Below are 52,376 nucleotides of genomic sequence, written 5' to 3' on the forward strand. Positions count from 1 at the left end.
AATAAATTCTGAAGATTTGGAATTTTATCTTAAAATGTTTAGTGCTAAGGTAGGTTCTGTGGCTTTAAAGTACCTTTTATGGTATTGTTTATGGTTTGGAGTGATACAATATTTTCTTTATTCCCAGAGCTGTTATTCAGTTTTATTATTTTCTTTTCTTATTTAACACTTTGTATGAAATAATTCTGCTTCTACACTGAGTTGACAGTATTATTTTAAGCAGCAACTAGTCAGAAATATGTTTTCATTTCAACAGCCTGCTTTAATTTTTAACATTATAAAAAAAACATGGGCTTGAGGTGTATTCTTATAAATGAGAGTCTAGCAGATGTTTCTCTCTGCTTCTCTTTGCTCCTTCTCTTCTGTCACTAAATGCTACTAGCCTCCAAAATGAGAAAGTAGGATCCGTGTTTTCTTCAGGGATTCTGTGATGCCTTGTAGTAGACTGAAGCACCAAGTGGAAAGTCCTTTCCAGTAGGGAAATTCTCTCCTGATTCTGAGAAAGCAATTATAAATGCCAAGATCTGTTTTGTTTAATATACCATACAAAGCAACATCATTTTGCCTTATATAGTTTTACAACTTCTCAGCACTTTTTTCTTTTTTATTTTGTCATTCCCTGAAACTATTTCCTTTATAAAATACTAATCTCCACCCTTGGTTTGTCCTGCTTCCTCTTCCCATTCTTCTAGTAAACTATTCCCATGATTTCTCATTTTTTCACAATTTAAAATTTTGTGCAGTTTTCATTTTAAAAAAGCTGAATTTTTAACACTGGTATTTTGTTTGTTTTAGGATCTCTCTATGGTGTAATGCAGCTGTTTTCCAGCACATTTGTGGTGAGTTCTAACTCTGCATTCCAAAGCATATTGGTATTTCTATGGATTGTAGAGGGGGAAAGGGTGGGGTTAATAATAGCATTTTTGTGACATTTTGAAAATGCATAAAGTGTTCATACAAGCATTTTGGTTGGAGGAACCAATTTTCAGTTTGCATGAGAAATGGCAGTTTTGTTTATGGGGAATTGCCAGGTTTTTCAGGCCCAAACAGAATATAGTTTTTAGACAAAAGCTAGAATACAGATTTGGGCTCAGGTACGTTACTGAGCAGGTCACAGTTACACAGGGTTAGCTCCTCTAGTGTTGGTGCTAGTAGAGCAGTTTCCTTCAGTGCAGTAGCCTCTCCAGGAAGCAGTCTCATGAGTCAGCTTTTCATAGCCTGTGATTTAGTTTGCTTTCCCTGCTTAATGAGCACTATCTTGTAACTCACTGTATGGTCTAAATTAATTGTTTCATCTTTGCTATTTGTTTGGTTTTGTTTTCTATTAGCTATTGATTTTTTATATTCTAATATTACCCTGGTACCAGTTTTCTAGTTTTGAAGAGAAGATAACAGATTATGAGAATGTCTCATAAAATAACGGTTTCAGGGTTTGTTATGCAGGACACCTGGGATAATTTTCTTCTGTAATTTTGTGGCACGTTCTTGGAAGTGCAAGACCATTGTCTGCTTTCTTAAAAAAACTATTTCCTCTTGGAAATCAAGCTGATTTAGAAGCATGATAAGTGCAAGTTTTCGGTTTTCCCTCTGCAAACTACTTCTTACCTATCTGTGCTCAGATGACAAACTCTTCATAGCCAAGATCATTGCTTTTAAGATTTTCAACAAGTGTCTAATACATAGCAGCCTGAGTGATGCAAACATATATTTGTGGTTGGTTATGGTAAGATTTCCAGAAGGCTTCTACTGGTAATATTTTGTGGTATTTGTTGCAGGACTGTCTTTTTAAAAGGTTTATTTTTTTATTAAAAAAATCTGTGTACACAACATTAAATGAAATAATAATTTTGGCAGGTAGCCTGCCATCAGGGCAGAGCTCTCCTTGTGACTTCCAAATTTTTCACTTAGGAATGTTGTGTAATAAGCTTATTAGGCTCTCATTGACAGTCCTTTGATGTCTTGTCTCAGTTTAATGCAGAAGTACTGATTGATCACTGCACATAGCTTAGTGTTATAAAAACACTACTCTTTCTTTCTGGCTTTGTGAAAGGGCTGCTGGAGTGATGTAGTAGGAAGACGGTATTCCCTGCTTGTTTGTATTCTTCTCAGTGCACTGGGTTACTTCCTTCTTGGAAATTCCACCACAGTGTTCCTGTTTGCTATTTCTAGAGTCCCTGTAGGTGAGTAAACACTTGGAATTTTGCAGTTTAAATTCCCTGTAGTCTCAGGCTGAGAATTACTACGGGAGAAATGGTATATGGATAGCCACATAGCATCATCACCCAGTAGCACCAACTGAACCTGAGTATTGGAAAAGTCTCTACAAATAAAGAATTCTCATTATTTTTTTTCCTGAAAATGATTTGAAATGTTGAGGCCTAACCCACCAGGCATCTAAACCCCACCCACAAAGCTGCTTACTCCAGCACTGAAGAACTTGTGATTAATGGAATTTTAAAAATATAAATCATACAAATTTGGACCATTGTTACTTGAGATAGATCTGTCTCTTTTTTGGACCAAGAGATACATGTTTATTGATTTGTTTATATTTTTTGCAGGTATTTTCAAACACACACTTTCCATCTCTAAGGCCCTGCTGTCTGATCTGGTCTCAGATAGGGATCGCCCTTTAGTGATGGGGCGCTTCAATGCAGCCTCCAGTGTGGGCTTCATTCTGGGACCTGTTGTTGGTGGCTACCTTGCAGAGTTCAAAGGTGGCTTTTACCAAACATCCTTCATCTGTGCCTCTATCTTCCTTCTGAATGGTGGTAAGTTGTATGTCACATTTTGCCTCTTGGTTCCCTTCATTCCTCATTTTGTCCTTTTAAGCCATCTGTAATACCTTGAATTCACAGTGTGTTTATCATCTATGGCATTGGCATTTTGTATGCCAATACTACTGTTTGAATTTGAACTTGTGTGGAAGGGTGGGAATTTTGAAACAGTTATCCTCCAGGTGCTTCTCCTTTGTTCTGCCTATGTCTCCTTTACATTCAGACACAAATGGGAGTTTTTGATGTGCCCAAAGATGAAGATTAGAAATCATAGTTTTGGCTTTAGCCATTAGATTTGTTTGTATTGTGTGAGTGTGGCATTTCAGTGCTTTCCTTTCTTGTTTTCACTGCATTTAAAATTGAACCAGTCCTATGAATAACACTAGACTTAATATTTGCAAATTTTTTAAGGACAAGTATTGTTGAAGTATTTTTTTAATTGTTACAATCAAACTAATATCTTCCATGTAAAGTTGATGCAATTGAATGAAAGCAACTAATTTCTTCATCTACATAGGTCTTGTCTGGATGTTACCCTGGAGTGAAGAAAACACTAGCAATAGGGACCATTACCAAGACAAAGAAAAAAACAGTTTCTCAGCAAAATCAAATCATGACCATCACTTGAAATCAGCAACTACTAGAGCTGTAACAAACAGTAGTTTTTTCCAGTCTCCATGGATCCAAGTTGCAACAGTGCTGAAGAAAATTAAAGGAATTGCGTGCTCTAATTTGTGGGATGTATTTTTAGTGCGGTTCCTGATGTCTGTTGCTATACTGCTGTACTATAGTAATTTTACTCTGGCCTTGGAGGAGAGATTTGGGGTGAAACCCTTGTTTTCTGGATACCTAATGAGCTATAGCAGTGCACTTGGAGTCCTGGCTGGTTGTCTGCTCGGACCAATAACAAGACTCTATGGGCACGACACTTACAGACTTTTGTTGCACTCCAGCACTTTTACCTGCACGCTGATCCTCCTGTATGCATCAGCACCGAGCATATGGATGGTCGTTTTGTCCTCCACGTTCTTGGCCTTCTCCACTACTATAGGCCGTACCTGTATCATTGATCTGGAACTGACTGTTGGTGGGAACGAGGCCAGCGGGACACTCCTAGGTGTTGGACAGTCGGTGACATCAGTGGGACGTATTATTGCCCCACTCCTTTCTGGAATTGCTCAGGAGTTCAGTCCTTGTGGCCCTCCAAGTCTAGCCGTGGGACTAGCATTAGTTGCTATTGTGATAATGAATGCAAACAAACAAAAATACCGTAGTCGTGGAAGTGTGAAGTTAAAAAATCAGTAGACACAATTTTGGATTGCACCAGATGTATCTTCACCTGCCAGGCTTGTACAGTAATTACATGATTTTTAAGGAGAGCACATTATGTTCCCGTGGAAGCAAGTATATATATGTATTTCTGCTGCAGGGATGTTAAGTCTAGACAGATGTTATTCTAACAGGTACCACCAGGACATTTCTAAGAGGGGCAGATGTTGCTATATTGTACAGGCTGTGATTTTTTTAATGGATTTTTAACCTTTTTGGAGGGGAAAAAGGAACGTCAAGAAACGCACAAACCCTGCTTGTAGCTCATTTTTGACACAGTGTTTAGATTGAAAGATTGTTTAAAAAGGGTGAATCAAAGGTGATTTTTTGTTGTTTAATCAGAAGGATATTGCAAATGTTTGGCCTTAATTTCTTATGCTGTGGTCTGTTTCCTTTTGTCTGTTATGACAGTAGCTTATATAACAGGATATTTGCTTATGTGATTTTTGTGTAGCATGTTTTGTCCAGAAAACTTTCTGCAGACAGTGGTTAGGCACTTTGGGGTAATCATGCAACCCCTGCTGACTCCTGGTCTTTCCCAAGTAACAGAATTGGGTGTATGCTAACTTCATGTACTAGAAGACCTAATCTTAGAATAATACAAGGCCATTCAGGCTGAAACTGAGGCCGAATTTAAGTTTTATAGAAATTTGAACTGGTGGCTTCTGTTTAGTAATAACTTCTACTGAGGAACTTTGTCATAATTTCTTTATTTATATTTCCTGTGCAATTTTTCTACCTTCATTTTAAGAATAAATTTCCTTCTTATTTCTCTCAAATGACTGTAAAGTTGTGAGCATGTAGCAGTATTTCACGGATCTAGATTAATGCATCCTGTCTCATCTCAGGCATAAGTGACATTTTGGTGACAAGAGAAATAAGGTTTTGCTGGTATTTTAGTCCTCATTTGTGTGCATGGCTTAACTGAAGAGAGGTTACTCTCAAAGCTGTACAGAGTTGTAGCACTCCTGTGCTATTTACTGTTCAAGCTCATTACTTGCCAGTTACCATTGTTTGTATTTCATATGAAACATGGAAAAAATGTATTTTGTTCTGATAATGTTCTCTATGATCTTCATTATATTACTTGATGAAAATACAAAGTCAACTATGTAAGTATTGGGTTCGGGGGAAGTTTATGCAATTTAGTTATCTCCTTGAACACATCGGTTCTAACACTTCCTGCTTCAGGTCAGTCATGGATGGTGCTTGTATTTTTTATTTTCATTTTCTTCTTTACCTTTTCCACTGCCTATTAGCATTCAAGTATTTTCTGAAACCTCCGTGATTCCAGTGGCAGCACCATAGGAATTTATGTATGGAACTCTGAATTGTTTTAATTTTATTTATTGACATAATCAGTGTCTTATTCCTACTGTGATTTCAGTACATATCCTCAGAGTTCTTTATTACAGTAATATGTGTTTCATTTCTCCCTAGGAACTTGAGGCATCTCTTATCTTCTCTTGCCTTTCTTGGTAGATGCCCAAAATATTATTGCTCTGAATTTCCTGTTTTGTTTCTTTCCACCTTTTCATTTTCTTTTTTTTTTTCTTTACCTAAAACCTCCCTTCTGTAAGTAAGGGCATTCTGTTTGGCATCTCTAGCAAGGGATTAAGGAAAAGAGTTGTAAAAAACCTTCAAAAATTAATATATATGAATGATTTTGTAATTTTTCCAATACTTGTTGATTATATGATGTAACATAGCATTTACCCTTCTGAATTGCTGCACTGAGTTAATCTGACTTCTGTATACATCTATCCTAATACATATCCTACTGAATATAGATTATAGAAGCCTCAGAGTTGAAAAATCTGTGGAAGCCTGTGGTCTTGGGGACATATTGTAACACATTTTACAGAAGTTTTTTACTTGTAGGGCAAAATTATTCCTGAAGTGCCACAGAAACGTTTCTTTCCTGTACAGGTATAGAAGAATTGCACTATATTTTTTTCTTTTTCTTTAAGGACTAGAAATAAAATGAAGTGACATTCCATATTATTATGTCACTCTGTTTTTTTCCCATCTTCCTCTGCTGAAGCTACAGCACAAAACAGAAGTGTTCAAGTCAATGTGAAGTAAAAGGATGCTTTTTTTTTTCCTCAAGCTGTGGTTAAAATCATTTGAACCTGTCTGCATTTGTCATAAAGGGCACAGGAACCAAGGATTCATCCAATAAGTGGGTTGGGAGTTAATAAAAAAGAAGAAACAAAATTATAAAATGGAGCACTCTGTAATTTTGAGATTAAGTCCTTAAAGCTACTGTTCCTTGTGCCTGGAGACCCCATTTGCATCCCTTGTGTTGCCTCTTAGTTGCCATAACTGTGCAAATTCAGAGAGTGAAGATTCAATGACATTCCTGCAGATACAGAGATGTGATTCCCCATTTTGAGTTGAGGAAGGAGCAATTGCAGCTAATTTTGGTTCCAGTCTAGTGGGCAAACTACTGAGTTACTCATCTGTTTCTTGAATCCAGTTGTAGTATCTTCTGTAGAAGACTGTAACAAACCAGATCTGAATATGGACTAAAGGAAAACAGTTTCTGCCAGAAAACCACTGCAAATTAAGATTTTTCTCTTGCTTGCTGTTACTTTATTTTGGGTCGGTTTCTTTGGCTTGTAGGAAGGGTTGGGTTTTGGTTTGGTTTCTTGGGTTTTTTTGGTCTTTGTCCTTCCCTTTGGTAAGTGACTTTTCTGACAATTTTGATCAGTTCATGTTGAAGAGGCTGTGTATAAGTACTGGTTTTGTTGCTTTTAAATGATGAAGCAAAGGTAAGATTTTTTTTCCTGTTGGGGTAGGCTGTGTACTTTTGAAGAGATCCTTTATAAATATCAGTTGTGGGGGGTTGACCCTTGCTCGACACCAGGTACCCACCAAAGCCGCTCCTCTCTGGAAGCAGAGAGGGTAGAGGAGAGAAAATAAAACAAAAGTCTTGTGAGTTAAGGACAGGGAGAGATCACTCACTGATTACTGTAATGAGAAAAATAGACCCAACTTGGGGAGATAATTGAATTTATTACCAATCAAAATCAGAGCAGGATAATGGGAAGTAAAATAAATCTTAAAAACGCCTTCCTGCCACCCCTCCCTCCTTCCCGGGCTCTACCTCCTCCCCTGCTGCAGTGCAGGGAGATGAGGAGTGAGATGGTCAGTTCATTGCACCTTGTTTCTGATGCTGTTCAGAGAGAAGAGTCCTTCCTCTGCTCCAGTGTGGCGTCCCTCCCACAGGAGACAGTCCTTCACAGACTTCTACAATGTGAGTCCTTCCCACAGGCTACAGTTCTTCACTAACCACTCCAGTGTGGGTCCCTTTACCAAGGGTGCAGTCCTTCAGGAAAGGACTGTTCCAGTGCGAGTTCTCCATGGAGTCACAAGTCCTGCCAGCAAACCTGCTCTACTGTGGGGTCCTCTCTCCACGGGTCCACAGGTCCTGCCAGAAGCCTGCTCCTGTGTGGGCTTCCCATGGGGTCACAGCCTCTTTTGGGCATCCACCTGCTGTGACATGGGATCCTCCAGAGGCTGCAGGTGGATATCTACCCCCTGTGGACCTCCAAGGACTGCAGGGGCACAGCTGCCTTACCGTGGTCTTCAGCTGCAGGGGAATCTGCTCCAGAGCCTGGAGCACTTCTTCCCCTCCTGCACTGACCTTGGTGTCTGCAGGGTCATTTCTCTCACTCCTCTCTTGTCTGGCCACAACTGCTTCTACAAAATAACTTTTTTTTTTCTTTAATGTTATTAGACACTGATTGTCTTGGCCTTGGCCAGCAGTGGGTCTGCCTCAGAGCCAGCTGGCATTGGCTTGGTCAGACAAAGGGAAAGCTTCTGTCAGCTTCTCAAGAGAAGCTACTGCTATATCCCTCCTGCTACTAAAACCTTACCAGGCAAAACTAATACACCAGTCCTGCAGACTTCCATTTCTTGTTGTTTTCTTTCTTCTGAACTTACTCATTGCAGCACCATCACAGAGGTCAGTACCATTCTCATCTTCTGAGAACAAGTTAATTATCGAGCAGATAATGCAGCAACAAAATAGGAATAGTGTTGTTTATGATCTGGCTTGCTCATTACTTCAGGTTCTCTGTAGTGCCATTACATTCCTGCTGCTGGGAACCTCTGTGGGTGATGCCAGTGCCAATCTGTTTATGGGTGTTGGAGGATACCCTTGAGTAAACAATCCTTTACAGCCTGGCACTTTGGCATTTGAAAAATCAAGACTTGCCTGCGCTGTTATTGAAGACTAATTCACAAAGAGCTGATCATGACTCTCGTAAGAGTGTACTGGAGCCTGAACTTTGAGAATCAAATGATTGTGAATGGAGGTCAGACTGCTTGTAGAAATGAAAGAGTATACAGCTTATTTTAAAGGGAAGTCTTGAAAAACTTATGTTTTAATTTACAATGAGAAATTAATTCAAAAATTTTAATTATTTTAAATCTCAGCACCAAGGAACTATTTTTTGAGATGTGCTGCACAGTAAGAACCAGTCTTCCATTCTGTCAAATATCTGATAAATAGGAGGTCTCAGAGAGGAAAATTGAAGTAAGCTGAAGTATTTAAAATTTCTTTTCCTTTTTATGGCAAAAAATTACTGTTTGAAACAAAACCTGTGGCAGTTAGGGTGCCATATTTATGCACATTAACAAGGATATTTTTATTGGACCAGAGCTCTTGTGGTACAAAAAGCATTCCAGAACCAATTTCAAAATCCTTCATCTTTTCTTCAGGGCCTGGGGGATGTTGACAGAACTTGGATAATTTTGGAAATGGTGACCAGCTAAAGCATTTCTTGGAGTGTCAGCTGATGTCTGGAATTGGTGGACTTGGCAGCTCTTGAAAAGTTGGTGCAGGGTTCAGTGTGTTTGCTTCCAGAGAGCCCAAGATATCCTTCATAACAGCAGGCATGTTATTTTGGCAAAAATTTTAACTTTGTTTTTCCATGTGATTTCTATGTGGCTTTAGTACAGAAGGGTATTCTCTAATTTTTAAATTGTTATGCAGCAAGGTTTTCTTTTGTTGAACTGGTTTCAGTGGAATTTGCATTATATTTTAGTACAAAGTAGGACAGCCCTTAAAATTTTAGCTCTTTCGGCAAATTATTCTTGGGGTTTTTTCCAAGTATGTGCCTAAAAAATGTAACTGGGCGTCTATCTCCTCTAGGCCTTGTTATACCTACTTTCTTATCCTATTTTAATTTATTGGCCTCTCAGGAGCTGAAGGGGAAATCCTTAAAACCCTAATTCAGAGTGGAGCTGTATTTTCCCACTATCCCTAAAACTGAACTTTCTTCATCAAAAATGCATTAAACTATCTATACTGCCCAGAATGTACTGGTGAGTCCATCTGGAAACAAAATATTTGTCTGTGGCTTTGGCAAGTTTCCCAGTCACTGCTGAAGATCCGGTTTCCTTGAAAAAGCAAGAAACGTTGTCCTCTGTCAATACATGACTTTCCCCATCAGATGGTGCTCGAGGACAGATTTATTGGGCATTTCATTCTCCAGCAGACAAACTGATACAACATGAAGGATGTCGCCTCTGCAGGCTCAAAAAAAAAAAAAAAAAAAAAAAAAAAAAGGCAAAGGTAAACCTCTGACCCAAACCAGAGAGTTGAATGATAAGGGCTAACTGGAACAATGCCTGTGCCACCTGCTGCTGTCATTGCTACTGAGAAGGAGAGTACCCAGAAATCAGACATGGCAAGGGTCTCATTCAGCAGTAGTGGAAAAGAGCCTGAAAAGGGTGGGAAGACCAGAAGTGAGGAAGGCAGAGGGTACTTGCAAGGACACAGAGTCCCAGAAGATTTGCAATTCTGCTTCACAGTGTGACTGTGCTGGAGATGTGCCTTGATGCTTGTATTCTGTGGATTTCAAGTGCTTTGGAAAGGTAAAAACATGCTATCATGTTTTGAAGCACAAAGAGCTTAAAACCATATTTCATAAAAACGACCTTCAAATTTATGTGCTTGTACTATGGAGCACCACTTTAAGCACAAATAATGTGAGCGTGCCCTGCATTAATGGGCAGCCAGCATAGCAGTAAGGTTCCTGAAACCTGCATTCATTATTTAAAATTGTGTCATAAAAAATAACTGCTTAAAAAAAAAAAAGAAAGGCAGCTCTCCCCAGACAGAAGCCAAGTGTTTGGTCATTACCAGCACACAAACAAGAAAACTCCATGGAGAGTAAACTAAATATTGATGTGCAACATTTCACATTTATTGATTTGGTCAGTTTTCAGATCGGCCTGATATAAAACAGCTAATTTAAACAATCTGATTTGTAAGGAGGATGTTGTCTCAAAACTAATCAAAACTCGAGGCTTTTTTCTTATTCAAACGTGATCCAAATAACACAGTGACATAGCATTCCCTGACAATTTTACAGATGAAAGTACTTTCCTGTTGAAAGACAAATTTAAATTTGTTTTTAAAACTTGTTGGCTTTGCTTGAACCCAAGTTTATTTCCAAACAGGAGATGATCACTAGAGGAGAGCTAAGTATTGATTTCCACAATAATCATTTGTTGAGAATAGCCATGAACATCTGACTGAGGATTATAGGGTTCACAGAGCCATTCCTCTGCAGCTTAGACTTTGCATTTGCCACACAGCAGAATTTTCCAGAGCTTGAACAGAGGAAAAGGACTAAAGGACCTAAGGAAAGAGTTTGGGAAGGTTTGATATTTCAAATACATACATGAAATAAGTATTTTGGAAATGCTGTTAGAAGAAGGAAAGTCTTACATCCCCACTTATCAACCCCCACCCAAGAACATTTGAAAGAAATCTACTTTGTGGTTTTAAAAGAAAACTCTGATTTTTAATAGTTTTTTCAAAACAAGCTTAAATAAAAAAAAAAATTAATCTTATTGCCCACAGATTTAGAAATGTGCTAATGAAAGAGAAAAGTTATGATTTCACAGTGTACATTCTTCAATGAAAGTTATCAATTTTGTAACAAGTAGAAAGAAAATTATTTCTGCACTGTACTGAAATGTGTATCTGTGCTAAAGCAAGCTCAGTACTTAGATTATGTGGGACAGAAAGTGCAAATTCCTGAGAGCTACAGTTACGTATCATTTATTTTAATGCTTCCCATATGCCCTCAAATGGCAGCCATTGATGCTAGGATCAAGAAGTCCATTGTATTAAGGTGCACAGTGACTTCAGCTGATTCCAGGACCCCACTGTGCTACTTTTCTATAAAAACAAATTACATGGAACATTTTTGTTCCTTGGAGTGCATAGCTCAGACAAAGAAAAGATTACCTTTCCCCTCTTACAGATGAGGAAACAAAAAGTAAAACAAATTAACCAGGGTCACAAGCATGAGCTTTTTTGAGTCCCAGTGGTCCCTGACTCAAACAGGAGACTGCTCGCTTTGTCTATGTGCAGTGCTCTGCAACTATTCTACTGCCATGTTTGCATTACATTGCAACCAAGTAACTAAGGTGCAAAAAAGCAATTTTGATTCAAAACATTATTTATCCACTTGAAGTTTTTTGGTTTTAGGCCTTCTAGTATCCTGCTAAGCGCTCTGAGTTCTTGCTGACATAAGTGAAAGCCAAGGTAATTCAGTTTTTCTTTGGTGATCCTTAGTACCTTTCAAAGGTAACATATTGCCAAAAATTCAGAAAGTAAAAATTCAAGATATTCAGGTCTTTGTTGCAAGTCCTTTTTATAAGCCTTATTTGCAATTCCCCTACAGCTTGTTTCTTCTCTTCTTCCTCTTTTTCTGCATCAGAGGTCTTCAAGCAAACTAGGCTTCAGGAATATATTTATTCTTCTTTAGAAGTCTATATGATAGGTGCATTGTGCAATTTTCAGTGGTATTCATGTTGAAGCTCTGGTTAAAACAAGTATTATTGATTATAAATAAAATCTGAAATGATACACAAGTTTGGGGCTATTTTTTAAGAATCTATTCAATCACTGGACTTTCAACAATGACTTCAACAGAAAACTGGGTATTGAACCTTCGTGACTTGGTTCCATGAGAGATGATGTGATAAGGCACATTTCCATACTATTTTAACAGTGGAAATAATGTGATTAAATTAAAGCATTGCCATAAGTTATTTGTAAAAGAGATATATTTTGGTTTTGTATCTTTAATTTTGCAATTGCTGCAGTATTCCTTTCACTTAGTTAATGGAGTCGACTTAACTCAAATGGAAGTGGTTAGACCCAGATTGTTGTGTTATTTTAATGGATCCCATAGTCTGATCAGATCATTTAGAATCCTAATTCAGTATGTCCATGGTTTGTTATCAATAGTTCTCCTTTGGCTATGTTCAGTACAGCTGCTTCTCAGGCTTATTTCTCTGCCTGTCCCCTTGCGATGCCTGCCTAACTAACCGAGGTGGTGGCATAGGTCTTGCTGGCCCATGGTCTGCAGTCAAATCTTCCCTGCTCAAAGTGCCAAATCTTGGTCTTGTCAGCAGTGGCTGCCTGAACCCAATGGATGGCTGAGGCAAGGTGCTTGGCTCCTGCTGCTCTCCTCGTCCGTCCTGGCTCCCGTCAACTTCGTTTTTCCACTCCACCCTAAACTCAGGTAGTGGCCTCTGTTGTCTCAGTCTCTGGTCTCTCAAGATTTTCCCTGCTCTGGGCCTTAGATTGAGCACTGTGGTAGCAGCATCCAACTCAGAGTCACTGCTGTCACCCACTGTTAATTGAAAACAAAAGTATAGTTTTAGGTGTAGAATATAACTGTTTCAGGAATATTTGAGTAGCAGCACATTGACCCCTTGCAGCCATAGAATAAAGTTTCCCCATATTTTTCTATATTCAGTGCTTTCTGATCAGACCCAGTAACAGCCTCTTAATTCTGCCAAAATAGGGGAGAGATTTGACTTTAAAAAGTCAAAAGTGATTTTTAGAAAGGCCTCACACAGCTGCTCCTTGATTACCAAGTGTTCCCTTGATTGAAGTGACATTGCCCCATTTCTGGGAAATTTCCAGTTTTTTGGACAGGAAAAGACTGCCTCTCTCTGAACTTAGGGTCCAGTCCCTGCTTACATCCAAACAGGATACCAAAATTAGATCTCCCAGCCTCACATCTCATGAAATCTAAACCAAGAGGCATTTCCAGAGCACAGCATGTACAGCAGCTCTAGAAACTTGACTTTGGAAAAGGAGCATTAACACTCTTACCAGGCAAAGGATCTCTCAAGGTCAATGTACAGATGGGTGGAAATATCCCATCCTTAATAAGGCTGAATGTAAGATATGAAACAGAATCAACAGGGCAAATCTTATAGGTTGCAAGTGCTGCAGACTCTTCCTACCATTCACAGCAGGATAGAATATGCTCTAGGGAAAGCTGGGAAAATTCCCTAATTGTTTAGGGAATGCCTTTAAATGATCATTGCCAGGTAAACTAAGCTGGAGATAGTCTGGATGTGCACATGTGCATATATTTTTCCCCAGCAAACTTCTTTAAAAAGAATTAACACGTTCATCAAAACTTGCACACTTGAGTAATTTGTTAATAATTTTAATAATAGTTTATGAATGCCTCAGATTTGTTCTTCGAATTAAATCAGATATGATGTTTTAAATATATCAAAGTAAATAACTGTGCAACTGTCATAAGAACAAATTAGATTAGTAGCCTTCATGTCATTTCTTTTTAAAAAGGTGAGGAAGGGGTCAACAAAATATATCACCATGTAATCGTCCATTCACCCAGATAATTATATATCAAGGGAGGTCTTCATCAGACTGTGTTTTCAGGCTTTTTCCCTTCTAAGTATGTCAAACAATATATTTTTTGACAATTGAATAATCTGGAGGCATATTTTCTCTTTAATTCTAGGTGACAGTAGGTGACCTCTGCAGACTAACTGCAGAATAAAAGGCATCCTACACTCAGGAGAGCAACAATATCATTATTAATAGACAAAACCACAGTATATTAAATTAATTAGGAATAGTGGAAAACTAGTTGGGGTGGAGATCAGGAAATTTTAGAAACTCTGCACAGGTTTCTTCTTCCCAGCAAGAGATCCTTATGACAGCTTGTCATGAAAGAAAATGCTCCCGAGAATGATACAAGTATGGTAATGAAACCAGTATCAAAAGTAATAGATATAAAATTGGGCAATGTTTTCACATTATTTCACAAATATATGTGCTCCAACAGATTTTTAAAATGTTTTTTTGTTAGAACTCAAGAACCACAATATAAAACATTTGTGAGTTTAGGCAGAGGAAAAAAGTTAGCAATTTGGTTGTAAACCACAACATTTTGAGTTCTTCATGAGAACAATAAACTAGATCTAATGTCCTCATTTCCCTCTCTGGTTTGCTTTTCAGAGCAGTGTCCTCTACCCTGACCCCAGAGAGAAAAGAACCAAATAGGCTCATAATCCAGGAGGGATATCTGGATTATGGAATAAAGATGAGAAGAATGAGCCATGGCAGTGTTCCTGGTGCAGAAGTGCAGCAGGCAGCTGCTTGCTGACATGAATGAGGAGATGTGCTGGGAGGACAACACCAGTATGGGATAGGAAGTGAGAAAGCCCCACAAAACCCTTCTGTCCAGGGCATTTCTCTACACTCACATTTCTGCTTTAGGACACACTGTTTTAAATGCTCTAGTTTGCTTATTTCTCTACATCATCCCTGGAAAAACCTTCCTTCTACGTAAGCAAAATTACTGCAGCACAGTAAGAGAAAAGAAGAAAAAAATCATTACCTCTGGAAGATGTTTTATTTCTCACTCGCAGTTTCTCTGGGAGTTTAGTGTTTTTAGGAAGTGAAAGGAATCTTTTTGTATTTGCTGCAGCCTGCATGCAAAGAAAACCAAAACATTTTAAGTCACTGTGTACCTGCGTAATGCCATGTTAAGATACACAACTGAGGCTTGAACACATTTCTGTAGCTAAAGGGCTTGAGAGTAGTTTTGAATTAGCTAATATGTGATCTTTTACTACACATTCAGTGCTGATTGCTGGCTGAAGGCTGTGCTAACTAAGGTAAAGACTGAATAATCTCAAGCAGTTTAATCAAATGAAAACCTAGTGAAATGCCCTCTGAGATCAGAGTTAATAAATGCATGGTCTCTAACCTCAACCTTGTCTGCACAGGCTTTCCTAAGGAAGGTAAATGCTGCAAGCATGGCACTTCATGCAGCTTAAAACTTGTTCAAAACTTTTTATTAGTCAGCTGCAAAAATCTGGGTGAGACTGTAGCTTGGGCTCAAGAACCAATCTGCATTCTGATCCTGCAAGAGCTTTATACATATAAATGACTTTATACAGTTGACTAGTCACACTGAAGTTGATGAGGAAGTTAGGCACCAGCATGATCATTTACCAGTTCAGGGCATAAAATCCTTGTTTTCCCCAGACCGAGATTTAAAGGCTATGGGAACAGACCACACGTCATACTTCTAGAACATGAGAGGTACTTTCCAGGACAAGTTGCTTTTTTTTTTTTAATTCAAAAGTTTCTCAAGGACATCCTTTCTTACATTTACTATAAAGATTTTTAAAATCTTTACAGTCTACTAGCTCTCCTACGCTAATATCATTACTTGTGGCAGACCCAAAGGGAACCTGAAAGGAAATTTATTTTCCCTTAGAGATTTTTCCTCTTTGGATTTTTATTCTTTTCCTCTTTCTCCTCTGTGGAGGATTTATTCTTAAATAGATACCAAGGATAATTATTCTTAAAATTACAGCCAGTGTGTTTTAAAAGGTTATCAGACATCCTTTTTCTTTCCTTGCCCCAAAAGTCCTGCTGGGTGTCCTCACTATTCCACACAGTAAATAATTTAATTGTATGAAAAAGATAACACATGTGACTGTGGTTGAGAAAAAAAAATCATTCAGAAACAGTCTTGTTGTCATAATTAACACCACAGTACCTCTAGTAATGATCACCTATGAGACATTATCATCCTTTTGGAAACATTATTCCAACCTCAACTGCTGAAGGACAACTGTATGAATGAAGACAACAGTCACAAAATATTTCTGTAACATGAAAATACATATTCACAGGATAGCTAATTTCCTTGATTCCTGATATGACCAAAGGATCCGTTTCCCTGCCTATTTAGTGTTCTCCATTCCAATATGGTTGGAAGTTTACAACTGCAAGATTGCCTCATAGAGCCAAATATTATCATGCCACAGCAATCCTTCTTAGTGGAAGAAATTTTCCTAACCAGTGTCAAAATCTGAAGGCCTGACTACATTTTATGAATACTAGAGAGCATATAATATTTTTCAAGTGAAGAGCTTGCTCTGACTGATGTGGTCAAAAGTCCTCTCCTATATTTTGGAGCTTAAGTAGCTTTTCTATCTCAAAGTAATTTTTAACCTTTAATCATACACACTTTATCAAAATACTGATAGAGAACACTGATCATACCTACACTGTGCACAGAGCCTGTCCAGTTTCTCTGAGGTAAAATTATAGCAGCAGATCCCACTCCCATATCACATTCTACAAGACTGAAGCCTTGCTGAAGGTGTCAACACAAATTAAGGGGCTCATGGGTGCAACTCAAGGTGTAAGTGTGATATTACATGTGCAGTTGTCTTCCAAATTCAGGATTTTTCCCTACATGTCAGAAGATTGCTTTTTCTGCATGACAGCTACAAAGAGCTGCTTTCAATAAAAATTAAAATTAAAAAAACAGACCAAAAAAAACCAAACAAACAAAAAAAAACCCAACAAAAAACACCACAAAATGCTAGTACCGGTCTTTCCCTTGACAGGCTGTTTGTTTTCCTCAGGCTCTCCCGAAGGCTGTGCCGGCGACGGATCAGAATTTCTTTGGCCTGCTTCTCACTTGCATCTGCAGCCAGGCTATGTCGGTTGTAGGACATTGTCTGAAATGGAAAAGAAGTGATCACAGCCTGGAAAGCATGACGTCAAATGTGTTGGACTATATGAACAGGGAAAACCAGGCTTTTTGCTTTAATAAGCATCATAAATCCTTGTGAATAAGATTGTATTGCAGATGATTAAGAACAAGAACAGTAATTATGCTGAGAATGTTTTTATTCATCTGCTTCACAACCACCTGGTTTTTTTGTTGGTTTTCGTTCATTTTTTTTAACCTGCTGATATTTATAATGAAAGACGTTGGCTTAATACCATGTTTACCCCCACACTGTAGTAGCTTGGTCAGTATGTCAGCAGAGGACATTTGAAAGTTATGAGTCCCCTAGAGGGAAGTCATTTTTACCTCCAGCAAGCTGAAGCCTGCTCAATTTTTGAATGTTTTCCAAGGGCTCAGGCATTCAAACTACTTAGCCACATGAGGACAAATGTGAAATGTCCTTTTGCTTTTATTTCACTATTTTTCCAATTCATCATCTCTGCTCTTAATACAAACAACTTTACAACTGGAGGCAAATAGGAAATCTAATCCCATATCATGAAGTCACCAATATACTGATACAAGTAGATAATGTTGGGTTGAATTGGCACCTATGATCCTCCTTTAATACTGTGGTTGCATCAGAGGTAATAAGAAAAAAAACATTGTCTTATCAATAGTATAAGATCAAGTAAGTATTTACACAAAGGAATGTGAATATGCTACTGTACACATGACAGGATATGGATTCAAGACAACAGAGGTAAATAAGAGCATTATTTGTTATTGTATGATAGAGCAGATGTACTAGCTCAAAGATGTGTTAAGAAGATAATCGGCATATTACAAGAGCAGTGGGATATTTATGTAGGCAAAAGTTCATCCTTACTCGGTGTCGTATTTGGTAGAGATTCTTTGTTAATATTTCTCGCATGTTTTCCATTTCAGTGGGAGAAAGGGGCTTTATCTTGCCTTCATGATAGTCACTGTGGCAGAATGAAAAATAGGAAAATAGGGGAGAGGGAGAGAGAGAGAATGTTTTTATTTTTATGGTCAGGAATGACATTTGAATTATTTCCTTTGTTAGAGGTGGAAACAACATTTCAAAACAACCAAGTAATAGACGAAAATGTAACATGTAGAAATGAAATCTTGATTTCATTTGCATCTGTGGTAAAATGTAAAATGTGATCAAAATTACAGTAATTTGTCCACTGTATTAAGGTACTATTCAAAATGCCCCTCAGGCTTCCCTTGTAGCTATTCTCAGCAGGCAGGCAGGCAGGCAGGCATGTGTTCAAGTCCATCTCCGCTCTACATGGCAGATGGATGTTCCAGCGAGCAGCTGTCCCAGAGAAATGACACACGCCGGAAGAACACAGCACTTCACCTGAAGCTACAGGCAAAAGGCTCTTGTTTCACACCTCTTACTGTTCTGGTGACATTAGGACACAAAGTATCCTCAGTCAAAGCGATTATCCTGCCTACAGCCCAGCCTGTTAAATAAATTGTGTGACCCAGCTGAGCTGCTTGGCCGTGCTGGCATCCCTTGCTTACCTGAGAGACACCGATGATGGGACCTTGCTTATCATTCCACTCTCTGCCATCTCAATGGCATGCTTGATCTCTAGCTTCTTGTATAAAGAAACAATGCTGGATTTGGGCTGGTTCTCACGGATTAGAAGTCTTCGCAGGTATTTATTGTCAAACTTTTTAAACCTGTACATGAGGCAAACCAGCCCAACCAGTTAATTCTTACTGTGCATAGTTAAGGAAAGGCAATGTATTGCAATTAATAAAATTTTAAAGGACTTTATTGTCTGGGAATGTGGCTGTTCATGTTAACAACCTAATGCTGAGCAACCTAAGAAAGGGTCAATTTCAACTTTACTTCAGATAGATAGTCTTAATAGGTTAGATAGGTTAATGTGTTAATGGGCAGTCTCCCTAGGAGCAACTTTAAACTTTTAGGTATTCTGTTATTAGAAAATATTATTTTTAATTCTCTGTTTTCATCAAGACAAAGAGAACATTAAATATTTACTGTAATAACAAATAAAAGGCCAAAATTTGCATCAAGTGCTTTTTCTTTGAAATTTTAGCTTGCTTTTGTAAAACTTTAGAAGTTGTTCCTTTCTCTAAAGCAACTGCACCCTCTTGGTTGCTTAGTAAAAAAATATTGATTACAGCTGGTGTTGATTTTGTTTGTCAGAAAATATTTTGCCCTCCAGACATTCTGAAATTATTCTTGAATTTGGGTGTGAAGGTCATGAAGAAGTGGGACTCTCCTTAGCTGTGCAATCTTTTCATTAAAGATCTCACACAGACCGGAGGAGAACCAGGCTAAGTAAAGAAAAATTGTACCCATGTCACTCATCTGTCAGGAAGGTGTCCTCACTGTGTCACCCCCAGTCAATTTTGGACACTGTGTCCACCCTGTGTCAATTTTTATTTGGAGAGGGCTCGCCTCAGCCATTCCTGCTGGTGCTATTCTTTCTTTATATAAAATACTTTTATATATAAGTATATACAAAATACTTAAATTCTTCTTGGAGCAGAGACTAGAGGGTGGAAAGCAGTGCCCATGCTTTGGGTCTAAAGAATTTGGATGTAAAAGGAATTAGATCTAACCTAACGATGATGACGATGATGATGATGATGATGATGATGATGATGATGATGATTCGCAGATAAAGTAAAAATATTAATTATTCAGGTATTGCCAGGGGTAATCTTCTTAACTGACACTAAGTCTTAAGGAATACCATCAAGAGCTGTGGAGCTGCCTGCCATTAGGATGTGTCATGTATCTCATGCCAGCTGCTGCCTTGATCTTTCTAGAGGAAATCCACTAGCTTTTGTATGCTTACCTTCAAATAGGAAACTAACCCATCACTTAACTGTCCTAAGAAACACAGCTTGCAGGAGGACAGCTGGGTGGGAAAAAAGGCTCAGCAGACATACAGGAAATGCTTTGCAACAGTCAGAATCATGCACCCTCAGAAGGTACCATCCTTCACCCTGGGATCAGAGAGCTGCCTTTCCTCCCAGCTGGAGATTCTGTTCTACTTGCTTGCGGTTTAGTAAAAGACATTGTTTTCCTACTTTCCCTTTGAAACCCACATGTTCTAAAAACAACCATATGCTTTCAAGAATAAATGCTGAAAATGAAATCTGATGCCCAACAGTCTTTGTTTGTTGCTGCAGAGCCATTTCAACCTCTCCTGTTTAACAAAGAGTTCCAAATGCCATTCTTACTTATCTCTCCAAAAGTTGTGACCCCAGTGTCCACACACATCTTCAATTCCAGTCTTCACGTGGTCAAAGAACTAAAGGAAAACATTGGTTCATTACATAAACTTATACACATCACTTGCCTTGTCCTTAGACCTTATTAGTTTTCAACTTACTTTAAAACAGAAACATCTAGTCACAACTCAGAACAATGCTTCAGTCCTACCAAAAGCTGTCCAAACCAAGCTCAAAGACAGAATCTGTTTCTTTCCCCCTGAATCTTCCTTAGCTCACAGCCACAAAAGGACAGAAGTTAGTTGCTAATTCCCTCAATGTCAATCTTGCTCAGCTCCTGCCTGAAACTAAAGGCTTTTCCTATATTTTCACTTACTTGAAATTCCCTAACCACTCACTGCTATGCCTGGAACTTCCCCAGGCCTGACAGTGAGGCAAATATGACTTTGTGGAGAAGCGAATCTCAGTGGACAGAAGCTCCCTACATCAGCACCAGCCCCTCAAGATGCACAGACAGCATTAGGTCCTGAGATCCTATTTTAGGAATTTGTATCATCTTAAAGCATCCCGTCCACCTAATATTAGAAACACGCTCTTCCTGAGTCTATTATCAATTAGGAAAAACTGAATCAGTTCAGCTAAGGTCTCACTGGATCCCAGAGGCAGCATGTTTGCTTTTAATTCAGGAACCATCGTAGGGGTCTCTCAGTCTAGGGAAAAACAGTGGTAGACAGGTCCAAAGGATAAGCTCTAAAAGGACAGACTTTTAGATGCCTAGATTGGCTTATTTTCCAAACATGGCCCTTACTATTCCTCCCTTTTGAAATTTCAAACCACTTGCCTCAGGTATGCTGCAAGGAGAAGTTCAAGAAGATGCATGGCTAATAATCTGCAACAATTGGAGACACACATGTACCAAACATATATCCCTAAAAAGGGTGATGGTGTAAGAGTTTAGTAAGTTTAAGAGTGTGTTTAAGAGAAGTTTGCATTTGTTTAATTAGATTAAACCAAATACAGTATAATGTAATTAAATAAAGCCATAGGTTTCCTGGTGTAGTTGAATTATAAAATAACATGTATCTCATGTGTGAAATAAACTACAGAAAATTAATTTACTTCTAGATCTGAACAAAGAAGAAAGTGAGAGATTCCAAAATAAGGATACGTAACAATAATTTCTGTAATTGCCAGAAGTTAAATATAAGCTTTACAATTATTGTGCTTATAACAGCTATCAAAAAGAAATCTAGTACACCCTCTCCATAATACTGATGCTGAATGCTGAATGCCTGTCTGCCTGAATGTGACTAGGAATTTCATCTATACAAGGGTTTCACCTATGATACTGAAGCTGCAACATACCCTGTTATAAATCTCTTCACTGACAGCAGGCTGCTTTTTATTTGACCTTTTGACATCAAGAAACTCCACGAGTGGGCGAATTGTTATTCCCTGTGAAGAAAAAAAGAGTACAATAATTATAAAATTGCATTCATTCTTTTGGTTAGCAGGTTTTGCACTTAGCTATGAAGTCCTTGTCAGCTTCAGCTGACATTAATGCAACAGGAGGAAGAAAGGGGCACCCTAGAACTGAGAGCTCCAAGAGGGTCAACCTAACAGAAACTATCAGGAATACATCGCCTATCCCACCCATAGTAATTTTAAACTTTTTCTTTCAGTTTTGCTCTGTGTTAGAAAAACATGAATTAATAAAATGATTCCCTATAATTTCAAAATGAACACATAAAGTCCTCTTTTTAATACTTACGTCCAAAAGAGGTATTCAAAGATATGTAAACAGTACTATTATGGATATCTAAGATCATAAAACTATGTATTTTTGTAAATATGTATCCTTGCCTGACCATTCTCAGAGAAAGAACAAAAAGTTTTGGCTATTCCCTGAATGATATAAGGGTTTTCAACAAGTATTTGTGGAAGAATTAAGATAATTTGTTTACTTGTACAGACACACTGGCACAAGGGAGAGGAATGAATCTCCTGTGGTGTTGAGATCAGTCCCTCCTATCCCAGACACCCAGGTCACATTTCTTTTCGTAAATGAATCAAGCTTTATTTTAAAAGTAGTTAGGTTTCTTTGCCCCATTGCTCATAATGGAACACTCATCTTGAACCTTATTGTTCTGATAATTAGAAAGCCGCTTCTTAATTGCATCATGGTCACTGTGTACCACTTTGTTCTTGTGCCAACATTTGTCTCTTTAGTTTAAACAGTGTTCACTCCCTCGTATAAACAGTAATTATAGTCCCTCTTCTCCTTCATCTTGCTAAGGCCAAGGCATCCTGGTCTCCTTTCCCATGACATGCTTACCAGTCCCCTGATCACTCCAGAACGTGCCACTATGCTCTAATGGAAATACCTGCCTCAGTGTGTCCTAAGATCACATTTGCCTTTCTTCTGTCCCCACTGTATCACTGACTTAAAATCTACCCCATTACCAGCTAGTACACCTGTATCTTTTTCCCTATTTTTTTTCCAAATCAAAGGTTCCCATTTCACAAGAGAAATTCCTAGTAAGAAAGTCTTTGCAAGGACATGTTTGCACACATTACTGTTCAGTTTCATTCTGTTCCTTTCACATTGGCCCTCAGTTCTTTCTACAGGATACTGTATCTCACTGTCACCGTGAGAACACTTTTCAAAATCTGTCATCAAGAAACATCAGCAACAAAACCTCCTACATCTATGTGCCATGGTCAGTTAACAAGAGCATTACCTTATCCTTGAGGAATTTCTTTAATAATATCAGCCTATTATCTGGCCAGGGTGGTTGAACACTCGAGCAGATGCCCAGAGAGGTTGGGGTATCTCCATCCATCAATATATTCAGAACTCAGCTTTAAATGGCCCTGAGGAATATCATCTAACTTGAGGGTTGCCTTGCTTTGAGCATGGGGTTGGACTAGAGATCCTTTCTGACCCAAAGGACAATTTGCTTCTATTTCCATTTAAAGGAGGAACTGTAAGCTCCTTTTTCATTCACTTTACAGTCATCCTAATGTCAATGTAAACCTCAATTTAATGAGTAGTTAAACTACTAGAGTACTAGAAATCTCCTCAGTAGCCCCCTTCCCAAAGATTTTACTATAGTCCAGTTAAATGAGATTAATCTAGAAAATAAATTGCCTTATGAAAGAATAATACCAGGTTTTTCTTTGATAAATCATGTTTCATCTCATAGCACATTCCATTTATCTTCATATTTTAAATTATTCTGTCCTTCAAAATCAGTTTTCACAGCTAAAGTCAACTAACTGACCTCCACCTTGCCCCTTTGCCCAAGCATGAGCACAGATACTCGCTTCCCACAGAACCTTTTTCCATGTAAAAGGCAGAGAAACAAAATTTTATGGTTTTTTCCACAGACCTGAAATTTCATTAAGAGCCACTCACATCTCTCTCACTGCTCTGGATAATGACCAGTCTGATATGTTTATCTGATGGGCTTGGTCTCCTCTACATTTTGCAGGTTTCAGTCTCTTGCTCACCCTTGACCAGGTCTCCATGGCCAGGTGGCCATCAGAGACAAGTTCTTCATGTCCTAACACACACCTGGTGCTTTTTTAGGGCTGTCCAGGTGGTTTGCAGCATCACTTCCTAACACCCAGACTCCACATCACCTGCCTGGGCCCTCAGTGTCTTTAGCTCACTGTGTACTATGTCCAACAATGAACTTCTGAGTGAACACACAAATTTAAACATTCTAGAAAAAGGAATTAGCACTGAAGCTGCGCCCAGATTACCTTTTATCTCTACTTCAACCTCACTAGTCTTAAATACTTAGTACTACTTACATGTTAGCATAAGTACTTAATATCTGGCATACTTTTGCTACCTGCCTGTGGTATGCATAGCCTTTTTTCTACTATGACTATGGCAAGTACCTTCAAGTATGTTCCTTACAGTCATTAAGTTAGAAAATTTCATTTTCTACCCATTAGAGGTACTTATTTACAACCTGAGAATGAAGAGGTTCAGGAGAAGAAAGGTACTACCTGAATGAAAACGGTAAAGAATATCACCACGATAACAGCAGTGATGAACAATTTCTTCCTGGGAAACACAGCAGGAGGAAGCAGAAATACAAGTGAAAAACAAATTGCTCCTCGGAGACCTCCATAGGCGATAATAAATTGGTCCTTAAAAGTGAGAGGTATTGTCCGGAATACATTAATGATCTGAGTCAGAACGAAAACACCTGAGGGAAAAAAACAGAAATACAGAGAGGAGGGGAAAAAAAGGGAACTTCAGAACTAGCCCATGATGCTAATATTTGTTTAAAAATACTTCTATTTGCTTCTTCAATATATATTATTGATTAAATGAAACATTACTTAGCAGCTTGCAATACTATAATATTAAACTAAAAAGCCTTAGGAACATCATTTTGAACATATTTAGTGAGCTAAACACCTCGAGTCAGCTTGATTTAGGACCTGAAGCAGCTAATAGATCTCCACAAGACAGCTACCTGCTAGACTACACCTCTAAAACAGCAATAATTCTCTGTGTCACTTTTGACCAAGACTCCTAATTGCTTTTTCACTGCACTTGAGGTGATTTTGAAAACTGGTCTGTCTCCACCATCAATCTGTGCTTTGAACCCTGCAAACTTCTGTTCACTCAGTTTTAGTCACACAGACATGAAGGATGCAGGACTGGGATGGGGGGACAACACACCAGTTAATTCTGCTGAATCTTTCGGAAAAAGGTTCCAGGGATGTGGCAGATTGGAGTAAAGGAATAAAGGCAGGTGAAGGAAGCAAGCACAGGGGGCAAGAGCTGGGTGGCAATCAGGCTTTTCAGCATAAAGTATTGATTGTGGGGTGGCAGGTGCAATAGGAAAATAGTCCAGGTTTCTGCTCTGAAAGGAGACTTAAGAGCTGGATTAGAGCATGCAGGGACTGAATCATTAGAGATGAAGCGGGGGAGAGGAGCAGATTTAAGACCTACCAGCCTGCGATGCACTTAGCTCTCTAGGTAAAAGAAAAAGAGCTAGTACTGTAAATTCAGGAGAGATCAGTTTCTTACACTTCAATTACAGCATTTCCTGGTTTGGTACTATTCTTGTCGAGGACTGACAAGGAAAATTCCAAAGCTAGTAAACATAAATTATAAACAAAACAAAACAAAACAAAAGGCAAAAAATCTCACAAACAAACAAGCAAAAACCCGCCACAATCTTTTTAATTCCTGAATGACTGCTAATTATTTTTATCAAAATTTGCTTATTTGTAAATAAATGTTTACTTAAATACATGTATTGTGATTAACAAGCAGACTGCCTCTCACTTTAGGTGAGTAGGATCAGGGCAAAACTGATTTTTAGGATCCATTTTAGGGAAAGGTGGAAGCTGACCCTGTGATATAGGGCATGTTACTAATACAAAAACCACTCCACAAACTGATGGGTCTCTGTCTAATTTTTGGTATTTTCTACTTGAGAAGAGAAAACATTTCACTTGCAAAGAATACTGACCCATAGTCAGAGACTTGCTTACCCAGTGCCCTCCAGATTAAACAGAAGAGGAGGGTGAAGCTAACAAAGGCCCAGTTCCACTCATGGTTCTTCCCAACTGTAGACACACCCATGAAGATGAAGATTAAAGTCTCACTGACACTGCTCAGCATCTTCATGAAATATTTTATTGTTGTGTAGGATTTCTGAGAAACATTTTCCTCCACGTATTTATTCATGGTCATGGCACAAGCTGTAATCCTGAAAGGCAAATATTATCCCATATTTCATTGGCTTCCTTTTTTTTCTAGCCTCTCTTATATCTATATACTATTATTCATTTTCCACAGCTCTCTTTAAAATGCAAAGCATAACTTATTCCATAGCCAATCTCAAATTTACAGACCTGGTGAACCTACAATTTTGGGCACAATTTTTTTTTTTTCTGCAATGGAGAGTTTTCTGAGCAGACATCAGTGTATGGAGAGCTTTTTCACATACTAACTGCACATGATCTGTGCAGGGGTCACTCCAACTCTGTTTTGAAAGGGGCAGAGATCAGGAGAGACAGGGATAGCCTTGAAAAACAGGAGTTGCTGCATCTCTTGCTGCTGAGGGACATCACACAGGGTGGAAACTGCATATCCGGGGGCAGGGCAGGACTTCCCTCCTTCCCTGCCAGCAGCTGTCCCACCTCAATGGCAGTGACAGTAGCCAGCTCCGCTTTCCAAGCAAAGTAAGCAGCAAGGCTACAGACAATTTGTCATCCTTCACCAGTTTAGGCCTGCACGTAGGGCTGAATAGGAGAAAAACACCACTAGAAATCAAACTGATGCTGCTGCACGTTTAAAGTGCCTACAAATGAATGAAATGGGCATCTCAGCTGATACATGAGAGAAAAGAAAGGGCTTACTGTAAATGCATCCACAAGTCTATTTTCTGTGTTAGCAAACAGAGTTTGTTAATCCTTGGGAAAGGCAAGGGGGGAAAACATGACTGGCTGTATATCACTTGCTCAGTATGGCTGTCCACAGTACAGGGATGGCTGAGGACCACTCAGCTACACATTTACAAGTTTAAGGGTAGTTAGCAGAGCTGGCTGGAGGATAACTCCAAGGTGGTGTCTCAGTATGGAAGACAGTCTGAGCTGACTAATAATTATCAGGGAGGACAACTCAGGCAAGATACATTGTGAAACAGCTGTCGTTCCTGGTTGTACTGTCTAGGGCAACAACATCTGCTCTGATTGCCCAGTGAAAAATATTATACACATCCATGTATGGGTCCTCAGTCAAACCCATAAAAGTTTGTGCTAAAACGTTTTAGCACACTAAATCTAAACAAAGAAAGAGAGATGTATTTACATTTACATGTCTTTCTGAATACAGCCAACTTGTCTACAGTTATTTATTCCAGTTACACCAGGTTTTCAGATATAAGTATTTGCTACCATAGGAGATATGTCCTCATGCTGAAATCTCTACACTTCTCTCTCTCATGGAGCAGGAGGGCAGGTTTGCTAGAGTCTCTGAAAATTTCTGTTGAAATCCCCCAAGTCTTGTGGAGATTTCACTGCAGAAACTCTTCTGCTAAGCATGTCCTGCCCCTAAGCCAAGAGCCCCATCTCTGAACCAAACGTCCCTGAATGTGAATGTAAATGGAAAGGCAGACTGGGACAGAGCTCAGAAAAACCTCACTGACAATATGAACACACATGCCTGGGTTCTTTCTTCTAAATAAGGGATATTAAAATTTTTTGCAGAGGAGGAATCTCAGAAGCAGTAGTAACTTCAAAAGGACCTTCATACAGTGAACTTTCTTTGCATTTTGCAAGAGGGAGTCTATAGCAGCAGCTCAGGTTGTAGTCACAACCTGAAGTTCAGACTCTGAACACATTTCTCTTGATTAATTAAAGTTAATTTTGTCCAGAAGTTTCATTCTCCTACATGGAACCACATCTACATCCCCAAAGTGGCTGGGCAACAATACTTCTGAAGGACAAGTCTGGGAGGACATGTGGACACTGGGAGAGGACAGAGTGTACTCTGTTGACCTCTCCCAAGCAGCAGACCCTGAATACACACCAAAGTGAAGAAAACCCAAGGAAGAAGATGTGATATGGGGACAGATGCAATCTGATGGGCAGATAGTGGCTTACAAATACAGGCAGAACAGTGCACCTACCCTGCCCTTCACCCTGCATTTTTGCCCACCCATACCTGGTGATGGAGAAGGATCTAGTCAGCACAAAATAAAATGCCCATTGGCATGCAAAAACTAGCTCCAAACCTGAGCAAACTCCAAGACTAAGAAGGAAGAAAGCCTCACTAAGGCTATCCCAGACCCCCATCTATATTTAGTACTGATATAATTGTCAGCCCTCTCCTCATTTCAGCTGATTTCACCACGGTCCTGAACAGAAAGATCCAATGTGCTCCACAGGTAGCATGCTGCCTGGGAAGCAGAGCTCATCCTGACCACACAGGGTCCACTGTGGAAGAGATAATGTAGATTTCATAAGCATGCAAGTTTTCTCTCTGAAACACTCAGAAGTTAAGGTAACATTTCTAGTTTGAGGACATGGTTAGGATAATAGAGGTGCCAATACTGACAAACTGATGGTGCTTTTCACCGCTTTCCTCCTTGTTCTGATCTTACAGTTACCCAGACTGGGGACTTACAACAGATCCCACATCATGTGCCTGAGCAAGAAAGTGGGAGAGGACCTGGCACACACATGGATTTTGTCCTGACAAGAAGCAGCAGCTTGGTCAGGACATGCACTCAAGCCCAGAAGCTGTCAGACACTCCGAGGTTCCTCAGTTTGTACACAGTTCTGATGATCAACCACGAAAGTACATGCACAAATCTTCTCAAATCCACTTAACACTCTGACCTGCCAAAAGCCTCATACTCAGTGGCAAAGCAGCTCTTCACTGCACTGACACAGCTACAAAGATGTCAGCGATGCCTGGGTTGTGTCGGCTCTCCTGCGTGTACAGTGCTTATCTGCACGAGTGTGAGCAGTGTGCTGCAGCCCCGCTACCCCAGCCGATGGCACACTCAGTGGAGCTGCCAAGTGCAGGGGCAGCAAATGCCAAAGAGCAAGAAGCAGTGGGTGGGCTGGAAAACAGCCATTTCTAGGCCCACAGTCATTTTAGAGGCCCAAAGCAGCAGCTTAGTGCCCTGAAGCATTAGGACTGTCAGGTCTGCATCAAAGGCACAACAAAACACACAGTACTGTTTATTACCTTCTTAAAATAAGTCATTTTCATGATTATAGTAATTTAGGAAAGCCCTGCAGCATGGGGAGCAGGGGATCATGCTCTGGACATGGTTTGTTTTTGGAACCTGAGGTAATGGAGACACTGTAAATGGATGTCTGATAAGAATCTGTCACCAGATTAATCAGAATCCTTGCAAGCTGTAACTTAAAACACCTACCATGCTTACCCACTAGAATTTAAAGGGACAACACTCTTATTTTCAGTCACATTTTGCATTCATTCAATTAATGTCAAGCCATTGAGGAGTTGGTTCAATGCTACAAGAAATAGACCTGCACATGATTTGTTGGTTTTCAGATAAGTAATATTTCACACCTAATCACTGCTCAGTTTGAATCAGTTATCTCTTTAGAGTATTTATTTATGAGAAAAAAATGTTGAAGTCTCCTTCATTTGAAAATTGTGTGGGGATATAGTGTTAAAATTTAATATAAAATCAATGTCTTTATGCAAGATTTTATATACATTATTATAATAAGTTATTTGCAAACTAAATTTTTACTGTCATAATAATCAAAGCCAAAGCTTAGATGTGCTTTATTTTACATTTCTTACCCACATACTTTAATTCTGGCTTCCAATTCTGTGACCTGAGCAGTTGCCTTGGTCAAGAAGGGGAAGGGAAAAGCACTTCATTGCAATTAACCTGCAACATTCTGTACTTCTGAAGAATAAAAGTCTCACTGTATAAACAGTACAGTTTCTGTCAGGACTGCAATAAACTAGGCCACCGGGTTCAATCCTCAAGTTTCCTTGACCTACTAAATTTACACTAGTTTCAATGTTTGCTCCTTTCAGCCTGCTAAGTCATTGTTGCAAAGAAAAAAAAAAGGCAAAAAAAAAGAAAAAGAAACCTATATTAATATTAAAAGTTCTGCTGCTTCGCAGCCTTTATGAGAAATTAGTAAGCAGAAAATGCAGCATGGAAGCAAGTGAATAAAGTTCAGATTCAGATTTGTATATTTTACATCTGTGATCCTTATTCATGCCCAGCTCCAGTTACAGTAGAAACTTTTCCTCTCCTTCTGAAGAGGATTTTCTCTGCAGCTCCCAGGGACATGGTTCAGTCCCTTCACTGTTTCAGCCAGGTAACCTGGTGCAGGGGTTATACACGGACATTTCAAGAATTGTTTATCCTTAGAACGAGTACACAAACTTATCAGAAGAGGGACAAGTGCCTTTCATTCCCTTCTATTCCTCTGCCAGTGAATTCCTACTTGCCCAGGAATGAGGCAATCTAAGTATCTTATTTATTTGGTAACACTGTATGTTCCTGCTCATGTCCTTCCCCTAAAGTATGGTACAGCATGTAACCACAAGGTCTCACTGAGTATCTTTATAAACCTGGTTATGAAAGAAGTGGGAATCAGTAGTTTAACAGGCTCATGTGGATATGAGTGAAAAAGGGGAGACCTGGCAATTATTGCTCATAGGCTGAACTGTAAATGGCCACAGAAGTAAATAATAAATAAACAATCTCGGTTGTAAGGGACATTCCAAGGTCATTTGCTCCAGCTACCTGCTCAAAGGAAGGCTGACTTTTAAATCAGACCCAAGCAATCCTCACGTGAGTCAGTCGCTGCAAAAAATGACAGGGAACTCTGGTTAACCCTGGTGTGTGTTTTTGCTCTGTGACACAGAGCAAATTACTTTCTGTAGCTCAAAGGCCAAAGAAATGTGACAAGAGCAGGGCAGATTTACTCCAAGGGGATCTAGAGATTGCAGGAGCTCCAAGGCTGTCAGCAGCACTGCTGGGAGAGGACAAGCTTTATGGCTTATAGCAGCTGAGATCCTTCTGTCTCAGCTGGGATGTTACTGCTGTACACAGTTCTGTCAGCTATTACAAAGTACACTTAGAGACAAAAACAGACAAAACATTTTAAAGATAACTCATTTTCTACCATGCTCTTTGAGGGTGAAAATACTTTGTGCTTCCTCTTCTGTTCTGCACCCCTTCAGGGGCCACTGCACAAACAAAAATGAACATGTTGTTAGTGCTGTGGGAAGCACTGGTGTGCTGGTGGCAGGCACTGGCATGTGGTGGGTCCCCTGACCCACCAGCAGACCCACCATGCTCTATCCATTGTGTCCTGGATGCAGCAGGTCCAAATCAGTATTTTCATAAACACTGCCTCAATTTTTATCGTGTACAATTTAGCCACATGTTTTCGGTTTAGAAGCCCTTTAAGTATTTGATCATAGGATGTCAAGGACATTTGGCTTTAGAGGTGGAGGAAACTAGAAACCACACAAATGCTATGAATAGAAGCTATGGAAAGAGATGGCACATTTATGAACTCGGTCAAAGTGAATGCATATGCTGCTTTATTTAGGCTCATATCAGAGAAAGAAACCCATGTAATCTTTAGCTCTTTACTTACATTAAAGTTCCAATCCCTGTTGTTTCATGGCATATTCCTATTTTTATACTACTGCAATCACCACCCATAAGTTTCCTTGCAAATTGCTTCCCAGTCCCAGAAAACTTTCTACTGGCATGCCTATGATAGTAAACCTATCTTCACTTGCCTAAAAGATAATAATCAGGTGAGGTATTATCGAGTATTAGTGACACCCAGCAGTAACATCTGAGCTTACACAAAAAGCTCTTCTCCTCATGCCTGAATGACTCATATTTGCCACTAGAACAATAAAAAGTCATTAAAGAAAGTTGACTTTAAAAATATTACTTGGAACCAGAGCAAAATATTTAATTATACCAAATGTCATAAAGGCTCTTTTTAATGTTGAAGTTCTTACAGTATAAACAGAGTGAAGAGAGAGGCTGTGCTATTTTTTTACTGAAGACAAAGAGTGAAAAACCAGAAGTGAAAATATTTCTACCTGTTGGAAGTGGGAAGAAAAATATTATTTTATACATAATGATGTATACAGAGAACTTTGTAACACACAGGCACACTTATCAAAATAAACTATAGGATTATATTACCACTGGACTGCAAACTTTACATTCACCCAATCCTTATTGTGCCTGTAATCCAACAGAAGTTTGCCTAAATGATATATACATTGTCTTCATTGAATGGTGTTTACTGGCTGCTCACATGACTAGCTGTTAAACACAGTTTCACAATATATTGGCATGGAAAGTGAAGGCAGCTCATGAAGTTCCCTGCTACCACTGCCACTCCCTCCCTGCCACCATAGCCCCTACATCACCGTGGCCACTCCACACCCATGCCCTTATGGCTAGTTGAGGGGTCACACTAGGACACGGGTCACCAAAGTGGCCTGGGTTAAAAATAAGCCCACTGAAAATCCAAGTGAATATTTTTAACTTGGAACATTTCAAAGATACAGCTTATGATGTGATGCCATGAGCAGTTTTAGTGACACAGCTGGTGTGGTGGCAAGCTGAGAATATGGGGTGGAAGCGGGAGGGAAGAGGCCGGAAATCCTCAAGCCAGCAACTCTGCCATGCACTGTGGAGCAATGCCACATGGCAAGGTTTGCAAAAGCTGATCCTCTCTCCAATTTCCTTTGGCATTCTTACTTGGATGCTACGATTACTGAAGTTTGTGGTACTTACGCCATGATGCCCGAGAGATGAAACATTTCGGCTGTTATGTATGACAAGTAACTGTACAGGAAGACAAAGAGTGGCTCAATCACTCGGATTTTATGGGTGAAACGGGTGGTAAAGGCTGCTACAAATCCCAAAAGGATTCCAATCAATACTCCACCGATCCCCACTATAAAGAAGTTAGCAATCCCAGCGAATATGTCAATAACCTTAATTGTGCGCATCTGGCAGAAAGACTTGAACAAATTGTACAGGACCTATGAGGAAAAAGAAAGCACATTATCTTTTTGAACTATTCTTAATTTCCCTTCATGCCATTAAGTTCCTCTGCTTAAATGTTGAACTTTGAATTTCTCTATCTACCTTAAATTTGCTTTTAGATATACTATTATTTATGTCTGGCATATTATTTGTCATCCAGATATACCAGGGAGGTAAAAAAGACAGATAAATACAATTACTCCCATTTTTGCAAATGTGACAGATTTCTTAACATGTGCTGCTCTGGGGCTAGGAGCATAAACCTATCTAATTCTTCTTCAAAATAATTTATTTACAGAGCTCCTAATGTACATTTCAGATTTTCCCCAGGTTAAAAGAAATAAAACAGAAGGAGAAAAAAAAAAACCCAGTTTCATAAAAATCAGGTTATTTTCAAATCTGTTTGATCTACATGACACTGAGAGGTAGAGTACTGAACTAGACCACAAATTCTTGGAAACTGCTGGGGTAGGAAGGGATGCAGAAGCAACTGGGGATGGACAGTGACCACCTCAAGGAGTAAAAGAAACATGATATTCATTAAGCCCGTGCTTTTTCTCAAAATTCTTGACTATTAGGAATCCAATTGTATAAAGACTGTTCCAAATATTGAGTATTTCTAGAGATTTGGATTTCGTTGCCATTAAAAAAACCTGTTGCCATGTGTTTGCCCAGTTTAATTTTCAAAGCATTTATAACCATCCTCCAAAGCAAAGTAGGTCAATGGGATGATCACATTTTCTTAGCCAGAGACCCTTTTTGTTTTATACAGGAAACAAAACAACCCAAAGACCACATTTCTCTAATATCCAGTGGTTTAGTTTCTCCAAAACAGAAACCAATGGAATCAGTTACTCTTTTAAAGACACTTTAAAGGGTTGCCCCATCTGCAGATCCACTTGGGAGATTTAACCATACCCTGGTGTAGCATGTATGCTCCCAGCCCTGCAGTACCAGGGTGGCTACACTGTCCCCTTGTACAGAGCTGACTTTGGTCACAGGCACCTGTTCCTATCACAGTGGGCTCACAGACTAAGCCAGTGAAGACCAGTCATCTTAGACAGCATGCAGGAGTTAAATCTCTGCTTTCCTCCTGGACTTCTTAGTACACCAAACAGGTTTCTCTATCAGGAATGCTATTTGAGATCACAATGTTTTATCAGTACTTGCATTGTGCCAACAAAGTAGGTGTTTGAGTAGTGGCTGTGGAAGGATTTTTCATGTTTGCAGTCTTGTTCTCTCTCACAGGACAGAACATAAGCTATTCAGCCCTTCTTAGTCAAAAGTGGGTAAGTCTTACAGAACTAAAAGTTTAATGCAAAGCCGTGGCTTATTATGAGTCCTTTGGGCTAAGTGAAAGGAAAGAAATGAAACAGAAAAGAGAAAATATATTCCAGAGCAAGCATGAAAATAGAAAATTAAATCAAACATAAAATGGTCACCAGTAATTTTCATTACAAAGCAGCAAATACAGTAAGAGCAGGATCATGAACTATTTATTAGATAACAATGATGCTCTCAGGATGAGTCCACTTGGGAGAAGCGTCCTTTTTCATCTGCACAAACCCCTTGCTGCTCTGAGGCAGACACCCAGCCTTTATTCCTCATTCCTTGTTACTATGTAATGTGCGGGAAGGAAAGCAATGTCATAGGCTCCACACCTGTTTTGATTTGTAGACATTATGGATTTGCATGGAGAGAAGTGTACCAGAATTAAACCTATTGACGGTAGGAGTGCCTTTGCTGGTCACTTTACAAGGACCTCTCATTCCACACACTCCCAGGACTCCATTAATCACAGACTGAAGAATACTGTTGACTTGTGTTGTGTGCAAAGAGTTTCCCTGAGTCACTTGTTGAAACTTGGGATGATCCCAGAGTTGTGTTTTTCTCTAAGACACCTACAGAACTGGACCTGTCAAAATACTCTCTTGGTACATCTTAGGAAAGCTGATTATTTTTTTTAATTGGCATTTTAAATAGTATTTTTTTATATTTTAAAAAGTAACTATATAAATATATACAAGGCTAGTCTCTAAAGACTCTTTACAAGGTTCTTGTAAAGAAGCAGAGAATTTTGATCTATCCAAGCCTTTTCATAATGTCACTTCACAGCAAAGTATTCACTCTGCGAATAGAATGGAGCCTGCTGCTCCACATGGAGGCATCCTCATAAATCTCAAGTCTAATGCTATAAATTATTTGAAAGAAGAAAAGCCATTTTCTCCTTTGTACCTCAGCCATGGTTAAAGCAGCAGCTACTACTATGGAAAGTCATGAACAGGATTTTAACCTCATTCCTGTTGGTTTTTATTTACACTGTTGCAAATGAGATCAAAATCAGGTTCACTTCCCTTTTACTCTACAGCAGTTCAGTTTTATTGAGCTTTCTCTAAACTTCCAGGTGCATCAAACACCAAATCTGGTCACATTTTTAATGCATCTGGTGTGATAACAGAGGGATTTTTTGAAGTTCAAGATTTTCATTTACTCAATAGCCTTCAGCTGAACTTACTGAAGGTCACACCAAGCAATATCACTGATATTAGTCACTGATCACTTTTTAATCTTGTCTCAGAGTATCTCTGAAACACTAACTGCTTATTTGAATCAGTTCTCAGTTATTAAGTTTTTAATTCTAAAATTACTTTAGAGCACTCTAAAATAATGTTGTCAGCAGATACAAAGTACTGCTGTACTGTTTTCTAACATGGGAATAATATTATTATAATAACACTGGCTCCTTCTTTCTGATTTTAAGCCCAGAATTGGAGTTTGACCTGCTAATACTCAGCTGTGATCTTATCATTCATTATCACCTTGCTTGTTATGTCTGACAGTTTCTTGGTAAAGCACCAGCTCTGATCAAGAATCCAATTGTCAAACAATGTCCTCTGCCAAATTCAAGTTCCAAAATTCCACCAGTGGGGGAAAAAGAACATTCAAATGCACAGACATATTACAAAAACTATTATGCATGGAAGACAAACTGAAAAATGCAGCAGAACTCATACTCCTGAGAAAACACACCTTTCTTTGTATAAAAAATGAAGGTGTGGGAGCATGTTCTCTGGAAAGGAAAGCATAGATGACACTGCTATTCTAATAAAAGCACATTTAATAAAGCCACTGTGTTTTGCACTGCCTCTCTGCACAGCCCCTGGTTTTTTTTGATATTGCAGTGGCCATAGGAATTAGGCAGCTTCCATGGATGGCCAACCGCATGTGGGGCTCAAGGGGTACAGAAGATGAAAGCTGAAAGGTTCTGAGCTCTGCTGGCTGCTGGTATTGTCAGCTCCCCAAAAACAGGGACAGAGGAAGGCAGAGTACAAAGCACCACCTCCTCCAAGCACAGGGCTGAGCAGCCTGGCAAGGGCTGCCCCAGCAGCACCTGCTGTGGGCAGGGAAGGTAAGGTCCTCTAAGGACAGCCCCAGGAATCTGTGTGACAGCCTGGGTCACATTTTAGGTATAATCACATGATTGCAGGTGTGTGAAAACATAACAAGGAACCATTAGCAGACCAATTCTGTGCATGTGGAAACAACTTGATCTCTGTCCAAGCTCTACCTTTAAGCGATAGGAAGACCAAAGGTACTCTACATTCCTTTCACTCCTTCATAAATATATGCAAGGCCAGTGCATTACTGGACTGTCCCTACAGACTCCTCAGATTATCCTTCCTCTCTTAGGGCATCTGGGGAGGCAGGCCATAAGGAAACCTCCAGAGAAGACAATAATGATGCCTACAGGAAAGCTGTAGGCTTAAATTGCCATACCAGCCCCTATAAAAATGGTGGTTTAGAGAAATTTGCCTTTGGGAAATAGCACATATGAATATGCCAGTGATCAGGATGCAGTGTTTTCCTAGCAAATCATGCTGTATTAACTGCTGCCTCAATGGCTGACTTCCATTGAAAAAAGTGATTTTGTTTGGAAAAATCCACCAAACAACAAATTTTAAATAACCAGATCCTTTCCCCCCTCAAAAAAAAAAAAGTATGAATAGACATCCATTGCACAAGTGGCCATTAGAGTGACTAGAGACAGACCCAGCCATGGCTGAACTGCTAAGCCTTCTGAAACTCAGTACGTACACCCGTTTATTTACGGAACTGGCTTAAAGTACCAGTTTAGCATTGGCAGGCAGTTCTAACTGTAAGCTAATGAGAAAAGCCAGGTTTTAGGGCAAGACTGTAAGAGGAGATGTGATTCAGCTGACTGGATAGCAACAGATTCAGGTAAAGCATGCAGTCCAAGTGAAAAAATAATATAATATTCTCACAGACACACAAGAATTTATCAATACCAAGGCTCAGAATAAATTATGACATATACATGTGTTAAGCAGATGAGGGAAAGTCCATGACAAGGGAAGACCAGGTAAGGCAAAGTTCAAGAAAAGGGGAAGACAGGACAACTTTGGGACTAGAATAAGAAGCCAAGGACAGAAACAGGAAAGTGCAGACCCAATTAATGAATCTTTCTGATCCTTCCCGCATATGAAAAACTGTACTTCCATACTTTCAGAAAACAGAAAGCATGCTAGGACATGGTTGGCATGGGCAGGATTTCAAGGCATGGATAAATGGGAGTAATGCCCCAGGCAGTGTCATCAGGTACAAATGAGGGACACTGAGGTGGGATAATGGAATTTGCAGATTGCTGTCCTCAGGTCAGCACCACAACCCCAATTCAGCTAGTTAATGATTAGAAATTACTGCCTCCAGGTGGCTGTCTTATCTCATCTGTAGCCTGGGATACGTGTATTGGTGATTTCAGGGCAGTTCCAAGTGGATGGGCATATGCAAGAAGTTAACCTCAGTTAAGGTCCTGTGCCATCTCCATGATTTGCCATCCTCCCCATTAACTCACTCTGACACCCCACACTGGGCCCTTTCCCTTTCCTGTCCAACAACATTTCTGCAGGTGAGGAAAACCTACAGTTTCAGATTACAGAAGTAATAGAACTGCAAAGATACAGAAACTAGAGTGATCAGTAGTAAAATCCCTACAGTAAATATCCTACCATTATTCTCATGTAGTAAGACTAGTTATTTTTAAATCTAAAGTTTAAAGAATTAGACACACTAGCACTCCTTGACTTCCATCTAGTAGCAAATTGTAATAACCAGATACAAAGAGATACAACAGAATGGCATGTAAACAATCATTCATCGTTTTTATCAATTAATCATTTATCAAGTAACTTACCACAGTTATAGCATCATTCAGCAAAGACTCTCCAAACACCAGGATATAAAGCTGCTCATTGACATGGATATTTTCAAAGACGGCCAGCACCGCCACAGGATCCACGGCTGAAATGAGGCTGCCAAAGAGCAAATTCTGCAGCAAAGTGATGTCAGTCAAACCAAATGCACTGATCTGGCAAATTCCATACAGGGAAATTCCAATGCCGATGGCATTCCAGAGCGTGCCCACCACAGCATACCAGAATATGGTGCCAAAGTTCTCAAAGAACAGACGAGTTGGCATAAAATATCCAGCGTCCAGTACAATAGGTGGTAACAGATACAAGAAAAACACATCACTGTTCATTACAGGTGGGGACTTCTCCTCTGCTCCAAAAATAATCCCACCAAGAAGCAATCCAACGAGAATAAGGAGACAGCTTTCAGGGACTATTGAGGGCAACTTGTGATAGAGATGAAAGCCTTCAAAGGAAATTCAAACACAAGAAAGGGAAATGGTTACTTGTACAGAATCCATAAGATTATTCTGGATTCTGTCATTGTCATTTCTGTACTAAACAAACAGCAATCACAGGGCAATTTCATTTCAATTACAAAGACTGAACTGGACATCCACAATGGGTCAAGGCAAATATGTTGGCTAGCATAGTTAATTCAATTGATTTGGTGGAGAGATAAATTAAGCTAAACATTCCACTTAACAGCTAGGTTGGATGGAGCAACTGTGTGCAAGTGTTCTATGTGAAACTGTAGAGTTTTTTAAAATGTGGAATCCTCCAGAAACAAAACCCAAACACTTCTCTAGGGTAAATAACATCTAGATAGAGAAAAAAACCATCATACTAACTACTGCTTCCTCTCTGGAGAGCTTCACAAAGGAGTTTAAAGAGTACTTTAATTTCATTTTTACTTTTAGAGTCTCAAAGCTAGTGAGGGGAACTAGCACATGTGACCACCACCCAGTCACCATGATCACTTCCCCCACAACCAGAATGAAGCATTTACAGATACTATTATTATTTTTAGTGGAGCCTCCAAATTAATTTCACAAGAATCAAAATATTTTCCAGAAAGTGACACTAAGTTGTGGCCTGTATTATTATGTTCATTCTTCTGTATCATATGAATTATAGTAGAGCCAAGATTCTCTCACAAAAATCTGTGCAAAGTACTGAAGAAACTAATTTTAAAAGGTTCTGAATGAGGACTTAGTGGTTGAATGTTACTTAGCCCTCTAAAACCCTCAAAATCATGCAGCTTTGATTTAAAGATTCCAATTACTTATAGAAGTTGGCTGTTGTAAAGATAATTCTGGAAAGGAATGGGAAAAGTTTTGAAGGAACTGACCCTGGCCAATCTAATGAAATGATCAACCTTATGCTCCAAGGTCACATTCCAGGTCCCAGCGATGCCAATCTTTTCCAGACTCCTCCTTATCTATATTTGGCCCACATAATTATATAGAAATTGATCCACACCCACAAGATCCCACAATCCCTGCCTAACTAAAAAGCATTTAAATTATTTTAAATGGGAGCTGCGGAAACACTGGGTGTGGTAATAACGGGCGTCTATTTCAGTAAAACTATTTCAGTAAAAATCACACCTGTAGTCGAAACAGTTAAATTACTGAAATCTTGGTATAGTTTACATGCAGTTTCCCAGTTTCAGGGTATGTATCTTGTAACATCTATTTTGTTAATTCTTCACCATGATTTTTTTTTCCAGTTAAAAGAAAGCCTGAACTTATAATTAGGAAAAACAAATGGTTAAGAAGGAGCAAGAGGAAAGTTGTTTTAATCTATGGACTTTTTACTTATATATTCTATAACTATTAAAGTTATTTTTAAAAGTAAGCAGCTCAAGCTGCATTTTTTTTTTCCTTTTCAAATGAACACAGACTGCTTTAAATACTTAGAAACACAGCCTATGTGACTCACTAGAAGGACTGCCACATTAATTGCCATTCTTCAAAATCAGAATCACCAATGACCTATATTGGCAGAACAGGTAATGATCCTGGAAAAATCAAGACTTTGCAGTTGGAGACTTGACTCTTCACATTTCAGCTCCTTACATATAAACATTTTATGACTCATCTTGGTTTTTGCAGTGGCAGAAATACAATTCCAATAGAATGGTCAGGAGGTTTCCCCTGAGTAAGTAGGTTTTGCCAAAGGTTTCTTTAAACCCTTCAAAAGTAAATTTTAAATTATTTCCTCAATAAAAATTCAAGAGAAGGGAAATTTTGTAAATGCAGCTTTTGACAAAAACAAAAAATTACCAACCAGTTGTAACACCATGACAACAAAATGTCTACTGTGAATAAAAAAAAATTAAAATTTTTTCTTCCTTCTTTACAAAACACTCTGGAAAGTTCATAGCCTCTCAGAGATTTGGGATTCCACCTCATTCTTAAAGATAACAGAAAGCCTCCCACTAAGTTAAATATGCTTTTTATTAACATAAACAGCATCAAAACTCCTGGAAGAATTTCTGCCTACATGAAAAGTATTCAAGGGTGATTAGGGACAGGCTGTGGTTCCTGATTTGAAGGCAGAGAGCTAGGATTTAGAGTCCAGTGCATGGCAAGTCAGTAGCAGATTCTCTGCCCAACTTCCCTGCTCTGTGGATTCACAGCCACAGGATCAGGATCACCCTGGGAGCAGATCCCCTGCAGCACAGGAATACTCAGACTTTCATGCTGAATGCAAGACTACAGCTACTTTCTTCTCCTCTGACCCTGTCCTTGGGCTTCAGGTTATCCAGGACTCAACTTCAACAGCATGGAAGATGTTTATTGAGTAAGCATCCTCCATATATCATGGCCAAAATGGCAGTAGGATATCTAAAGTCAAGTTCAGTATGTTTCAAGATAGAAGTCTTTAGAATCTGTTTCCTTCTTTATTGGGGGTGAATTCCAGTGCTTTCTGATGCTGGAAATGCCACTGAGATAAGTACCTCTGAACAGCATAAACCTTCTTTCAGGAGAGCAGATTTGGAAGGGTATCAGCTCAATTGCCAGAAGAAACACTTCTCACTGTGCATTTGTGATTAAGCATAGAAATAACGAGAATGTGGATCGGTTACACAATATTTTGTTAACTTTAGTAGCATAAAAATTAAGCAAAACTGGGGATCGGGTAGATTTGTCTCACTCCTTAGAGACTCCAGCATATTCATGTGCAATGGGCCCATCTAATACACTCATGGAGTCCATCAGCATGTGAGTAAAACACATCTGGTATCAACACACAAAACAATAAATAGGTAGAGGTAATCATAAAATAATTCTATTCAAGGCAATTTATTTGATTTCAAATTGTGCTCATGTCCTATACTGGAATAAAAAGCACCATGTTCCTAATATCCTTGTGAAAATGCACCTTGTCAGAACATTCAAGTTCTGCTTGACAACTTCAGGCTTTCCTTTCTTATGCCGCCTTTCTTGCTCCCTCTATACCAAGCTTACAGTGACATGATCACAGCAGGATCTGACAAACCTTTCCCGTAAATTCCCTACAAAAATTAACAAATGCTGGAACATTTCAGCTCTGATGAAACTTCACTTCTGTGAAAACATATTTGTTAAAAGATTCATAACCAGGTGCTGCAGTTGAGTATTCTTTAGGATCTTTGGCACACTGAGAGAGCTGTTGTTACACAGGATCCTATCTTCTGAGCTCCTCACAGCCGAAAAGACCTTAGGGATCTGTTCATAAAGGTTTGATACTCGGCAGTGCCAAGTGTAAGCATTCAGTGCCTAGCCCCAGAAAGGAATTTGTGATGCCAGATTAAGCACCGAAGTTTCCTGGGCAGTGCAGGAGTCTCGAGGTGGATTTTGCGCTGCCTGGCATGGCAGGGACAAGATGCCTGTGCTGCCCAACAGGAAATGATGAGAAGAGGAATGCTTCAGAGAGCCTCCTCTCTCAGAGGGCCCCTCTTTGGGCCAGAGGTAGTGAGATGGGCTGGGAAACCCATCTCCATCCTTTTGAATCAAGACACATGGCTCATTCCTAGTAACCAGCATGGCAGAGCATCATTTAGGTATCCTGGTGGTCCAAAACTGCTTATCTGGGCTACCTTCAATAGAAAAGAAGGCATAAACCAGTGAAAATTTGATGTGGAATGTGACTTAGGAGCGATGGGAGCCTGACCTGGGAAGGTTTACCTGATGCACTCACTGGATAAGGAAGCACAGACAGAGCTCCAGGAGCAAGAACTGGATGTTCCTAATTCCAGTCCTGGAGTCAGGGCGCCTGCAGATAGGTGTGGTGAAGCTGAGCACTGCCACACCTAGGGCCACTCCTGGATCTGGGCCTCATTGCTCCGCGCACACGCACTGACAACAGCATGCCCTAGATTAGCCACACTTGCGTTCATATGGTGTAACTGAAAGGATTTTAAAATTATGTGTTTTTCGTCACCAATACTGTTTGCTTGCTTACTCACTAGAATCAGACTGGAAAATTAAAGCAGTCAGGCAACTTTTTTCTTTTTTTAGCTTTTTAGATGCCTACGTACTAGCAAAAAACCATGATAGCCAGAATGTACAGCTTTACAGAAATTATGTATTATTGTGTCTGTATATGTATTTACATGTTTCAAATGGCTTCCCTTTTAATAAAACCCTTTAATAAAACAGAAAATTTTTCAGTAGTTTTAGCTTATACAAGAATTTTTTCTTTACCTAAACTCAGAAGCCAGAGCAATTTTCAACACAACAGGTTGTAGTACTCAACAGGCTAAATTCTCTACCAAACTCCCTATTTCCTGGTTATTACAGTTTACAATATATTTGAGTGTATCATATTTGAACTGTGTCCTGATACCTATGTCCTCAATGTATACTTAAGACTAAGCATGCACCTTTAATGCATTAAGACATGCATCAGGATGCATGCCTGCTTAATGGCTGCAACACATTATTTCTGCAGCAAGTAATGGTAGCAGACCAAGTTACTTGGGTGAAGGATCAGGCCCCCAGCTGCAGTGTTAGACATGGCAGGAGGTAAGTACAAATTTTTGTTTTTTCAGAAACCAAATTACCTGATCACTAACCAAACTGTGACACAGTCTATTTAAATGTCACAAGCAGAGGTTAAAAGTTTTAATTTTGATAAAAATGTTTTATCAGAATGAGCATGATGGTAGTTTTTATGATAATCCGTGCTGCAAAGCCAGAGTTCTGAATGAAACAACTGTACTGTGGGTAAACTTACTTACTTTGTTCCCAGGACTTTATTCCTTACATTATCTTCTAGGTAAGAAGATACAAAGTTCACAATTCATAGAGATTTACTAGATTTTAAATAGCTATCTAGCACACCATTATCTGACAGTCTTTAGCTTATTATGCTGTACTCATTTCTCTGTTTGGGACACAGAAACTAACTAAAAATATGACATAGCTGCACAAAACTCAGTGAAACTATGCAATGCAAATGTTTTCCACATGAGGGAAGAGGTGGCCTTCCTTACTCTTACAGTGCTGTCTTTTATATTTTTCTCAGGATGTAAGTGAACGGTGGAAAAGCAGAGTAAGGAGGAGGCATACTCTACCATCATAAATATTTGCTTTTAATCGATCCGTTTTACTGCTTTGAGACTGTCATTATACCCGGCGTTATTTTAAGAGAAAGAAGACCGTGCTCAAATGACAGCAGAGCGATCAAGAAAAAGTCAGTCATGCACCGAGTGAACTCCGGGATTTACGGTCCTCGTAGCCCGGGGTTTACCCGTCTCTTTTTTTCCTCCGTGCCTTTCCTAACTGAGAGGACCCCGACTTCTTCCGGCCAAATCCCACCCGGGCATCCCGCTCCGCGGAGGAGCATCAGTCCCCTCCGCCCGCCCCGCGCCCCCCGGCCGGGCACGGACCGCCCCGGAGCGGCTCTGCGCGCCGGCCCGGCCAGCTACCGGCACGGAGGGAGGGTCGCCCAAGGCCCCGCTCACCGATCTTGGCGAGGGAGGCCAGCAGGATCCAGAGGGTGATCTCGAAGGGGATTTGCACGTGGGGGTAGTCCAGGGTGAAGACGTGGAGCCGCGTCTCCTCGAAAGCGGTGCCGCTGGGGCTCGGAGGGGTGCCGGTGCCCATCGCCGCGGCGCCGGGCAGCTGCCCTTCCGAGGTGGCCCGCGCCTCCGCCGCGCCGGCCGCCAGCGCCGCCAGCACCGGCAGCAGCNCGGGGCCAAGCCGCGGGGCGGCCCCGCCACAGCCGCCCCCGCCGCCCCCGGGTCCGGCTCCGCCGGCGGGGCAGCGGCCGGGCGGGACCCTGCCCCTGTGTCCCAGGTCCCTGTCCCTGTGTCCCAGGACCCTGTCCCCGTGTCCCAGGTCCCTGCCGCCGCCAGGCGCTGCGGAGAGAGCGGGCGCTCGGGGACCCCGGCACCAGCTCCTGCCCCCCAGCACCTGCGGGGATGAACGGGGCTGCGCGGGTGTAGGCAGAGCCGGGGGGTGTTCCTCTAGCTGCAGGTTACTCTAGGAGACAGATGTATGCAGTCATATAAATACATACACATACGGTTACATAAACTAATCTAAAGTGTTAACACACTCTGTATGGATGCGCCTGTGGATACATATAGAGTCTTTAAATACACGTATCTAAACGCAATTTAGGGACTTTATATGTATGTATGTACATCCAAACACGTACATGTAAATGTATACATATATATATATACGTATGAATGCTTTTATATATATATATATATATTAATGTTTACATATCTATGTGTGTATAAGCATATGTATTTTGCCATTACCAAATGCAGAAAAGGTGCCTCTACCACATATATGAAAGATAGCATTCTCTTCAGAATTACTAATTAAAACTCTGTTAATTTGGAGAGTTAAAAGAATGCGCATTGTATGCATATATGTATGTAGGCTCATATATATATGTACATGCCTAATATAGAATATAGGTATTTTATTTTATATATAATTAATATATTATATATTCAATATCTAAAATAATATCTAGTATATTGTCCATATGTTTCCACGTCTCAAACATGTGATTTCTGTTAATAAAGAAATACACATTCTATTAATTCAGGCAGTTAAAATTACATACTGTATAAGCATATATGATTGCTCATACATATATTCTCATATATGTGTATATAAATATATGACTGATAATATATGTATGTGTGTGTCAGTGTGTGTCGTAAATACTGAACCTGTGACTGGCAAAATCCTGCTTCTAAAGGCACTTCAATCTGATTCCATCAGATACTGCTGAGCACCAGGTTTCTGTATTTCCTGAAAGAACGAATCTCACCCATGATTTACTCAGGACTTCCCCACTTATGAGTAAGACAGTATTCCAAAGCTCAAACTCATAAAATCTTTAGAGCACACCATTCTGCACGCCTCTCTAGCAAAGCATGTCTTTCTTGGCTTCCAATAAAACTAAAGCAGGAAGTAGGAGTTATTTTTTCCACAAATGTATCAGTGGCTACTGTTTCTGTAGGGTATTAAAGTTCAGAATCAATTAGCTGAATATCTGTAGTTGTCATTTACCTTCAGAACCTGAAAAAAGGGCACTAAGCCTGTGGTTTTAATGACAAATCTTAAGACATTACATTAATAAAAAAAATCTTCTTTATTTATCTACAATTCAGTCAGGAAAACATGTTTTAATATCAAACCAGTATATACATCAGCTAACTCTCTAGCTTGATGCAATATCTTCATACTTTCTTTTATTTGTTTTATTAGATTCTCTGATATAAGAGAAACACCTAAATATTGTCAATTCTGAGGACATTTTCTTTATATGGAAAAGGAATACAAAAAGAAAATGGTCTTTCATTTTTGAATCTCCTTGTCCCAGTCAGACCATCCATAAGAAGAGAAGTCTAGCCCTCAGGTGAAGGTGATAGCACTATTTATTATAAATAATAAATTTAATTCAGTCTAAAATCACAAGATCTGTAATGGTACTCGCACGTTTCATTTTATGACCTTTTCTGCAGATGAAGAAAACCTTTCTGAAAAATAAGGTTATGAAAGCATCAATACCTGCTCTCCTAGGATCCCTTCTAGTTATCTACCTGCAGGATGCTGTACTGAACTGAGACTTTTCTTCAGTGCTGTCAAGGATTGACAAGAGCAAGCTGTCCCATCGACCCTTTTTTCTAAGGGTCTGATTCTATCATAATTCTGATCTATGCTGGAATTCATACCCCATCCAATAACACAGCCAAAACACACTGTAGAGCAGGGAACCGAGCCGCCATGCAGCTCAGCAGGTGCACCAGCCACCAGACCAGTGTTTGGACATTTGTGAACAGCCTGAGGAATTTCACTTTGCCATAAGAGGGGAAGGAAGACTATGAGTAGGAAAAGACTGAGTCATACAAAAGTGGAGGAAGGTCCCTTCTCATGGAAAATGTTCGTCATTGCTGCCCTGTTCATTACAGGCAGTGAGGGATGACAGAACACGGCTGCTGCATGCTGGCAGAGACAGAGAGATACCTCAGCACCCAGGTCATGTGCTTTTAGTCACAAAGTTTCACTCAAACACAGAAAAACAGACCCTTCTTTGGGACACCATCCAGACATTTGCCATTATTTGTCCTCTTACTCTCCTCAACTTCAAAAATAAAAGGGCGTAGACAGCAGAAATTCTTCTAGCTCTGACACAGCTGTGGGTCTGGTTAATAGGCTAACTTTCTTTTCATATTAAGAAAATGAGAAGTTGGTAAATAGGAATAAAAAAATGAGGGAAAGATGTCGTTAATCTTGAGACTGGAAACTTACATGCCAGTAATAAAAAGGGAAGTAACACATTGACACAGACCCCAAAGCACTGAGACAATAAAGAAAATGGGAATTGAGATTAATTATTAGAGACGATAGTCCATTATTAAACCAAAATAATATATTTTATGGATGGATTGTATAAATGAGACTATCCACCATTTGAACAGGAATTGTCCTTACAGAATAGAATGATGCAGCAGGAGAGTGGACCCTATTTGACTTTGGACCTAGCTGAAATGATTGCAGTGAAGCTCAGCATGGTATGAGGTACTGAAGCGCTTGTGAAGATTCCATCAATATTTTGACACATGCCACTTTTCATTGCCACCAGCCCTGGTCCCACAGATGCTGAGGGTTTCACCATGGGTGGAAGGTCTTTGAATCCAGGCAGAGCTTTGCGTAAGACAGCAGAATGGGGTATGATATTCCTATTACCTCTGCCTCACCTAGGTAGGCTGTATGAGACAGCAGCAAGAGCTTCACTTCCCTCCACTGCCCTTCGCACTGAGCCCAGCCCTACAGGTGTCTGTGCAAGAAGCAGCTTCTCCTGAAGCCATGACTGGGGACCTCTCCATACAGAGAAAAATATCCCTGAGCTTCAATGCTGCCTAAGAAGGGAAGGGAGGGGGCTCAGGGAGAGCTACAGAGGAGACGCGAAGGTGTGTTCCTGGCGCCGCGGTGTCTCGTCATGGCTCTGCGCCTGACAGCTCAATGCATCTGCTTCCACTTCAGAACAATTTTCTGTCAGGTCGCTCCGCACCATTTCAATGATAGCACAAACAGAAAGCACGTACGCCGCACTTGCCTGATTCCAGCTGATCCATAGAGGACCTTCCCACAGAGCCCCCAGCGCTGCCTCACTGCCCGCGCTGTGCCGTGCCATCTGCGCCCGGTGCGCTTTCATCTCTTTAATTCTGCTCGCAGGCATTGTCTGTTCTACCAGATACAGTGCTAACAGCATTTCACGTGACAAAGTGCATGTTATTTCATACATCAAGATGCTAACTCACATGATTCAGTTTGTTTACCTTTTAATCCTTTTATTGATTATTACTGGAAATTGCTACCAGAGCAAGGGACTGCCCAGGATACCCACAGAGTGCTGTTTGGGAAAGGGAGGCATTGCCAGATCCACTGCACAAGTTTGCAGTAGCTTGAATGGTTCATACAGGTGTTAGGACAGTTTAGTTTTACTTTTGTTGGAGTGGGCACTGGGATTTTCTCATTGTAAGCCTGGCATTGAGTTACAGGGTTGTATGTCGTCTGTGTTTATTAATCCAGCTTTATCTTTTCAGTAGGAAAGATCAGTCTATTGCTATTATAAAAGCTTTGCTTTCACAATGAAAAGCAAAATAAGTAATTTGGGAAAAAATGAGACTTTTCACTGTGTAATAAATTTAGCTTCATATTTTAGGGATTCCCTAAAAATTATGAAGTGATATTTTCATACTTGATGTTTCTGACCTGTCTTGGTCATCAGAGAAGCATTATGGAATGTTAATGTGACTATTTCAGTATCTGGATCCCCTACAAAAAATGTTTTAGGTCTTCTCTTATAAACATGATTAAAAATCAAAATGGTTGGAGGGGAAATCATAAATATAATAACAAATATTTGTCCATAATTTTCATTGCTGTTCCAGTTTGGCAGAAAATTTCAGCAGATAAAAAATTCAAAAGTTATATTCTATTGCTGATGTTTTATTTTGATGGAAATTAGCTCCTTGCAGAAAATTTTACTCTTGCATCCTTCTTGAATTTTCCCTGACACAGTCCATATAGCAGTATAGTAAAATCTGTGCTCCTTGTTCAGAAGAAAAGTATAAATTTCACCATTCTTCCTGGTAAGTTCTCCAAAACAGCCAAAGACTTTTTCCAGTTTTCCCCAAAAGTATTTTCCCTTAATGCACAGGAGACAAACACAGACCACCTTTCTTTAGTATGTTACTAAAATAAGTTTGTAAAACAGTCTAGTATTTCCATTAGAAAAAGGAAGGAAGTTTCTGGGCTATATCAGGCAGAGATGGCTCGTCTTGACATCTGCAGCTGTATGGGAATCACAATTACACAAGGAAAGCCTGTGACCATAGTACCTGTAACCATGATGTTCCTGCCATGGTGTTTGGTGTGAAAACACACACCAAAGAGGGGACATTGATTTATTTTACTTGTTTAGAAGCAACCTCATTGAAGATTTAAGGATTATAAAATACAAACATGCTTGACTGAGAGTGGTTTTCTCTAGGAGTGGGGGCTCGTCTCTCACCTACATGCATTATGTTAACAATCATTTCTCAAAACTTATTCCATTAGGGGTTAGACTCTTTTATAAGGTCTGTGTCCTCAGGGCCTTGACTGAATAACTCTGTCTCTAAATCCATTAATTAGTGAATTAATATCTCATCTATCAAATTATTTATTATCTGAAATCAACAATCCATTGAGGATGTGTTTTTCCACAGACCTTTCCAGGATTTCTTAGCAACCATCCCCCTAAACCAGGTCCACCAGAGGCATTATACCTTGCTCATGTGGGCACTTTAATGGCAGCAATTTAGCTCTGCATGTCTAAACTTTGGTTAGCCATTTTAAGCCCCTTGCTCTGTTAGTTGTTATGCCTGCACAACTTGTTTTATTTAATTGGAAAGAGTGGAGAAAGGTGACAGGTACCATCAGCCACCTAATATTCCAGGACTCCAGGAATGGTAGAAGCAGCAGATTGCCTGGCTATAGATGCAGAACATGAGGGAAGGAGCATAACTATTTTTTTTAACCTTCAAAAGCAGCCTCACAAAGGAAGTGCTGAATTCAGAGTGATGAGCTCTGCTTTTCTGGGGTTTCCTTAGGCCACGCTTAGCAGCAGTCACAGCACCAGCCACAGTTATTCCAGCATGAAGCCCGGAGGGAGAAACATGTTGCTGCTTCTGTGGATTACAGGCAACCACCTCCCCAAAGCCAGGACTAATCTGGGCATCAGAGTAATTGCACCCATGTGAACACTCTCCTAAAGACTTTTCCTAAGGCTTTCCCCAGCCAGCAGATGTGTACACAGCACTCTGCTCACCATGAGTAAGCATCTCTAGCAGATTCAGCCAGGAAGCTCTGGAGAGATTTTTGTGCCTCACACCAAGTAACAGAGAGGTTTTAGCAGCACTGCAGGGCATCAAAATTAAATATCATCCCAAAGAAGAAAAAAAGGACCTGTCATAAACTACTGCAGGAGGGCTAAGTGATGTTTCTAGCTCCAGAGGGACATATATAACCCAGGAAGAATAATAACCCATGAAGTTAATTTCTGCTATTGCTTCAAAGTGCCCTTCTGTTCACAAGACAGGTAAAATCCAGAGGAGCTGCCCAGAGAGTGATTGTACTGTTTTTTCCTTTTATTACTTCTGTTTCAGGTGATCTGGATATCACTGAAAAATTACATTTTTGGGTACATTTGCTGAAAATCTAGAATTTAACATGACAGGCTGGTCTCCTTCTCTTAAGTCTTAGAACAATCTAATTGCTTAATAGCTAAGCAACATGTTTAATGTTTAAACAGTAAATCCCCTCTTTAGCTTACTCTACACCAGGACACTTAGTCATTGAATGATTTCTGAGGCTGTGTCCCCATGCTGGCTGTCAAAAGTAGCCACTGTTCTCAAGCTTAGCACCTGTCACTGCCATGAATACAGAAATACTAATTTAAATGTTTAACTTCAGGGGCAAAAAAAAGTTAATGACTAAAAGAACACTTCCAGTTTTAGCCTTACAATGCCATCAACAACAATGAGAATTTTCCTTTGAAAGCAGAGTTTGATAAATTATGGCAAATATGATAAACATATTTCTTAACTCTTTCCCATGAGTTCAAGTTGGAGGGTTGAAATTGGAGGGTGAAGTGATTACGTTAATGCTGTAACCCGTATTTACAACTCTGACAACCTTTGAAGCATAGAGGTGTAGCCTCTGTTTGCAAAGGGCAAGGTAAAGACTGACCCAGTCCTGCTAAGCTACATTTCCACTCACTGTTTGCCAACAGATTAACACAAGCATGTTGGCCAAGTGTGGCTTTCAAAAATGCTGAGGAGTTGTGGATTTCTTCTCTGAAAAAGGTTCATTTAAAAATAAATGCTACAATGTTTCCCAAGCAGTTCTGAAGCACGCAAAAAATGTGTCCAGGCTGTGCTCAGTCTTGTAGGAAATCAAGCACCACCTTATTCTCAGCTAAGCACAGCCTAACCTCTGCTTCCCTTTCACCAACAATGAGCTGGCTTGGATAGGTACAGTAGGTCACATTTAGGCCCTTGATAAAGACTTCTCTAAGAAAACTCAGATCTTAAACAGGAGTCTAGAAATGTCTTCTGGGATGCCTACAGAATTCCACCCTGCAGCAATGAGGAAGGTCAGTTGACAAGAGTAGCTGGAACAGCATTAATGTGTGTTGTAGGGAGCTGTTCGTCTCACGGCCCCTTTGTCATCTATACCTTGTTTCTGACACACTCTTATTTCTCCTCCTTACCCAAGAACCCACCTGAAACATACAAACAAATGCACCCAGTGCTTCCTCCGGTCATCACTAGCTACAGGGAGCCATCCTTTAGCAAAGGCATAAAAACTACCTTAGATTCTCTACTACAAACCTCAAAGCTGACTCTGTCCTGAGTGATGCTGTATGTATCCCACTGAAGCCAGGGAAGTGTTCCTGACAGCTGAAGTAGCCCCAATACAAAGAAGGTGTTTTGAATTTTGAATTGCACTGCAAGATAGTTTGTGAATTGCTGCAGTAGGTTGCCAATGAATTGTCTGCACACTAATACTGTGTATGTAGGACTTAAATAGTAAGCATTTGTTACCTAGAAAAATATTAACCTAGAATAGTTGGTAATTTTTATAGACTGTATATAACTTTTCTGTTAGGATTCAGAAAGTTGTATTTCAAGAGTTGATTAATTCTTCTTTTCACTGGCTTGTGTTTTGTTTATCTCTACTCAGTTTTCCACTACTTATTTCTCTTTATCCAGCCTACATACTGAAGTAATTTAGCTGTTGCTTGTATCTCTTATGTCACTATATTTTCACTGCAGAGGTTCATAAACCCTTGCAGAATCTGTAAGTGCTTTTCTCAGCTGATTGGCTCTATGACCAATAGTTCACAGCTGATGTGAACATAGGTTTTCCACTTGACTTGCTGGAGTTTGGCTTTAAATTTTATACAGAATGTTATGTGTGGTTTGTTTTCAATAAAAATTAGTCCAGATCATTGTTCCTATGATTCATGTGGAAAAATAAACCTTCTCCACCTCTTCACATAATCCTGTCCTTGGGAAAGTTAGCACAAAACAATCAGGTAAGAAATTAGAGAAAATCATTCACTCAAGAAGACATATCATGGGAAAGTCCACCCTTCCCATGCTTCTTGAAGAGGAGGTGTGTTTGGTAGAACAGCCAGTGAGTCTGTGAGAGTTAGAAGAAAGCCTCTGATTTGAAGACACCCTAAATTTAGAGCCAAAAGGACAAGAGCTGTTAAATTGTGCCTCTGCACTCCAGAGACAAAGGGCACAACATTCAGCTGCAGAAGAAACCTGCCCAGCCTACAGCCTGGATTTTAGCACTTCTAAAGTGGAATAGCATCAGT

The 52,376-nt window shown here is 39.8% G+C and overlaps 2 protein-coding genes across 3 annotated transcripts in view; one reads left to right on the top strand and one right to left on the bottom strand.

Annotated features, from left to right (window-relative positions):
- MFSD9 (major facilitator superfamily domain containing 9) overlaps positions 1-6,187 on the top strand; it is a 9,229-nt gene extending 3,042 nt beyond the window's left edge. For both annotated transcript variants that reach the window (XM_041468553.1, XM_041468554.1), the window contains exons 3-6: positions 796-839; positions 2,051-2,180; positions 2,562-2,771; positions 3,295-6,187. In XM_041468553.1, the coding sequence (XP_041324487.1) occupies positions 796-839; positions 2,051-2,180; positions 2,562-2,771; positions 3,295-4,082 (1,172 nt within the window). In that variant the 3' untranslated portion in view covers positions 4,083-6,187. The remainder of the gene's footprint in view (positions 1-795; positions 840-2,050; positions 2,181-2,561; positions 2,772-3,294) is intronic.
- Positions 6,188-10,300: 4,113 nt separating this feature from the next.
- Positions 10,301-44,177, bottom strand: SLC9A2 (solute carrier family 9 member A2). The gene is made up of 12 exons (XM_041468476.1): positions 43,936-44,177; positions 37,982-38,445; positions 32,515-32,765; positions 25,721-25,938; positions 24,215-24,417; positions 21,560-21,649; positions 20,204-20,274; positions 18,503-18,664; positions 17,835-17,931; positions 16,821-16,952; positions 14,807-14,897; positions 10,301-12,772 (listed from the first exon to the last, which is right to left on the bottom strand). Exons 1-12 carry the CDS (start codon positions 44,075-44,077, stop codon positions 12,402-12,404), a joined length of 2,292 nt encoding a protein of 763 aa, XP_041324410.1. The 5' UTR covers positions 44,078-44,177; the 3' UTR covers positions 10,301-12,401.
- Between the last annotated feature and the right edge of the window lie 8,199 nt (positions 44,178-52,376).

The sequence above is a fragment of the Pyrgilauda ruficollis genome, unplaced genomic scaffold (genome assembly GCF_017590135.1).
Source record: "Pyrgilauda ruficollis isolate IOZ18807 unplaced genomic scaffold, ASM1759013v1 scaffold22, whole genome shotgun sequence".
Taxonomy (NCBI): domain Eukaryota; kingdom Metazoa; phylum Chordata; class Aves; order Passeriformes; family Passeridae; genus Pyrgilauda; species Pyrgilauda ruficollis.

Coding starts and splice junctions, on each gene's coding strand:
- SLC9A2 (XM_041468476.1), bottom strand. CDS start 44,077: ATGGGCACCGGCACCCCTCCGAGCCCCAGCGGCACCGCTTTCGAGGAG. Junction 38,446..43,935: donor GGCCTCCCTCGCCAAGATCG/GTGAGCGGGGCC, acceptor TTTCCTTTGAAG/GCTTTCATCTCTATCACAAG. Junction 12,773..14,806: donor AAATAAAACATCTTCCAGAG/GTAATGATTTTT, acceptor TTCAATTAACAG/TGGGTGACAGCAGTGACTCT.